The 72,089-nt window shown below is 45.2% G+C and overlaps 2 protein-coding genes across 2 annotated transcripts; both read right to left on the bottom strand.

The window, feature by feature from the left end:
- Positions 1–15,348: 15,348 nt before the first annotated feature.
- Positions 15,349–24,810, bottom strand: LOC141088380 (mediator of RNA polymerase II transcription subunit 28-like). Its single transcript, XM_073574395.1, has 4 exons — positions 24,793–24,810; positions 24,682–24,748; positions 22,380–22,492; positions 15,349–15,633 (listed from the first exon to the last, which is right to left on the bottom strand). The coding sequence occupies exons 1-4, from the start codon at positions 24,808–24,810 to the stop codon at positions 15,436–15,438; spliced, it is 396 nt and encodes a 131-aa protein (XP_073430496.1). The 3' UTR covers positions 15,349–15,435.
- A 14,086-nt stretch (positions 24,811–38,896) lies between these two features.
- LAP3 (leucine aminopeptidase 3) lies at positions 38,897–60,632 on the bottom strand. Its single transcript, XM_073574632.1, has 13 exons — positions 60,363–60,632; positions 59,665–59,780; positions 59,527–59,581; positions 57,291–57,396; positions 55,695–55,854; positions 46,912–47,076; positions 46,422–46,580; positions 46,030–46,154; positions 43,566–43,654; positions 42,056–42,158; positions 40,833–40,912; positions 39,640–39,752; positions 38,897–39,300 (listed from the first exon to the last, which is right to left on the bottom strand). The coding sequence occupies exons 1-13, from the start codon at positions 60,459–60,461 to the stop codon at positions 39,105–39,107; spliced, it is 1,566 nt and encodes a 521-aa protein (XP_073430733.1). The 5' UTR covers positions 60,462–60,632; the 3' UTR covers positions 38,897–39,104.
- Positions 60,633–72,089: the final 11,457 nt, after the last annotated feature.

Genomic DNA, 72,089 nt, shown 5'->3' with positions numbered 1-72,089 from the left:
TCTGTTTTAGGACCCCTACTCTTCTCAGTCTATACACTTGGTCTGGGGCAACTCATAAAGTCCCACGGATTCCACTACCATCTTTATGCTGATGACACCCAGATCTACCTCTCTGGCCCAGACGTCACCTCTCTGCTGTCCAGAATCCCAGAGTGTCTATCAGCCATATCCTCCTTCTTCTCCTCTCGCTTCCTCAAGCTCAATGTGGACAAATCTGAACTCAACATCTTTCCTCCATCTCTCAGATCTTCCTTACCTGACCTAGCTATAAAAATTAATGACATCACACTTTCCCCAATACCAGAAGTCCGCTGCCTCGGAGTAACCTTTGACTCTGTCCTGTCCTTCAAACCGCACATCCAAGCTCTTTCTACCTCCTGTCACCTCCAGCTCAAAAATATTTCCAGAATCCGTCCTTTCCTCAACCCTCAGTCTACTAAAATGCTTGTGCATGCCCTCATCATCTCCCTCCTCGACTACTGCAACATCCTTTTCTGTGGTCTCCCTGCTAACACCCTCGCACCTCTCCAGTCTATCCTTAACTCTGCCGCCCGACTAATTCATCTCTCTCCTCACTACTCCTCCGCTTCTCCCCTCTGCAAATCTCTTCACTGGCTCCCATTCCCTCAGCGTATCCAGTTCAAATTACTAATACTGACCTACAAGGCCATCTATAACCTGTCTCCCCCATATGTCTCTGAACTAATCTCCCAATACCTTCCCTCATGTAATCTCCGGTCCTCCCAATACCTCCTTCTCTCCTCCACAGTTATTCGATCCTCACCCAACCGCCTCCAAGACTTCTCCCGAATAGCCCCTATTCTCTGGAATTCTTTGCCCCAACAAGTCCGACTATCAACCACATTTGGATCCTTCAGACGGAACCTGAAAACCCACCTCTTCAAGAAAGCCTACAGCCTGCAATGACCCCTCTACCTCCTTCTCTCTCACCACTACCGGTGATCTCACCTTAACCAACACCGAAACTGCTGCAACCCACCAACCTACTGTCTCCTTCCCCACCATCCTGTAGCATGTAAGCCCAAAAGGGCAGGGTCCTCTGTATCAGTCTGTCTTTGTTAGTTTGTTTACTGTAAATGATATCTGTAATATGTATGTAACCCCTTCTCGTGTACAGCACCATGGAATCAATGGTGCTATATAAATAAATAATAATAATAAAAAAATAATAATAATCGATGAAAACCTGTTTGACATATAACTTGTGAAGGGCCGCTCCTTCTCATTTGAGGGGTTTTCGCAGAACGAGGGTAGAACAATTTCTTGGTTGGTACAAAAGGCGTTCTTAATTTAGGATTATACAGTCATCCCAAATCTGAAGTTATGGGTCCCGAATGGACAAGGCCTGAATCTCCCCTACATGTTTTCCTGTGGTACCAGCTACTAGAGTTGAGCGAAACGGGTCGAAAAATTTCAAAAGTCGCCGACTTTTGGCAAAGTCGGGTTTCATGAAACGAAACCCGACCCTAGGATGAGGTCGGCCACGAGGTCGGCGACTTACGCGCCAAAGTCGCGTTTCAAAAGTTTGTTTTGCGCTCTTTTTCAGCCAATCAGGATCCACGGACACTGTGGGCAACGTGATGACATAGGCAGGGGTCACCACCATCTTTCAGAAGGGCATGCAAGTGATTGGCTTGCTTTGGTGGGCGTCACAGGGGTTATAAAAGGGCGTGCACGCCGACCGCCATCTTACTTCTGCCGATCTTAGCATAGGGAGAGGTTGCTGATTCTGTAGGGAGAGCGTTAGGCAGGGAAGAAGAAAAAAAAACTGCTTCTGCTGCTAGCGATTTTGCCTGTACAACACACCAGTCACTGTGTATGCAGTGCAAGGGGAGGCTATATTGTGGTGGATCAGCGGTGATGGTTGTTAGGCTGCCTTCTAAGGCTTCCTGACAGCTGCATTGCTGTTTACCCACTGCTCTGCAAACTGCTTTTTTAAAAGCAATCCCAATTTTTTTTTTGTCCTGCTGAGGTACTGAGCATGCATTTTTTCACACCATACAGCGTCAGTGGGCCTCACACAATCCAAAAGTGTCCAGGGTCCACTAGTGTGTGCAGAAATTCAAAATCTCCCTTATCCTGTAGTCACTTTTTTCACACCTGTGCCATTGAGCCTGTGACATAGCGCTCTGATATTCAGTGGGCCTCACACAATCCAAAAGTGTCCAGTGTCCACTAGTGTGTGCAGAAATTCAAAATCTCCCTTATCCTGTAGTCACTTTTTTTACACCTGTGCCATCGAGCCTGTGACATAGCGCTCTGATATTCAGTGGGCCTCACGCAATCCAAAAGTGTCCAGTGTCCACTAGTGTGTGCAGAAATTCAAAATCTCCCTTATCCTGTAGTCACTTTTTTCACACCTGTGCCATTGAGCCTGTGACATAGCGCTCTGATATTCAGTGGGCCTCACACAATCCAAAAGTGTCCAGTGTCCACTAGTGTCTGCAGAAATTCAAAATCTCCCTTATCCTGTAGTCACTTTTTTCACACCTGTGCCATCGAGCCTGTGACATAGCGCTCTGATATTCAGTGGGCCTCACACAATCCAAAAGTGTCCAGTGTCCACTAGTGTCTGCAGAAATTCAAAATCTCCCTTATCCTCTAGTCACTTTTTTCACACCTGTGCCATCGAGCCTGTGACATAGCGCTCTGATATTCAGTGGGCCTCACACAATCCAAAAGTGTCCAGTGTCCACAAGTGTCTGCAGAAATTCAAAATCTCCCCTGTCCTATGGACACCTTGTACCTTGTTTTACATTACTATATAGTTTGTTGGATTTTGTCTACATTTCTACCAAAAATTAGGAAGGCTGGTGGAAGAGGCCGTGGAATTGGGCGGGGGTTGGCAGCTGGTAATGATGGTGTTGGTGGTGGATCTGATGGTAGTGGCAAAAGCAAAATAGGACTGAATGCAGGAGGTGTTGAGCCTACGTCATCGTCTGGCTCCACAAGGCCTCGAAGGCTTAGTTTTCTAGGAGTTGGCAAACCGCTTTTAAAGCCAGAGCTTCAGGAAAAAGTTTTGTTTTACATTGCTGACTCAGCCTCCAGCTCTATCGCCTCCTCTTCTGAAGTTGTAAAAAATAAAAGCACTGAGTCATCATTGGAGGCTCATGTTCATGAACCACACCTTTCCTTGTGTCCTTCACCCCAACCAAGATTGAAGGATGACGCAGGCCATACTACTGATTACTCCATGGAGCTGTTTTCACATACCATGCCTGGATTATCAAGTGAAATGGTGAATTACCCAGGCCAAGATGAATCTGACATGGAGTGCACTGATGCACAGCCGCTGATAGATGATTCTGCTGGTACATTCACTCAGAGCACTACATTGTCCTCGCAGTGTACAGAGCCAGATTCTGACCCTGATGAGACTCAGGTGCCCCTTCCCGCACACTATACCACCATACACGGTGACACAGAGGAAGGTGCACATGACATTGAAGAGGAGGTGATGGATGACCCAGTTGTTGACCCAGATTGGCATCCATTGGGGGAAGAGGGTGCTGCTTCCAATAGCTCAGATGAGGAGGAGCATCCACAGCAGACATCAACATCGCAACAGCTGTTATCTGGCAGGCCCGGAGCACTCCAAAGACAGGTTCCAAAAATCAAAAGAGTTGCTGGACAGCTTGTCCAGAGGGTCAAAAGATCACAGCGTGCTAGGCCGCAAAATGTCTGCCAAAGTAGGAAGAGTGCAGTGTGGCACTTTTTTGAACAAAATCCTCATGATCAGGCCAAGGTTATCTGTAAGAAGTGCGCAAAGACCTTTAGCCGAGGGAAAAATCTGAAAAATTTGAATACCAGTTGCATGCTTAGACATTTAACCAGCATGCACTTGCAAGCGTGGACACAACACCAAACCTCAAGTGCCACATGTGCAACTGATCACAAAGAAGGTAGTCAGCAACGCTACATTGTTTCCCCCACTGTAAGTCCACCGGTTAGCACAGCAGCAAATGTTGAGGTGTCGTTGCAAGGCCACAGCAGTCAGGGAATCCCACTGTTATATCAACGAAATACTGAATCTAGGCCATCAGAAAGAACACCAACTCCATCACCATCATCAACCCTCTCTCAGTCCGCCCTGTCCACCGCTACTTCCACCATATGCAGCTCTCAAGTCCAGCTCACCCTCCCAGACACTATGAGTAGGTCAAGAAAGTACTCAGTCTCTCATCCGCGTACACTGGGTTTGAACGCCCACATTGCCAAACTAATCTCGTTTGAGATGATGCCCTATCGGTTGGTGGAAAGCGCAGCTTTCCGTGAACTCATGGCCTATGCAGTACCACGCTATGACCTACCCAGTCGCCACTTCTTCTCTCGCAAAGCCATCCCAGCCCTCCACCATCATGTAAAAGACCACATTGTCCATGCACTCAAGCAGTCAGTGAGTGGAAAGGTGCACCTCACAACTGATGCATGGTCCAGTCGGCATGGCCAGGGACGTTACGTGTCCATCACTGCGCACTGGGTTAATGTGGTGGATGCAGGGTCCACAGGGGACAGCGGTGGTGGGACAGTGCTGCCTAGCCCACGGTATAGGAAACAGTTGGCTGTAGGCGTTCAACCCTCCTCCTCCTCCAGAAGCGAAAGCTCGTCCACAGAGCGCAGTCATACGAGCACTCCATCTGCAGCTGCCACTGTTGCACATGAGGTGTCCCCCTATCGAGCAGCTAGTGGAAAGCGTCAGCAGGCTGTGTTGCAGATGATGTGTTTGGGCGACAGACACACCGCCGAGGTGCTGGCCGAGTACTTGAAGCGACAAACTGAGTCATGGCTGGGCAGTGTACATCTTGAGGCAGGCAAGGTAGTTAGTGATAACGGCCGTAATTTTGTGGCAGCCATAGCCCTTTCAAAACTCAGCCACATACCTTGCTTGGCTCACACCTTGAACCTGGTGGTGCAGTGCTTCCTCAAAAATTATCCGGAGTTAACAGCCCTGCTCCAGAAGGTGCGAAGACTGTGCGCGCACATCCGCCGGTCGCCTGTACACTCCGTTCGTATGCAGAAGCTGCAGCGATTGCTCCACCTTCCCAACCACCGCCTCATTATCGACATTGCAACAAGGTGGAACTCCACCCTGCACATGGTGGAGCGGCTGTGCGATCAGAGGCAGGCCATAATGCATTTGTGGGAGGATACACGGCCAGGCACTTTGAGAGCAGACATGGAGTTGACAGGTGTGCAGTGGTCGAAGCTGAAAGACCTCTGTAAAGTCCTTCAGTATTTTGAGGAATGCACACGGCTGGTAAGCGCAGACCACGCCATCCTAAGCATGAGCATCCCACTTATGCGTCTGCTCATGCAAACTTTGACGCACCTTAAGGAGCAGGCGTCTGCAGCCAATGTTGATGAGGAGGAAGAGGAGGAGGGAATCCTTGATGACATTCAGCCATTGTCTGCTCAGGGACCTCTCCTGGACGAGGTGGAGGAAGAAGAGGAGGAGGAGGATGATGATGGGGATGATTACTTAGGGGAGGAGGATGCATCTCGTGGGGCAAGTGAAAATGTTGGCGTGGCAAGGTCTGGTACAGGGTTTGTGCGTGACTGGAGGGATGTGGATTTGCCAGAAAGTGCTCCTCCACCCAGCACTCGCAGTGCATCATTGACACCGGGAACATTGGCCCACATGTCAGATTATGCCTTGCAGATCCTAAAAAGGGACCCCCGCATTGTCAAAATGTTGAACGATGACGACTACTGGCTGGCCAGCATCCTGGATCCACGCTATAAAGGCAAATTACAAAATATCATGCCACAGGAGAACCTTGACCTAATATTGGCTAATAAACAAGCAACTCTGGTAAATTGGTTGCTTGAGGCATTCCCAGCACACAGCAGCGGTGATGGTTCTCACACGAGCCGTACGGGCCGGGGGCAGCTTGGCAGAGGTGTTCATGGTGCACACAGCAGAAGTGGCGTTGGAGACAGGGGTTTCATGACAATGTTGTGGACTGATTTTTCACGGACCGCTCACACAACTGGTAATACTGCATCGATGGAAAGTGACAGGAGACAGCAGTTGTCAACTATGGTTACAAACTACTTTTCCTCCCATATCGATGTTCTCCCACACAGGTCATTCCCCTTTGACTATTGGGCCGCTAAACTGGACACCTGGCCTGAATTGGCCCAATATGCCTTACAGGAGCTCGCTCGCCCAGCTGCAAGTGTGCTATCGGAAAGAGTCTTCAGTGCAGCTGGATCAATCCTGACAGAAAAAAGGACCCGTCTGTCAACCCAAAATATGGATGATCTAACCTTCATTAAAATGAACCATGCATGGGTTTCCAAGGATTTTGTCCCACCTTCCCCTGATGACACATAGGGTGACAGAAAAATGGCTTGCTTTGGTCCACCTCTTCCTGGGACTTGACCTATTTCGCCTTTTGCATCAGCTGAATGTCCAACATAAACATATGCCACTTTCTAAAACTCCCTAACTGTGCTGCCTCCCCCCCCCCCCCATGGCCGGGGTCACCACCTAGCGCACGACACCGTGCGAGTGCCGTTGCCCTGGACAGGTGGGTAGGCCGACTCTTGGGCGCGGGCACAGGGTCCCTCATAGTGCAATCAAGTGTCTCTGACGGTGGTGGTGCACACCCGCCGTCAGACACACCGCCGTACTATGAGGGGCCCAGAGCCAGTACCGACGCCCACGAGTGGGCCCCCCTTGCTTGGGCAGGGCCCCAGCATTTGCAATCTTTACCTCTCCCTGCTCCTCCACTGTGTAGTCTGGGCCGTCAAATCCATACTGTGCCTGACATGTTATCCGGGGATACGGTACCCTTTCTCACCTTTGTGCAATCACGTGCAAGCCATACTGGGCCTAACACCGTCTGAGCCTGCCTCCTGATGTATAGACATATATTTTGAATGTGTACGCTATCCATACGTTATCCGGGGATACGATACCCTTTCTCACCTTTGTGCAATCACGTGCAAGCCATACTGGGCCTAACACCGTCTGAGCCTGCCTCCTGATGTATAGACATACACTCACTGGCCACTTTATTAGGTACACCATGCTAGTAACGGGTTGGACCCCCTTTTGCCTTCAGAACTGCCTCAATTCTTCGTGGCAGAGATTCAACAAGGTGCTGGAAGCATTCCTCAGAGATTTTGGACCATATTGACATGATGGCATCACACAGTTGGCGCAGATTTGTCGGCTGCACATCCCTGATGCGAATCTCCCGTTCCACCACATCCCAAAGATGCTCTATTGGATTGAGATCTGGTGACTGAGGAGGCCATTTGAGTACAGTGAACTCATTGTCATGTTCAAGAAACCAATCTGAGATGATTCGAGCTTTATGACATGGCGCATTATCCTGCTGAAAGTAGCCATCAGATGCCTGTTCTTAGCTGAGAGGAGTGGTACCCAGTGTGGTCTTCTGCTGCTGTAGCCCATCTGCCTCAAAGTTCGACGCACTGTGCGTTCAGAGATGCTCTTCTGCCTACCTTGGTTGTAACGGGTGGCAATTTGAGTCACTGTTGCCTTTCTATCAGCTCGAACCAGTATGCCCATTCTCCTCTGACCTCTGGCATCAACAAGGCATTTCCGGCCACAGAACTGCCGCTCACTGGATTTTTTTTCTTTTTCGGACCATTCTCTGTAAACCCTAGAGATGGTTGTGCGTGAAAATCCCAGTAGATCAGCAGTTTCTGAAATACTCAGACCAGCCCTTCTGGCACCAACAATCATGCCACGTTCAAAGGCACTCAAATCACCTTTCTTCCCCATACTGATGCTCGGTTTGAACTGCAGGAGATTGTCTTGACCATGTCTACATGCCTAAATGCACTGAGTTGCCGCCATGTGATTGGCTGATTAGAAATTAAATCTTAACACACAGTTGGACAGGTGTACCTAATAAAGTGGCCAGTGAGTGTATATTTTGAATGTGTACGCTATCCATACATGTTATCCGGGGATACGGTACCCTTTCTCACCTTTGTGCAATCACGTGCAATCCATACTGGGCCTAACACCGTCTGAGCCTGCCTCCTGATGTATAGACATATATTTTGAGTGTGTACGCTATCCATACATGTTATCCGGGGATACGGTACCCTTTCTCACCTTTGTGCAATCACGTGCAATCCATACTGGGCCTAACACCGTCTGAGCCTGCCTCCTGATGTATAGACATATATTTTGAGTGTGTACGCTATCCATACATGTTATCCGGGGATACGGTACCCTTTCTCACCTTTGTGCAATCACGTGCAAGCCATACTGGGCCTAACACCGTCTGAGCCTGCCTCCTGATGTATAGACATATATTTTGAATGTGTACGCTATCCATACAAGTTATCCAGGGATACGGTACCCTTTCTCACCTTTGTGCAATCATGTGCAATCCATACTGGGCCTAACACCGTCTGAGCCTGCCTCCTGATGTATAGACATATATTTTGAATGTGTACGCTATCCATACATGTTATCTGGGGATACGGTACCCTTTCTCACCTTTGTGCAATCACGTGTAATCCATACTGGGCGTGAGAACGGCTGGCGAGCTGTTAAGCAAGCTACAGCACCTGTGGTTTGCACACGTAAGTTTTTCATTTTTTCAGGAATGACGGTTAGGCCTAATTCCGGAACTGCGGTTGACCTGCACTTACTGGGAAATCATTGTTCGCGGGTAATAATTGTAATCAGTGATCCCCATCACTAACGTTGTTCAGCGGGTTATCTGCACCTGTAAGCGACAAACGCTGGCCTTTTCAGTGTAGCGCACATGCAGCCACGGACATGTAAGGGCATGACACACCAGTTATTGGCCAATCTCATGTGCCAGAGCCTCACGTGTCCCTCTAGTAAGCCGGACTCGGACCGCGGGGCAAGACGGAGTCTTGTTCGTTAACAGAATTAAGCTTGCAATTTGTGCATCTGTTCTGTAGCTGGCATGGTTGAGGTTTCCCAGGTGGAGTCGAATTTAACCATAGGCTCCACTCCTTGTGGTGCCCTTCTGGACATTCCTTTAAGGTTCAGCTTTGCAACCATACTGCCCACGTAAAACAAACACTTTGCCTTCATGAACGCTGTTTGGAGGGTCATGACTCGTGGGAATAATGCCGCCCAATCAGTTAACCTGCTAGAGAGATCCTTCGTTGCTCCCAAGCATGACATCACACTCCCTAGGAGGAAGGTAATGCCACTGTGGCGACCGTACTCCTGGGGGCGACACAAGTGCACTGATGCCCAGCCACTGCTCGATGAATCTGCTGGTACATTGACCCAGACCACTACATTCCCCTCGCACGCTACACGGCCTGAATCTGACCCTGATAAAACTCAGGTTACCCTTCCCATATACAGTTCCATCTTACACGGTGACAAAGAGGAAGCTGCAGATGAAAGTGCAGGTTCGGCCCACCCGCCATCAGACACACCACCGTACTATCAGGGGCCCTGTGCCAGTGCCGTCGCCAACGAGTGGGCCCCCCCTGCTTGCTCAGGATCACAGCACTTGCAAGGTTGAAATACTGTGCAGTGAGATGGAAGATGGGGACGACGAGGAGTCCAGACTAGTACAGGGATTCCCTAGCGAGGAGACTTATTTTTTTATTGTTTTCAATGTTGGGACAGCAATTTTTGGGGAGCACTATACTCTGTAGAATGATAGATGGGGCCCACCATACACTGGAACATTCCAAAGGTGGACATCAGACACTGGAGCAGCATTTACAGGGCCCATTATACACTAGAGCATTAGAAATGGGGCCCATTATGTTTGGAGCATTATTTGGGCCCATAAGACAGTGCAGCTTCATCCATGGGGACCAACATATACTGTAGCATTATGTGGAGCTCATCATATACTGTTTCAAACATTATATGGGACCAATGATTCTGTATGGAGAAATAGATGGGCCTCGTCATGAGATGTAAAAAGTGAAGTATTTTTCATTGTACTATACCGCTATTTCTCTGCCGTATCGGAGCATGATGAGTTGTGGTCTGTGTTAAAGGGGCGCTCTTTCGCCTAGGGCACATGAAAACCTGGAGCCAGCCCTACCCCCCCACAACTTTAGCCAAATAACCCCCATTTTTCAGTGCGTAACTTGTATTATGAAGTTAATTAAGGTTGACAAGCTTAAGTAAGAAGAATTGATGCTTTTGGCATTCAAATTGGCACTGTAGGTGTGTTTCCTGTCCTCCTCTCACTGCCGACTTTTATTCCCCATTGACTTACATTGGGTTTTGTGTTTCGGGATGACCCCGACTTTTCCCTATAATCGGCCGATCTTGCTCGACCCGACTTTTGGAAAAGTCGGGTTTCACGAAACGAAACTCGACCCTAAAAAAACAAAAGTCGCTCAACTCTACCAGCTACCAAAAATGCTGTTTTTACGGTATGCTGTGAAATGGACATCTTTTCCCCAGGGACATAAGGCTTCAAACATGGGGACCTAAGGACCAAATCAAGATCCCAGGAGGGAACTGACCACCTGATTGTGGGGCACAGACACTGGTTTGCCCTGACAATCCTTATTACCCATGGGTGAGTGGCCAGAGAGTAGGCAAAGAAAGTGCTTAAGGTCGGGGTCAGACTTGCGAGAAACTTGCATGAGTCTCACATCTCAATATCCGGCACTGCCACCAGTACTTGGGACCGGAGCGCTCAGCTGCATGTATTTCCATGCAGCTGAGCACTCTGGTCCCACGTGCCGGTAGCAGTGCCGGGTATTGAGATGCGAGACTCGTGCGAGTTTCTCGCAAGTCTGACCCCGGCCTAACATCGCTATCTGGACTTTTAAGGTACTGGGTCTAAGCCCCTTATTAAAACCAGCCTGAAGGAAGTCTAAGACGCTTGGGATATCGGGCTTCCCCGCAATAAAGTCAGAACTGCCACTCTAAAAACAGATCTTCTTCCAGATCTTATAATACATTGCAGAAGTAACTGGCTTCCTACTGGCCTGGACTGTGGTTATAACCTGGTCTGACAGCCTCCAAGCTCTCAGGATGTCCTGCTCAGGATCCAAGCTGAAAAATGAAGCCTTTCCGGATCCTGATGGAAGACTGGGCTCTGATGGATGAGGTCTTTACTCCATGGAAGCAGAACCAAGTCTTCTAATGCCATAGTTACCAGCAGCAAAAACCAACTTCTTTTTGGCCAGTACGTGGTGATCAGAAGTACCTTCGCCTGATCCTCCTGTATCTTCTTGAGGATGGCTGGAATGAGTGCTATGGGGGGGGGGGAAGCGTATGACAGGGACCGTCTCCATCTCTGACTTAATGCGTCGACGGCTTCTGGATTGTATGATGAGTTCAGCGAGTATAATCCGTCTGTCTTTGCATTTTTCCTGGTCACGAACAGATCTCTCTGAAGCCTTCCCCAGAGATGACAGAAGTACTGGAACACCTCATTTAGCTCCCATTTCGTTGCCAAACCTTTCGTCTGCTCAGGTAGTCCGCCACAACATTTTGAGACCCTCGAGATGAACTGCTGTCGGACTGTCTTCTATGCCTATGAAAAAAATCTCTTTTGCCAGATCCTGGAGCATTCAATGTCTGGGACCCCCTTGGAGACACAGGAAGGACACCGCCGTCACATTGTCCGACAGAATCTTGACGTGCTGGCCCCTTAACAGTGCTCGATTAAATCTTAGGGCTTCCGACACAGCGTAGAGTTCTCTGTAGTTGGAAGACCTGGAACGCATGTCCGATGGCCATTCTACCTGGAGAATACTTCCTACCAGGTGCGCTCCGCATCGCTACTTGCTGGAGTCCGTGGTAATTACCACCCATGAAGAGGCAATCCAATGAATGCCCACTTTTAGGTTTCCTGGCTGAATCCACCAAAGTAGTGACCTCCTTTCTGCCGGGGATAAGGATATTCTTCTGTCAAGGGTAGACTGTCGTCGATCCCAGGCTGACAGGACCTCTCTCTGCAGGGCTAGATTGAAACTGTGCCCAAAGAACACAGGGGATACAAGCCATCATGAGGCCCAAAACTCTCATTGCGGATCTGATGGAAATGTGACCTTTCAGGAGCTCTCTCATTCTGCTCCTCAACGATTTCTGTTTCTCTACTGGCAAGAAAGATGTTCTGTGACTGGAGTCCAGCAACACCCCTTAGAAAATCTTCCTTCTCTCTGGTTCGAAATCTGATTTCTGTCTTTTTCTGCGCAAAAGGGGAACCAGTCAGGGGCTGTGATCAGAGGCAGCGGATTGCGCACAGCGCCCTTACCCCTTCCTGCTCAGTCCTGCCCGGATTCTCCATTGCACTGCTGTTATTCTGTGCCCCGCGAGATTCAGGGAAGGCACCACCTGTCTTGCCGAATTCCGTGTTCCTTTTTGGAACGCACACCGACCTTTTGCCCCGACGTCTTGCTCTGACGTCACTGGAATTGCGACGGCCTTCTCCACCGCGCAACTTCCGGTAGTAGCGATGACTTGCCGACCGGTATCGGAGCCGAGAGCCTCCCTGTGGGAGGAAGCGGCTCTTCTGAGGAGCCTCGTCCGCTCACTGATCTCTGAGGCTGAGGGACTCCCACCCAGGGAAGTGTCAGTCCCGGATTCCTTGAAAGGGGGAAGGATTGGACAAGCTGCATGATCCCCCTGGGCCCATCCGGTAAGCAAACTTCCCCTTGTGCATTCCTCCATGCAGAGACAGGAAAAACACTGAGGGAATTGGGGTGGGGAGGGGCCTTTTATCCTCTTGTGTGCTTTCCTGTCCCTGTCAGGAGGAGGAAAACCTCCATGGTGCTGTCAGGAGGAACGTCCTGGAAAAGAACAATTTTACTTTCATCAGTCCATAAAATGTTTCTCCATTTCTCGTTAGGCCAATTGATGTGTTCTTTGGCAAACTGTATCCGCTTCAGTACATGTCTTTTTTTTTTTTTTTTTAACAGTGGGACTTCGCAGAAACTTCTTGCTAAGATATTAGCTTCACTCAGGCGTCTTCTGTCACAGTGCTCACAGGTAACATGAGACTGTCTGTGATCATCCGGGAGTTGATCATTGGCTGAGTCTTTGCCTCCTGGCTTTTCTTCCGTTTCCTTTCACGTCTCTCTGGTTTGGCTTTCCATTTTAAAGCACTGGAGATCATTTTAGCTGAATGGCCTATTATTGCACTTTTTCATAAATTTAACCCTCTGCAATCAACTTTTTAATCAAAGTATGCTGTTCTTCTGAGCAGTCCCATATTTCTTTGGCTTTCAAACAGAAATACATGTACAGTGCTGTGCAAATTAATTGGGACAAAGCATTTTTTTAAAGTAAAATCGTAAGTTGGCTACCAGTCAGTGATTCAAACCAGTTTTAACTGCTTTGAGCTGGTGTGAATGCCAGTTCAAAGCAGTTAAAACTGGTTTGAATCACTGACTGGTAACCAACTTACGATTTTACTTTAAAAAATGCTTTGTCCCAATTAATTTTCACAGCACTGTACAACATGTCCTGGCTTGACCCTTAAATAAGGAAGAAAAGGGGGAAATAGGGGAAGGGGAGTTTTTAATAAAATTGTCCTTTATTATAAATCATAAATTAAAATATTAAATTTAAATGAAATTATCATACATCATAAGATGTACATTGGATCATAGTATTTATTTTATAAGCACCACTATGATCACTAGTTCCCAAGTGACTGTCTCAGAATTATGATATGATATCCCAGCCACTGATCCTAGAATAATAGGCTGGGTTTCAATTTAATATGGACATTAAGAAGATCCAATGGCTTGATGTTGGATTGCCATCATTGATGTCACACCCTAAACGTTCCCGTTATTGTATTAAATTCAGAGGCTTGTATTATGCAGCACTTGGATAATTATTATTATGTATTACCTGCAGATACATAATTGTGGCACTGTAAAGCTGTGGGCAGAGAAGTACATCTGTGTCGGCTGGGGGTATCATCGGCACTGCAACTCAAACCACTCTGCTAGTTGCACAACTGCAAACTAAAGAAGATAGGCAATTGTGCCGCCGTCTGGCAATAGTGTAGTAAGTATGAATGCCGGTGATCTCCGATCCACCTGTCGGTGTTAACTACGGGGATCGTCTGCGCTGCAATTAAGACCACTCTTCTTCACGTCTCGTGTCAGGAGACCATGTGAGGATTGATATCAGCCCGCCAGTCCCCAAATCTCATTACCCGTGTCTCAATCAGAGATCTGACGGGGAGTAGCGTGGCGGTGGATATACGAATAGTGCCTTCATTAGTCTGAGATAATATTCTACTTGGGATGAAGTCACTGACGTGCATTTCGCCCGGGTGGCCAGCTTTCTCTAAGGGCGGCGCTCATAGCAATACGGCAGTGACAATCATAGATATCTACCGGAGACCTATGGTAGTCATGCCAACCCATCGGTGACCCGCAATCACGTGACGGGGGTCACCGATAGGCGGATTTCCGGCTCGCTTGCCGAAAGTGCGTGTTAAATGCCGCTGTCAAGAGTTTGACAGCGGCATTTAACGGGTTAATAGCCGAGGGTGGATCGCAATTCCAACCGCGGCTGTTCTGGGCACATGTCAGCTGTTCAAAACAGCTGACATGTGCTGGAAAAGAAGTGGGCTCACATCAAAAGGTTGTCTGACATTGGCGTATTATTATGCCCAATGTCGGAAAGGGGTTAAGGACCAGGCAGATGTGCGGCAGCTTTGCACAACTCAGAGCCTGTGAGCACAAGCCTGGATTATAATGCAAAAATTATTGTGTTCTCTCATTTCCAGATGGACAATTATAAGGATCTGTTGCAACTAAGACCGTTCTTTCTATTTCAACGGTAGCACCCTCTGGTCTGGGTGTCAGCTAATTTGCCAACAGATCACAAGTTGGATTCATTTGATATATGTTCTATAGGAGCGTATAAAATCATGGGTATTCATCGTGTATATAGTCCAGCCTGATGAAGGGGCTAGACCGTCTCCGAAACACGAAGCAACGATGAAAGCTTTTATACAATGACCCCAGTGGTACATCACCTCATCATCCATGGCAGCACTGAACCAAACCCCGATTTTTCTCCCTTCCTTGGATTTCTGCCTGGATGTCAGAGTCCAGCAGGTGGAGCAACAGAAAATCAGAATCACCTCATTATTCCTCAGCGCTGTGCCTGCTCTGACACAACAGGCTCAGGTAAAAAGACAACACAAACTCTGTTTTTTCTTACTACGATCTGCGCAAGGTACGCTTTCCTTTCTCTATCATGTACTCAGATGGACACTTCTATTATTTTTGCACCACCTCAGTTCTCTGCCCGTCATACATGTGACACTTACTGCGCAGGACAGAGTATTTTAGCTTTTTTGAATCTGACACTTGGAAACATTAAGAAACACTGAAATACACCAGTTTATAGAAGCATTTTTTAATTGACTCACCTTTCCAAAATATAGTATAAAAAACAAACAAAAAATTCTTTACAATTTGTCCTTCAGGTCACGTCTGCTTCATTGGCGCAGGGATATTGGCAGAGGCTTGCTCCAGGAATGCCAGAGGCCCTTGTGGCATTTCGCTTGGCTTCTTAGGCGGACCATTAATCTCCTCTAGGACTTGCTGCCAGCTCCGTAGCTTAGCCAGGTGCTTCTGAATGAGCGCTTCCTTCCTCTGCAGCTCGCTCCTCAGTTCTGTCACATCCTATCAGGAGCAAATGTAGAAAAAAAAAAGGCAATTTATATTGTAGCAAGGGTTTGATGATGGCAAACAGCAAACAATGCTTCCTGGCAGGAGGAGGTTTGCTGTTATGTCTACCAGGGCTGTGGAGTCGGAGTCGTAGTCGGTGCTCATTTTGTTGGAGTCGGTATAAAATGGACCGACTCCTAAAATATATAATAAATTGGGTACAGTAGTTCAATGCAGAATGTGCTGAATATTTTTTCATAGGAATTTGGGAAAGTTATGAAATGACCTATAAATGGCTGTTCTATTCCTGATCTAAGGCTACATTCACACACAGCGTTTTTCCAGCGTTTTTTGAGGATACGTTTTTCAGATGCAAAAGCAGATCAGCTTTTTAAAAAAACCGCATCACGAGCTCATAGATAATGTTTTCAATAGCAAAAGTAGATTAGAAATCTGCTCTATATATCCATTTATCCATATCACATCTGTACCAAAAAGAATGAACGCTGGATAGCACACAGACTACACTCCTTTTTTTAGCACCAGTCAGGTACATCTCATAGCTGCCCAAAAGGACGCCCAGGACAGGCATTGCTCGTCTTCAGTAACATCAACTGATAGTTGGAATAAATAGACTGCATTCATCACATCTTCTTAAGATGCAGGCTTTATTTTCAAGTGTAGGGGTGTGAAGTATGAGGTTCTGCAGCAGCTGAGGTGTGCAGTATGAAATTCTGCGAAACAGTATGAGATTCTGCCTCCCCCGCTAGGTTTGATCCTGGCTACGCCCATAGTGTGAATGAAGCCTGAGGGTCTAGGGTTTATCTTAGCCGAGATAAGTCATAGTGTGTGTGTTTATATTATATATACACACACACACACACACACACACACACACAGTACAGGCCAAACGTTTGGACACACCTTCTCAATCAAAGCGTTTTCTTTATTTTCATGACTATGAAAATTGTAGATTCACTCTGAAGGCATCAAAACTATGAATTAACACATGTGGAATTATATAATTAACAAAAGAGTGTGAAACTACTGAAAATACTGTATGTCTTATTTTCTAGGTTCTTCAAAGTAGCCACCTTTTGCTTTGATTTCTGCTTTGCACACTCTTGGCATTCTCTTGATGAGCTACAAGAGGTAGTTACTGGAAAAGGTTTTCACTTCCCAGGTGTGCCCTGTCAGGTTTAATAAGTTGGATTTCTTGCCTTATAAATGAGGTTGGGACCATCAGTTGTGTTGTGCAGAAGTCTGGTGGCTACACAGCTGATAGTCCTACTGAATAGACTGCTAGAATTTGTATTATGGCAAGAAAAAAGCAGCTAAGTAAAGAAAAAGGAGTGGCCATCATTACTTTAAGAAATGAAGGTTAGCCAGTCCGAAAAATTGGGAAAACTTTGAAAGTGTCCCCAAGTGCATTGGCAAAAACCATTAAGCGCTACAAAGAAACTGGCTCACATGAGGACCGCCCCAGGAAAGGAAGACCAAGAGTCACCTCTGCTGCGGAGGATAAGTTCATCCGAGTCACCAGCCTCAGAAATCGCAGGTTAACAGCAGCTCAGATTAGAGACCAGGTCAATGCCACACAGAGTTCTAGCAGCAGACATCTCTACAACAATTGTTAAGAGACTTTGTGCAGCAGGCCTTCATGGTAAAATAGCTGCTAGGAAACCACTGCTAAGGACAGGGAACAAGCAGAAGAGACTTGTTTGGGCTAGAGAACACAAGGAATGGACATTAGACCAGTGGAAATCTGTGCTTTGGTCTGATGAGTCCAAATTTTAGATCTTTGGTTCCAACCACCGTGTCTTTGTGCGACGCAGAAAAGGTGAACGGATGGACTCTACATGCCTGGTTCCCACCGTGAAGCATGGAGGAGGAGGTGTGATGGTGCTTTGCTGGTGACACTCTTGGGGATTTATTCAAAATTGAAGGCATACTGAACCAGCATGGCTACCACAGCATCTTGCAGCGGCATGCTATTCCATCCAGTTTGTGTTTAGTTGGACCATCATTTATTTTTCAACAGGACAACGGCCTCAAACACACCTCCAGGCTGTGTAAGGGCTATTTGACCAAGAAGGAGAGTGATGGGGTGCTACGCCAGATGACCTGGCCTCCACAGTCACCAGACCTGAACCCAATTGAGATGGTTTGGGGTGAGTGAAGGCAAAAGGGCCTACAAGTGCTAAGCATCTCTGGGAACTCCTTCAAGACTGTTGGAAGACCATTTCTGGTGACTACCACTTGAAGCTCATCAAGAGAATGCCAAGAGTGTGCAAAGCAGTAATCAAAGCAAAAGGTGGCTACTTTGAAGAATCTAGAATATAAGACATATTTTCAGTTCTTTCACACTTTATATAATTCCACATGTGTTAATTCATTGTTTTGATGCCTTCAGAATGAATCTACAATTTTCATAGTCATGAAAAGAAAACTCTGAATGAGGTGGTGTGTCCAAACGTTGGTCTGTACCGTATACATGTACATGTATACAGTGTATTACATATTTACAATTTATTACAGTTTTTTGTGTTCTAAAGTTGTATTCCAATAAATATTATGTTCTAAATATCTTGATTATTGGATCATAGAAATGATTAAATGTCTGATGTTCACATTGTACTACAATAAATTTTTCACTTAAATATAAGCAATATATGTGGGAGTCGGAGTCGTGGAGTCGGTGTAAGGGAAATTGAGGAGTCGGAGTCGGTGTAAGGGAAATTGAGGAGTCAGAGTCGCAGGTTTGGCTTACCGACTCCATAGCCCTGATGTCTACTATGGTTATATTTAAAGGGGTTTTCTAGGATCTAAAATACATGGCTACTTTCTTCTAGAAAGTGTCATATCTGTCAGCCAGGAATGTCTGGTACTGCAGCTCAGCTTCGTGGAAATTAACGTGGACAGCTGTTTCTGGAATAAAGCAGCCATGGTTTTCTAATCCTTCTGGACAATCCCTGTAGGATATCTCCATGAATAGCAGATTTGCATTTGATTCTTCTGCATCTTATCAGTATGTAACATGAGCTGTTTTGCTGGGAAATTGAAACAGATTTCAGACTATGCGTTGCAGAAAGTGAAATCTACAATTCCACAACACGGATTAACGCGTCAATTTCTGCACAAAAATGATCAGCAACGTACAGTTTGGTCCATATATATTTGGACAGAGACAACATTTTTCCAATTTTGGTTCTAGACATTACCACAATGAATTTTAAACAAAACAATTCAGCTGCAGTTGAAGTTCAGACTTTCAGCTTTCATTTGAGGGTATCCACATTAAATTTGGATGAAGGGTTTAGGAGTTTCAGCTCCTTAACATGTGCCACCCTGTTTTTAAAGGGACCAAAAGTAATTGGACAATTGACTCCAAGGCTATTTCATGGACATTTGTGGGCAATCCCTTCATTATGTCATTCTCAATTAAGCAGATAAAAGGCCTGGAGTTGATTTGAGGTGTGGTGCTTGCATTTAGGATGTTTTGCTGTGAAGGAAACATGCGTCAAAGGAGCTCTCCATGCAGGTGAAACAAGCCATCCTTAAGCTGCAAAAACAGAAGAAACCCATCGAGAAATTGCTACAACATTAGGAGTGGCAAAATCTACAGTTTGGTACATCCTGAGAAAGAAAGCACTGGTGAACTCATCAATGCAAAAAGACCTGGGTGCCCACGGAAGACAACAGTGGTGGATGATCGCAGAATAGTCTCTATAGTGAAGAGAAACCCCTTCACAACGGCCAACCAAGTGACCGACACTCTCCAGGAGGTAGGCGTATCAATATCCAAATCTACCATAAAGAGAAGACTGCATGAAAGTAAATACAGAGGGTTCACTGCATGGTGCAAGCCACTCATAAGCATCAAGGATAAAAAGGCTAGACTGGACTTTGCTAAAAAACATCTAAAAAAGCCAGCACAGTTCTGGAAGAACATTCTTTGGATAGATGAAACCAAGATCAACCTCTACCAGAATGATGGAAAGAGAAAAGTATGGCGAAGGCGTGGTACAGCTCATGATCCAAAGCATACCACATCATCTGTAAAACACGGCGGAGGCAGTGTGATGGCTTGGGCATGCATGGCTGCCAGTGGCACTGGGTCACTAGTGTTTATTGATGATGTGACACAGGACAGAAGCAGCCGAATGAATTCTGAGGTATTCAGAGCCATACTGTGTGCTCAGATCCAGCCAAATGCAGCCAAACTGATTGGTCGTCGTTTCATACTACAGATGGACAATGACCCAAAACATAAAGCCAAAGCAACCCAGGAGTTTATTAAAGCAAAGAAGTGGAATATTCTTGAATGGCCAAGTCAGTCACCTGATCTCAACCCAATTGAGCATGCATTTCACTTGTTAAAGACTAAACTTCAGACAGAAAGGCCCACAAACAAACAGCAACTGAAAACCACCGCAGTGAAGGCCTGGCAGAGCCTCAAAAAGGAGGAAACACAGCGTCTGGTGATGTCCATGAGTTCAAGACTTCAGGCAGTCATTGCCAACAAAGCGTTTTCAACCAAGTACTAGAAATGAACATTTTATTTACAATTATTTAATCTGTCCAATTACTTTTGGTCCCTTTAAAAACAGGGTGGCACATGTTAAGGAGCTGAAACTCCTAAACCCTTCATCCAATTTTAATGTGGATACCCTCAAATGAAAGCTGAAAGTCTGAACTTCAACTGCATCTGAATTGTTTTGTTTAAAATTCATTGTGGTAATGTCTAGAACCAAAATTAGAAAAATGTTGTCTCTGTCCAAATATATATGGACCTAACTGTATAAATGAGATTTATCATGTCAGTTAGCTGGTACTGTATTACTTTCTGGATTTCCACATGCAAATCCACACGGGACATCAGCCCCAAACATGCAAAGTGTGGACATAACCTTTAGTTCCCCCACAGCGCTCCATCAGCCTTACAATGGATACTATTGCCACCTGAGCGACCATGTTGTCTTACAGTAAGGTCTGTTAGGGTACACAGGTAGATAGATAACCCTCCAGGTAAAGTGATATACGGTTTTATTTCTTGGGCAGGGCTGGATGGGGCCGCACATGTCTTATATAGCGTGTTATGCCTGTAAGGCTAAGTGCACACGTACCGGAACTCTCGCGGAAATTACCGCGAGAATTCTGGAATTCCAGTCCGCGGGAAAATCGCATTTTAAATTCCCGCGATTTTCCCGCGGAAAAACTAGCATTTTGCAAGCGTAATTAGCTTGCAAAATGCTAGCGTTCTCCAAGCGATCTGTAGCATCGCTTGGAGAACTGATTGACAGGTTGTCACACTCATCAAACATAGTGTTTGACAAGTGTGACCAACTTTTTACTACTGAGGCCGCCTATGCAGCATCAGTAGTAAAAGATAAAATGTAAAAAAAAAATAAAAAATGGTGTTATTCTTACCCTCCGACGTCCCGCGCATCCGTTCCCAGTAATCCTTTGCGAAAATGCCCGCGATGACGTCAGTTCTCGCGGGATCGCGACGTCTCGCGGTAATTCGCGATGACGTCGCGCGAATGACCGCGAGACTTCGCGATCCCGCGAGAACGGACGCCATCATGGGCATTTTCGCAAAGGATTACTGGGAACGAGAGCGTGAAGAGAAGCGGGAAGACTGCGCGGGACGCCGGAAGGTAAGAATAACAATATTTTTTATTTTTAAATTCTATTTTTTACAGGACAGTCTCCTCTCCTCCGGACCGTGGGTACCATCCGCAAATGCTCTGCTTACTTTCCGAAAGGTGTGCACAGCCACATGCGGAATGTAAACGGAACAATGCATTCCTATGGGTGCGGGATCGCCGCGATTCCGCAAATTAATGAGCATGCTGCGGTTTTTACCACAAAGCGATTCCGCCGCGGTAAAAACCGCAGCATTAGTACAGCATTGCGGAATCCCATAGGAATGCATGGGATGCTTATTTTTCGCGTTTTCGCGGCAAAATCGCGCGGTTAAAACCGCCACGGAAACGCGAAAAAAACGCCACGTGTGAACTCAGACTTAGTGGCACAACTCCCTTATTGCAGCCCTGTACATACAAGTGTGGCGGTGAATGGGGCTGCAGCTTTGGCCCTTTCATAGCACTAATCAGTACGGGCCCTAAGGACAGGTCATGAATGTTTAAAGGGAATCTGTCAGCAGAGAATGACTATTCTGATGTGGCAAACAGTCCCGTGCAGTTTCCCACCATCTTCACCCCCTCTATTTTGATTGACAGCTCTGGCTTTATAAAGTCAGTAAAAGGGCGCTGATAAAAGTGAAAACAAGTATGTGAAAAGGTGCACTGAACTGTTTGGCCACACCAATGGTGCACCAAGCGCCTGTTCATGGTTGGAACAGTCTTCAGCGCCAACAGTCTCTTTTTGAGCAATCATTCAGATGGCAGACATTCCAGCCGCCTCTCTCATACACAAGAGGCGCGCGTCCCGCGTTTTCTATGAGGGAGCCATCGCCTGGCACGTCTGGCTGCAGATTATCTCAGGGAGACAATGCGATCGGCAGGCCAAAAATCAGACCTTCCATTTCATTATGCCCCCCCCAACAAACTGTCAGAGGAATTCCAGACACAGACTGTGGGACAATCCTGGAGATATCAGTGGGCTCAGCTGACATTAATCAAATGTGTATGGGGTTTAAGTCCTGGAGACCTCTTTGAGATAAGCCAGTTTGCTATGGAGACATCATCCTTAGGAGTAGTGAGGAGATGACATGGTCCTCACAGTAGGATATTCACCTCCTTAATAACCTGCTCCGGCTTCTGGACAGACAGCTGCAATCTCTTCTGTAGGAAGAAACATTCTGTTTGTCTGGCCACATCCAGGAACTTCTGAATACACTGTTCAACACCTGAGGAGGAGAGAAGAAGACCGGGAACGTTTCAGACTGGTGCTACCACATAACAGACGCAGCATGGACCCCTGGGCTGGGGCTGTAGACAGACATTTGCAGTAAAGCGCTTTCAAAACATTTCAGCAGTAAGGGGACCGTCTGCTACGTCTCTGTGCCTATCTGGAATAACGGACACTTTCAGAAAAAAAAAAAAAAAAGTATAAATGGAGCTCACATGAGTTTATGGTGATTTATCTAAACTCTCTCACAAATGCAGTCACATTTCCACGCTCCTGGCATTTATTCCCTCCTTGTATTACGTCCAGTACGCTGTAATCTCCCCACCATCGAGTACAGGCCGTCACACATCATAAACCTCTCATTTCCACTGATCCCACATCTCTCCTCAGCCTCCATGTCTCTTAATGGATTGTGTTTCTCAAGCTGGGCAGCAGACTGAACAGTTTCAGTACCGGAGCTGTGTTATGTGAGTAATTACTTTTTAACTATAAGAAATGTCTGTGTGGTGGAAGAGGAATCATTGGATCTGTAGTTCTTCACATACAGTGAGGGAAAAAAAGTATTTAGTCAGCCACCAATTGTGCAAGTTCTCCCACTTAAAAAGATGAGAGAGGCCTGTAATTGACATCATAGGTAGACCACAACTATGAGAGTCAAAATGAGAAAACAAATCCAATTACGATTTCAGTAAGTCTTCACAAGGTTGGCGACACTGTTGGTGGTATGTTGGCCCATTCCTCCATGCAGATCTCCTCTAGAGCAGTGATGTTTTGGGCCTGTTGCTTGGCAACACAGACTTTCAAATCCCTCCAAAAGTTTTCTATGAGGTTGAGACCTGGATACTGACTAGGTCACTCCAGGACCTTCATGTGCTTCTTACGAAGCCACACCTTCGTTGCCCTGGTGGTGTGTGTTGGGATCATTATGCTGAAAGACCCATCCACGTTTCATCTGCAATGCCCTTGCTGATGGTAGGAGATTTGCACTCAAAGTCTCACGATACATGGGCCCCATTCATTCTTTCGTGTACACGGATCAGTCGTCCTGGTCCCTTGGCAGAGAAACAGCCCCAAAGCATGATGTTGCCATCCCCATGCTTCACAGTAGGTATGGTGTTCTTAGAATGCGGAGTTGCATACAGTCTCCTCCAAACACGACGAGTTTTGTTTCTACCAAACAGTTCTACTTTGGTTTCATCAGACCATATGACATTCTCCCAATACTCTTCTGGATAAACCAAATGCTCTTTAACAAACTTCAGACGGCCCCGGACATGTACTGGCTTAAGCAGGGGGACACGTCTGGCACTGGAGGATCTCAGTCCCTGGCGGTATAGTGCGTTACTGAAAGTAGCCTTTGTTACGGCAGTCCCATTTCTATGCAGGTCATTCACTAGGTCCCCCCTTGTGGTTCTGGGTTTTTGCTCACCGTTCTTGTGATCATTTTGACCCCATGGTGTGACATCTTGCGTGGAGCCCCAGATCGAGGGAGATCATCAGTGGTCTTTTATGACTTCCATTTTCTTATTATTGCTCCCACAGTTAATTTCATCACACCAAGCTGCTTGCCTATTGCAGATTCAGTCTTCCCAGCCTGGTGCAGGGCTACAATTGTGTTTCTGGTGTCCTTCGACAGCTCTTTGGTCTTCACCATAGTGGAGTTTGGAGTGTGACTGTTTGAGGTTGTGGACAGGTGACTTTTATACTGATAAGTTCAAACAGGTGCCATTACTACAGGTAATGAGTTGAGGACAGAGGAGCCTCTTAAAGAAGAAGTTACAGGTCTATGAGAGCCAGAAATCTTGCATGTTTTTAGATGACCAAATACTTATTTTCCTCCTTAATTTGAAAAATAATTCTTGCCAAATCAGACAAAGTGATTTTCTGGATTTGTTTTCTCATTTTGACTCTCATAGTTGTGGTCTACCTATTATGTCAATTACAGGCCTCTCATCATTTTAAGTGGGAGAACTTGAACAATTGGTGGCTGACTAAATACTTTTTTCCCCACTATGTAATTTAGACAACAAAAGCCAAAGCAGCATCAAAAAAGGTAATAATGAGTAATAACGACCTCTGAGCCATGGTGCCATCACCTGGTTTGTATGGAGAGCTATTTGGATAAATTTGGTAAAAGAAGTAAAATCCCTATAAACGACAGAGACTCAGCATCTCGGCGTATGTTACCTGTGCCGATCTCCTCCTGGTCTGTGCCGTTCACATAGTCCTGGCTCACGAGAGAAGCAAAGCAAGCCTGTAATAGAGAGGAAAACGAATTACATCTACAATGGATTATACCATTTCTGAGGCGGCCATGTTACAGCGTTGCCCCGACTAGAAGTCCTTCTCTGTGGAGCAAGTGTGAGTGACAGCTGCCATCTCCAACAAGCTGCGGAAAACCATGAAACTGACAGTGGGCAGGAACATGGCTGCCCTGCAAGCACCCAGAAGAGGACGGGACATGTCTGATCTCCATGCACGGCCGGGCAGTCAGGGAAGGATTGGGGTGAAACACCCCTAAAGTAGAAACATTGTAGTAAGGGATGCTGTGTATAGCTCAGGGCGCACAGACCAGACGTTGTCCCAATGCGCCGAGTACTGGAAACACTAACAATTTCTTCCGTATTTCAGTGATTTCCAGCTGTTACAAAACTACAACTCCCAGCACGCCCTAACACATTATTAATATACATTTATATAGCACCATTTATTCCAAGGCACTTTACATGTGAAATGAGAAATATAGACAAGTATAATAAACATTTGTAAGACAAGGGACACACAAGTACATAAGGAGAGGGGACCCTGCCCGCGATGGCTCACAGTCTACAGGGATGGGTGAGGATACAGTAGGAGAGGGTAGAGCAGGTCGTGCTGGTTGTGTGTCGGAACAGGTGGTTCTTCAGGTTCTTCTTGAAGGTTTCCGTTGTTGGTGAGAGTCTGATGTGTTGCGGCAGAGCGTTACAGAGTATGGGGGAAGCACAGGAGAAGTCTTGTATGTGGTTGTGTTGGGAAAAAGATACCGGGGGAGTAGAGGAGGAGATCTTGAGATGATCGAAGGTTGCGTGCGATTAGGTACCGGGAGACCATGTGACAGATGTATGGGGGAGACAGGTTGTGGGTGGCTTTGTATGTTATGGTTAGGGTTTTGAACTGGAGCCTCTGGGCAATAGGAAGCTATTGAAGGGCCTGGCATAGGGGGGAGGCTGGGGAATAACGGGGAGACAGGTGGATTAGTCGGGCAGCAGAGTGCAGGATGGATTGGAGTGGTGCCAGAGTGCTGGAGGGGAGGCCAGAGAGTAGGGGGTTGCAGTAGTCGAGGCAGGAGATAAGGGCATGCACTAGTGTTTTTGTGGTTTCATGGTTGAGGAATGCGCGGATCCGGGAAATAATTGAGTTTGAGGCGGCATGAGGAGGTAAGGGCTTAGATATGTGGTTTGAAAGAGAGGGCAGAGTTGAGGAAGACCCCAAGGCACAGAGCATGCGGGACTGGGGAAAGCGAGCAGCCATTGACAATGATGGATAGGTCTGGTGTAGGAGTAGAGTGAGATGGGGGAAAGATGATGAATTCTGTTTTGTCCATGTTCACTTTGAGAAAGCGAGCAGAAAAGAAGGCTGAAACAGCAGACAGACATTGTGGGATTTTGGTCAGTAAGGAGGTGAGGTCAGGTCAGGTCCAGATAGGTAGATCTGCGTGTCATTGGCGTACAGGTGATACTGCAAACCGTGGGATTCTATGAGCTGTCCCAGGCTGAAGGTGTAGATGGAGAAGAGTAGGGGTCCTAGAACTGAGCCTTGAACACCAACAGACAGGGGGCGCGTTGAGGAGGTGGTGTGTGAGAGGGAGACACTAAATGTTCGGTCTGTTAGGTATGATGAGATCCAGGATAGGGCCAAGCCTGTGATGCCAAGAGATTAGAGAATTTGTAGCAGGAGAGAGTGGTCCACGGTGTCAAAGGAGAAAGACAGGTCCGGGAGAAGGAGGACAGAGTAGTGTCGCTTGCTCTTGGCGGTTAGTAGGTCCTTGGTGACTTTAGTTAGGGCAGTTTCAGTTGAGTGATGTGGTCGGAAGCCAGATTGTAACCGATCACATAGGGAACAGGAGGAGAGGTGGGAGGACAGTTCAAGATATACATGCTGTTCCAGTAGTTTTGAGGCATAAGGGAGAAGAGATATCGGGCGATAGTTAGACACAGAGGATGGGTCGAGGGAGGGCTTTTTGAGGATGGGTGTGATTGAGGCATGTTTAAAGGATAATAATCTTTATTTTTATATAGCGCTAACATATTACGCAGCGCTTTACAGTTTGTACACATTAAGAGGGAAAGACACCATTTGTAAGTGAAAGGTTGAAGAGGTGTGTTAGAGTTGGGATGAAGACTGTGGCAAGGTTAGGGATGAGGTGGGACGGGAGTGGGTCAAGCGTACAAGTGGTGAGGTGTGATCTTGACCAGGGGCGGACACTGACAGCTTGGGGCCCCTGTGCAAGAAATGTGTCTGGGCCCCCCTCCTTTTATGGCGTCAAAGCTACGTGTGTATATAGCCACACACACATACATGTATATATATTACATAATCTCCTTTATTATGTATATTGCTGTCCCTTACAGTGTGCCCTCTCGTTATGTACAGTACGGTCCCTTCCATATTGGATTATATAGAGCCCTGTTTTTTATTACTTACCGTCCTGTCTTGTTAGCTGTATAATGCAATGATGGCTGATGGAGCATGGGAAAGCTTCTTTTCTAATGGAGGAGCTGATGGACTGGTAGCCTGGTCACCGGCTCCTCGATCAGCAGTCATTTTATATCTAAAAAGAGAGGGGACTATGTAATAAAAGAGGGCAAGAATACACTATGTAAGAGACAGCACTGTACATAACAGCAGAGGAAGGTATATAATAAGGGACGGCACCATATATAACTAGAGAGGATGGTACGTAATAAGGGACGGTGTTATACATAATAAAAGAGGAAACTATGTAACTAAGGATGATGTTATACAGAATTAGTGAGTACACTATATAATTAGGGACTGTGTTAGACATAGTAAGTAATAATAATAATGTCTTCCTCCACCTCCCCCTGTTCCTAAGGCAATTATAAGTCCCCTTTCCTCCCATCCCAATCCCCCACACGCCTCATTGTTCTCCTCCCCTCACATCTCATTATTGTCCTCTCCCCCAAGCCATCATTGCCCTCTTCACCACCTCCATCATTTTCTTCTCCCCCACCACTATTTTGGCTTTCTCCCCCACCACTCCCATCATTGCCCATTCCACCACCTCCACCTCCCCCATTCATTGCCTTTTCCACCACCATCATTGCATTCTCCCCCACCACCCCATCATCATTTCATTTTTCCCCACCATCCCATAATTGCCCTCTCCCCATCACGGCCTTCTCCCCATCACCCCATCATATCATTGCCCCTCGGGCCCGGAGAAACCGGCCAAATTGCCCTCCTCATTAGCCGCCTTGCAGGGCCCCCTGGAGGCTCTGGGCCCCTGTGCAGTTGCACAGGTTGAACCGGCGGTATGTCCGCCCATGATTTTGACAGGAGGGTGGAGAGCTGATCTTCACATGCAGAGAGTTGTGATTTCCTAACAGGTTAGACACCATAGATGTAAATTGGCTGCACTTACATGTAAGTGCCCTGTTTCTCCTCCTGGAGAGCGACATGCCAGGGTAAGGAGGCTTATAGGCCATACAATGCTCCTCTGGGAAATTAAATATGCAAATTGTCTCTTCAGAGAGTAAGAGGACTTGAACTCTAGCGCCATCTACTGGAAGTAGCGATCCTAAAATTAAGTATCGACCCTTTAACGAGCCTTGCCATATGACTTTGGATAAAAGTCAAACCAAAATCTCAACTTGCAGACGTGTTTTGAGATATTACCCCTCCTCAGTGCAAAGCATGAGATCTAATTTTGCTGTATGGAGAGGCCTCTGACTGAGGTCTAAAGTGTGGCATCTCTCTTTGTGGAGAGTGACATACCTCCCAGGAGCATTGTATGGCCTTTAAGTCTCCTTACACTGGCATTCTAGACATGTCACTCTAAACATGGAGATTGTTACCCCGTAGACCCAAGTCAGATGCCTCTTATACACCAAATCAGATCTCATGCTTTGCACTGAGGAGGAGTTACACCTTCCAAACATGTGTCAGCAAACAGATTCTGGTTTGGCTTTGATACATATCACGTCGCCATTTTCCTGTAGAGTTCTCATTTTTCGGGGGCTGAGGGTTATTCTTTGCCCCCAGGGGTTTTTATTGATGCCACTTTCCAATGTTGCAGCGACCAAAAAACCCCATAATCCTGGCGGTTTGGTTCTTATCTCGTTCCGCTGCTTTCTGAGCGGATTAGTTTCTATTTTCATACATCGTATTTTTACGAATTATTATTATTTATATAGCACCATTGGTTCCATGGTGCTGTGCATGAGAAGGGCTGACACACAGATCACAGATGTCACTGACAGTAACAATGACGGACTGATCCAGAGGGAATGCAGCAATAGGGAGAAGTGGGGAGATCCGAACTTCTGTGGTTCCCCCATATTTTTACCCCCAAGGGTGGTTTGCACGTTCATGACCGGCCAATATTTACAATTCTGACCACTGTCCCTTTATGAGGTCATAACTCTGGAACGCTTCCATGGATCCCGGTGATTCTGACATTGTTTTCTCGTGACATATTGTACTTCATGTCAGTGGTAAAATTTCATTCATATAACTTGTATTTATTTGTGAAAAAAACGGAAATTTGGCGAAAATTTTGAAAATTTCACAATTTTCCAACTTTGAATTTTTATGCCCTTAAATCACAGAGACACAGCACACAAAAAACTTACTAAGTAACATTTCCCACGTGTTTACTTTACATCAGCACAATTTGGGAGCAGCAAATTTTTTTTTGTTAGGAAGTTATAAGGGTTAAAAGTTGACCAGCGATTTCTCCTTTTTACAACACCATTTTATTTTTACGGACCACATCACATATGAAGCCACTTTGAGGGGTCTATATGATAGAAAATACCCAAAAGTGACACCGTTCTAAAAACTGCACCCCTCACGGTGCTCAAAACCACATTCAAGAAGTTTATTAACCCTTCAAGTGCTTCACATGAAGTTTTGGAATGTTCAAAAAAATGAACATTTACATTTTTTCACAAAAAAATTACTTCAAATCCAATTTTTTTTTTTTTTTTTTACCAACGGTAAGACGAGAAACTGGACCCCAAAATGTGTTGTGCAATTTGTCCTGAGTACGGTGATACCTCATATGTGGGGGGGAACCACTGTTTTGGCGCATGGCAGAGCTCGGAAGGGAAGGAGCGCCGTTTTAGGCCATGTGCACACGGTGCGGATTCTGCTGCGGATCCGCAGCGTTTCTGGTCCTGTTGGTCCGCAGCAGATTTAGCTGCGTTGTACAGTACCATTGCTTTCAGTGGTAAACTGGAAACCGCTGTGCACATGCTGCGGATTTTTCCGCGCGGTTTTGCTGCAGTTTACAATCCGCAGCATGTCAATTCTTTTCATCCATTATGAGGTGTAAAACCGCAGATAAACCACAGGACTTTAATCCTGCAGATTTATCTGCAGTTTTCACTACAAAATCCACAGAGGCAAAAAACTCCGTGTGCACATAGTCTTACTTTTCAATGCAAAGTTGGCTGGAATAGAGATCGGACGCCATGTCACGTTTGGAGAGCCCCTAATGTGCCTAAACAGTGGAAACCCCCCACAAGTGACCGCATTTTGGAAACTAGACTCCTTACGGAACTTATCTAGATGTGGGGTGAGCACTCTGAACCCCCAAGTGCTTCACACACATTTATAACGTAGAGCCATAAAAATGTAAAAATCATTTTTTCCACAAAAATGATCTTTTCGACCCCAATTTTTTATTTTCCCAAGGGTAACAGAAGAATTTGGACCACAAGAATTATTGTGCAATGTGTCCTGAGTACGCTGATACCCCATATGTGGGGGTAAACCACTGTTTGGGCGCATGGCAGAGCTAAGAAGGGAAGCAGCGCCAGATTTTACTGTTATGGTTTGCAGGTGCCATGACTCACTGGGAGAGCCCATGAGGTGCCAAAACAGCAGAACCCCCCATAAGTGACCCCATTTTATGACTTACACCTCTCAGTGAATTCATCTAGGGGTGCAGTGATCATATTGACACCATGGGTATGTCACAGAATTTTATACCATTTGGGCAGCCATGCGAAGAGACTCAGGAGGAACGGAGCGCTATTTGCCTATTCAAGTGAATGGCTCTGTGCACATGTCAGTGTGTTCCACAGACCATGTGTCCATGGGCAAAACATGCTGACATGTCCGTTTTTCAATGTCGTCGCTGGCCACAAAACATCCATCACACGTGCATACGCATAACACACATGGATGTCATCCATGCGACACGCATCGGCGCCGGGGAAGAAGCATTACAGCAAGTGCTGTTCCCCGGCGCCCGGTGCTGATTATAGCTCTCATCAGTCTCCCCTTCTTGTGCTGATCGCCCGCAGAGCAGGGGAGAATGACAAGATCAGCATCCGGCGCCGGGGAACAGTGCTTACTGTAACGCTTCTTCCCTGGTGCCCGTCCTTGTGGTACTGATGCTGCACACGCATGTCACGCGTGTGCCGTAAGTATTACACACATGGACACTGACATCTCCGGTACCGGAAATATCAGGAAGTGTGAAAGAGGCGTTATAGCGGGTTTTTATGTTTGGCAGCTGTCACACACTAAAAGACGCTTTTTATTGCAAAAAAATAATTTTTGCATCACCACATTTCGAGAGCTATGATTGTTCCATGTTTTGGCCCACAGAGTCATGTGGGGTCTTGTTTTTTGCGGGACCATTTTTTGGCACATGACGTTTTTTGAGAGACAGAATGAGCAAAAGCCAGCAATTCATGAATTTCTTTTTTTTTTTGGGGGGGGGGGGCGTTTACACCGTTCCGCGTGTGGTAAAATTGATAAAGCAGTTTTATTCTTTGGGTCAGTGCGATTACAGCAATACCTCATTTATATCTTTTTTGTGTTTTGGTGCTTTTATACAATAAAAACTTTTATATAAAAAATTATTATTTTTGCATTGCTTTATTCTGAGAGCTATCACTTTTATTTTTCAGGTGATGGAGCTATATGGCGGCTTATTTTTTTTGTGGGACAAGATGACGTTTTCAGCGGTACCATGTTTATTTATATCCGTCTTTTTGATCGCGTGTTATTACACTTTGTTTGGCAGTATGATGATAAAGCATTGTTTTTTGCTTATTTTTTTACTGGGTTCACTAAAGGGGTTAACTAGTGAGACAGAGGTTATTACAGACACAGCAATACCAAATATGTGTACTTTTATTGTTTAGATTTTTTTAATTCAAATATTTATTTAGTGATAGAATATTGATTTTTTTTATTTTTTAAATATTTTTACAATTATAGAATATAGATTTTTTTAAAAATATTTTTACAGTTATTTAAACTTTTTTTTTACTTCATTCTATCTCTTACATGTTGTCCCACCATGGGACAATCATTTTTTGCAGGCTGATCGCTTAGACTATAGCATGCAGATGAAGCAGATCTGCATGCTATAGAAGCTGTCAGAGCTGCACTTTCTGCACACTGACCTGAGAGACTTCCTGATCATGCACTGCGCATGACAGGAAGTTTCTCAGCTCTGGTACCTGGGTGTTGTTGGATTGCCATAGCAGTGATCGTCACGCCGCGGGGGTCTCCGATCCAAAGGCAGAGGGGCTGTCAGCCCTCTGCTTGCTCCCAGGATGCTGTGATCGCATTCGATCGCAGTATTCCGGGGGATAAAGTGCCGGGAGCGGTCTGTGACCAGTGATGTGGGGGGGCCCACCAGCCCAGGGAAAATTGCCCCATTATAATCCGCCACCATAGCACCACGCCCCCATGTATCAACCCTTTCCTCCCCCTCCCAGACCCACCGGCCACCGCAGCGCCAGCCCCTCACTGATAAATCCCTGCTCTGTGCGCCCACGACCTGTGATGAGGTCACAGGAGGGGAGGAGTCAGGGGTTTCAGTAGAGGCCCCTGATCATGTGACCCCTGACTCCTCCCCTCCTGTGACTTCATCACAGGTCCTGTGCACACAGCCATCAATGTATTGTATGCGGGACTCTGCTGTGCTGGTTGTCATGGTGCTGGATGAGGAAAGTATGTGTGGGGTCAGGAGGCGTTTACAGGGTGGATGTAGCTGCGTGTGTGTGCGAGGTGTACGAAGCAGACCGCGAATGTGCGAGGTGTACGGAGCGGAGCCTTGTGTGTACGAGGTGTACGGAGTGGAGCCGTGTGTGTACGAAGTGTACGGAGCGGAGCCGTGTGTGTACGAAGTGTACGGAGCGGAGCCGTGTGTGTACGAAGTGTACGGAGCGGAGCCGTGTGTGTACGAGGTGTACGGAGCGGAGCCGTGTGTGTACGAGGTGTACGGAGCGGAGCCGTGTGTGCACGAGGTGTACGGAGCGGAGCCGTGTGTGTTCGAGGTGTATGGAGCGGAGCCGTGTGTGTACGAGGTGTGCGGAGCCGTGTGTGTGTGTGTGTACGAGGTGTGCGGAGCCGTGTGTGTGTGTGTGTACGAGGTGTATGGAGCGGAGCCGTGTGTGTACGAAGTGTACGGAGCAGAGCCGTGTGTGTACGAGGTGTACGGAGCGGAGCCGTGTGTGTACGAGGTGTACGGAGCGGAGCCGTGTGTGTACGAGGTGTACGGAGCGGAGCCGTGTGTGTACGAGGTGTACGGAGCGGAGCCGCGCGCGATGTATGGAGCAGAGCTGCGCACGCGAGAGGTGTACGGAGGGGAGCCGCGCGTGTACGAGGCGTACGGAGCTGAGCTGCACGTGTGCAAGGTGTACGGAGCGGAGCCGCGTGTGTGTACGAGGTGTACGGAGCGGAGCCGCATGTGTGTACGAGGTGTACGGAGCGGAGCCCTGTGTGTACAGAGCTGAGCTGCACGTGTGCGAGGTGTACGGAGCGGGGCTGCACGTGTGCGAGGTGTGCGGAGCCACGCGTGTACGGAGCGGAGCCGTGTGTGTGTACGAGGTGTACGGAGCGAAGCCGCATGTGTACCAGGTGTACGGAGAGGAGCCGCGTGTGTACGAGGTGTACGGAACGGATCCCTGTGTGTACAAAGTGTACAAACCTGAGCCATGTGTTTACGGAGCGGAGCCATGTGTGTATGAGGTGTATGGAGCAAAGCCGCATGTGTACAAGGTTTACAGAGCAGAGCCATGTGTGTTCAAGGTGTACAGAGTGTGGCCGTGTGTGCATAAGGTGTACGGAGCAGAGCCGCATGTGCACGAGGTTTACGATGTGTGTACTGAATGGAGCTGTGTGTGCGAGGTGTACAGAGCGAAGCAGTGTGTACGAGGCATACAAAGCGGAACAGTGTGTGAATGAGGTGTGCGGAGCCATGTGTGTACAAGGTGTATGATGGGGAGCATTCATACCTCCCAACCGTACCAGATTTTGAGAGTCTGCCCCACTGCCCCGACCTGGAGCTTACTTTTCCCGTGGACACAGGAGTATATGGCGGAGCCCCGAGGAGCACTTGAAAACTCACACATGACATTCCATCTGAAGTGACGTGATGGAAAATGACCAGAGGAGATTGTGACGGAACCATGGAGGCTCTTCAGGGAATGCTTCAGAACATCACCATGTCCTCCTTTGAGAGCGCGGACAGCGGGATCGCCTTGGACTCGGGGATGTCGGCCATGTGAGTGGATCATGATATGTCCTGCACCAGGAGGCTCAGGTGGACACTACAATGTGAGCTGGTATAGTATCTTTATAGAATCTTTCTTTCCCCTCTTTCCTTGTCTTTTTCTTTCTTTCTCTGTTCTTTCTTTTTCACTTTCTGTTCTTTCTTTCCCCTTTCTCCCTCTCTGTTCTTTCTTTCCCCTTTCTTTTTTTCTCTCGTTATTCTTTCACCTTTCTCTTTCTTTCTTTCTCTCTTTGTTCCTTCTTTCCCCTCTTTCTTTCTCTCTCCCTCGCTGTTCTTTCTTTCCCCTCTTTCTTTCTCTTTCTTTTTTTCTCTCTCTGTTCTTTTTTTCTATCCCCTCTTTCTTTCTCTGTTCTTTTTTCCTTTCTCTCTGTTCTTTTTTTGTTTCTTTCTCTCTTTTCCTCAGTACCAGTCAATGTGCCCACAGTACCAGCCACTGTGCCCTCAGTACCAGTCAGTGTGATCAGCAGTGCTAAATGGGTGTGGTTGGGCGTGGACATGGGTGTGACTAGTTGTGAAATGGGTGTGGTCGGTAGCCAATCATCATAGTGGAAGGCATCGGTTTCCATCAACTTTGTTATATGTGGGCACCTCTAGTAAGGTGGGCACGAGATGGCGGGTTCTTGTCACCTGTGCCTCACACATAAGTTACTATGAGATGTATTTTATTCCTGCTATATTTCTTGGCATACTGAAATGTTTTGACCAGCTGGAAGTTGTACAACCTGAGGATTGTGCATGTGTGCGCTGCCCGCATGTAGTAATATGTGTCTGTGTGTGTATATATATATATATATTTACTTACTCTGACCCCTATATAAACCCTGCCCCTCCAACCACCGTCCACTTTCCCATGCTCCTGTTCCAATCCTGGGGTCTTTTTTGGTCCCCCTTGGTCCTCCACATGCTGAACATCTGGGACATGACTAACATTGCGCAATGTGCGCTTGTTCGTCGCCAGATGCAGCGTCGTGTTCAGTGTGTGAGGAGACGGCGACTTGTCTGTGGCGTTAACCCCTCTGCTGCCATGCTGGACACAGCCTGCGACGAGGAGCGTCTCTTCCTGTGTATCCGGCCACAGGCTGCACATCGGAGGCTGCTTCTTCTATCTGGGGAAGTTCATGAAGCAGAAGCCTCTGTGTGACTCATGTGAAGTAACTTGTCTGACAGGTCATGGGTCCAGGTCAGCAGGTGATTGCAGGCTATTAGCTGGTTTCGATGTTAGGTACAGGTGAGTCAGGACTAGATGTTGGGTGGAAGCCTTCCACTATTTGTAAGACCTCGTACACACGCTGAGTATTTGGTGAGTTTTTACCTCAGTATTTATAAGGCCTCGTGCACACGCTGAGTATTTGGTGAGTTTTTCACTCAGTATTTGTAAGGCCTCATGGACACACTGAGCATTTGGGTTTTTTACCTCAGTATTTGTGAGGCCTCGTGCACACGTTGCGTATTTGCAGAGTTTTTTTACCTCAGTATTTAACCCCTTCCCGCCCCTTGACGCACCGTATGCGTCATGAAAACTAGTGACTTCCCGACCCCGTCACATGACCGGAGGGCCTATGGAGTCTGAACAGCCCGGGGCCCTGGCTACCCTTAATCCACCCCTGTGCATCAGCATTGCTGTGTGTAGCAGAGATCACAGTCTTCTATGAAAGCCAGCCATAAGCCGGTGCTCACAGTAGGATCGTAATGGCAGGTGCAGAGGTCTTCTGCCGACCCCCGGCTGTCACGACAATCCAATTGCGCCCCACGATCACGTGTCGGGTGCATTGATGGTCAAGATGCAATGACGCACTTCTGGCCGGCACGTGTTAAATCCCACCGTTAGTAATGGACAGCGAGATGTAACCGGATAACAGCCACGGGCAGAGCACCACTACACTCAAGGCTGTTAAAGGCACATGGTGACTGATTAAATCTGCCATCATGTGCGGGGAAAAGTTGTGGGTCGGTGTGCAAGCCCGCATCAAAGGCAGGCACAAACTTTGACGTAAATGTACGTCAAAGATCATGAAGGGGTAAATGATCCAGCAGCTCTCAGGAGGTTAATTTTCTCCCTATATCTGAATGTTCAATAAGGCGGACAGGGAACATTATATTGCTATTAACGGGCAGATTATTCTTCTAGCACCATTACGTCCATGACACGTTACATGTTAAAAGAGTGTAAAAAAAAAAAAAAAAGTACAATAATCATGAATACAAGTCATCGACTGGTACAGGAGGAGAGATAGGACCCTGCCCGTGAGGGATCACTGTTTACAAGGGATGTGTGAGGCTACAATAGGGAGGGTAGAGCTGTTTGTGCAGCAGTATGATGGAACAAGGGTTACTGCAGGTTGTCTGAAGAGGTGAGTCTTTAGGTTTCTTATGAAGGTTCCCATGGTGGGTGAGAATAGATGTTGGGAGACTAACTCACAGCTGTATGGAGGAGACAGGTTGTGGATGGCTTTGTATGCCATGATTGTGGTTTTGAACTGGAGTCTCTGGTCAATCAATGAGGAGCCAGTGAAGGGATTGACAGGGAGAAGAGGTGGGGGAATAGGTGTATTAGTCGGGCAGCAGAGTTTAGGATAGTATTGAGGGATGCAAGTGTGTTAGAAGGGAGGTCACAGAGCAGGAGATTGTAGTCTTTGAGATGGGAGATGATGGGGGCATGCACTATTGTTTTTGCAGATTCCTGAACCAAGAATGTATGAATCCAGGAAATATTTTTGAGTTGGAATTGGCAAGAAGTGGAAAGGGCTTGGATATGTTGTTTGAAAGAGAGATGAGAGTCAAGGATAACCCCAAGGCAGCGAGCAAGTGAGATTAGGGAGCGTGAACAGGCGTTGACTTTGATGGCCAGGTCGGTTGGGAGGCGGGTTGAGAGAGATGGGGGAAAGGTGACAAATTCTATTTTGTTCATGTTAAGTTTTAGAAATTTAGCTAAGAAGAAAGATGAAATAGACAGATGTTGGGATTCTGGTAAGCAAGAAGGTGACATCAGGTCCAAAGAGGTAGATCTGTGTGTCATCAGCATAGAGGTGATACTGAAAACCAAAGGTGTAGATTGAGAAGAGCAGGGGTCCTAGAACTGAACCTTTGGGGACATCTATAGATAGGGGGTGATGAGGTGGTGTGCAAGAGGGAGACAATGTCCGGTCTGTTAGGTATGACAAGATCCAAGATAGGGCCAAGTCTGTGATGCCAAGAGATGAGCGAATCTGTAGTAAGGGGGAGTGGTCCACTGTGTCGAAGGCAGAGGACAGGTCTAGGAGGAGGACAGTCGTGTCCCTTGGCTTAGGCAGTTAGTAGGTCATTGGTGACCTTAGTCAGGGCAGTTTCAGTGGAGTGATGCAGCTGGAAGCCAGATTATAAGTGGTCAAAGATGGAGCAGGAAGAGAGGTGGGAGGACAGTTCAAGATGGACGTGTTGTTCCAGTAGTTTTGAGGCATAGGGGAGAAGTGATATGAGTCGATAGCTAGATACAGAGGATGGGTCAAGGGTGGGCGTGATCAAGGCACATATAAAGCATAAGGGGGAAGACCCCAGTTGTTAGTGAGAGGTTGAAGAGGTGGGATGAAGACTGGTGAGGTTTAGTATGAGGTGGGACAGGATCAGTCAAGTGCACAGGTGGCGAGATGTGATCTGGAGAGTAGAGAGGAAAGTTGGTCTTCTATAATGGCAGAGACACTGGTTTTGGAGGAGGAGGGCTGAGTTATGAGGAAGGGCTGTAGGCCTGAGCTTTCTCAGATGTTAATTTTCTGCTTGAAGAATTAAGCAAAGTCTGCAGCTGATATGAGAGGAGAGAGAGGGGGTGCTGGGGGATGGAAGAGACAACTGAAACTACTGAATAGCTGATTAGGGTTGCGAGACAGGGAGGATATAAGACATGAGAAGCAGATTTGTTTTGCTGCAGTGAGTGTGGACTTGAAGGTGGCGTTTTCCAAGGAGACAGGTCCCCATTAACTATACAAAAGGAATCTACTGAGAACAAATGCCAGGAAGATCCCTTCCACTAATATATTCAGTAAATCTACATCAGGAGAAAACAGCATCCTGAGTGAGAAACTCCACAACTGCTTTGTAGCGTGACCAGGAGCTGAGCAGATTGATATATAGAAGATTCAGGGAAACCCGTGACTTAATCATTTACACTTTGCGGCCCAGCTCCATACACACATGACTTGCACAGTACATGTACGGCAGATAGTAAAATATACCCAGCTCATGATCAATTGAAGCCTTTAAGTCTTTCAACTTGTGGTTTTTGCTGACTTTGTTGCACTAGATTCATCAAAATGGCACATGAGACTCGAGTTTTGAGCATAACCTCAAGCTGTCTTTTTCCTAACTGGTTCTGCGAGTGCTTAAATGGGAAAAGTTGCAGCCAAATAACTGATATATTCACTCCAGGGAGGACTAGAAGAGTAGAATTGTGCCAAATTTTGCAACTTTTTTTTTTTAAATAGTCGCATTTAATGAATCTGTTTAATTCATCTGGAAAGTCACACTGACATAAAAATCAGAAACCACTTGGAGGAAAAAAAAAAGTACAAATAGTTTGATTAATTTGTCACGTCCAAAATGCAATGATGAATCGTGCCTAAAACGTTCAACACCTATAAAACAAATGTGTGAGATATGACTGGCAGATAAAATTTTTGATTTTTTCTTTATTTTCAGACATTTCTCCACTCAGCACGCAGATGTATTAAAATTGCAGAATCATCTGAAGATGGAGGCGCAGATTCTAGATTTGCTTTGGTCGTGTTAGTAAAAAAATAAGTGCATAGCAAGGTCGTTGCGCTTTAGTTCATTACGTCCACATAGGACGAAGCAGATCCGGTAACTGATGTCCGGATTATTTGGGCTTCTTGTCCTTACTCAGCCGATCGGCGAATTCTACCAGAGTCCTTGTGGGGCGGCCGGACATGCCCTTGCGCAGATAAGGGACCTCATCCTTGTTGGACATGACTCCGGCTATATCCAGGTGAGCCCAGTGCGGGGACGTGACAAACTCCTTCAAGAAAGCCGCGGCCGTACACGCACCCCCAGATCTGCGAGAAGAAAACCTTTCATTAGTTTCTGTGGAGCAAGATACATTACCTCATGTATACTACTGATGTGGAAATTGTAGGTTTATTTTTTAATAAAATCCACATAAAAAGGAAAAAAAAAACCCCAATAATAATAATATTCCCATGATAGAAATTGATGACATACCCTGTAGGGGTGCACCCATGTGGTTAGGATCTCACCAATCATTTCTATAGGAATTCCAACAGATGAGCAAATCTGGATCTCCGTTTTGGTGATGGATGGAGGTCTCAGAGGCGGGGGTCGCTCTATGAGATACTTTAGAAACCTACTACAACCACCATATTTACATCCATTACCTGCTGTACTTCCCGACATTATTAAGGTCTGCGAGGGCCGACTCAGTCACTTGTTTAGTGTAATGATCAAAGAGAGGCATTCTCCATACACGATCCCCAGTCACGACGCTGGCCTGGAAGGAACATGAAACATCAGCAGTAAATTCAGCAATGTGGAGGACATCCCACAGGTCTAGAATACATACTTGGTGCCTTCCCACAAAAGGTGCAGGTGTACGGAGTTCTCTCAGGAGCTGAGCCGCCCCCATACAGAACAGATGCTGGCAGTGTTACACAGCTGGCAACTGCCTCTAGTAGCAACAACTGGAGCTAGCTCAGATCGCTGTATGACAGCTGAAATAGTGCTGAATGGGAAGGTGCTGATGGTTTCGTTGGCAGCCAGACACCTTCTGAAGGCCCTCATTGCCTCCATCTTTGTGCTCCTACGCAGCCTTGCCCTATCTTAATAGGCGACTGGTAATTTTTACTATATATTGCTGCAGTATACAGAACAAGTTCAAGTAAAGAAAAACACACCCTGACAGTATGAATTGAATTCCTTTTCCTGATCTGAATCTATTTGGCATTGCTGCAAAATGAAGGAAAAACAATGAAAAATGTTAAGAATTACAATACTGGACAAGACAAAAAATAAAGCCAAACTGACCATTTTTTTGGTCAACATAACCTCCAAAAAATGCAGTGAAAAATCAAAACGTTGCATGGACCCCATAATTGGGTCAAGGAAAAGAAAGAGAAAAAAAAATCTCGCCATGTGAAAAACAAGCTCTTGCACAGCTATATGAATGGAAGAAATTTTTTTATTCTTTTTATTTATTACAAAAGTTCCAAATGTTTTCTTTAAGACCAAACAAAGGGGGGAGCCCAAACCTATGCAGCTTTGGCACTGTTGTAATTGCACTGACCTGAATAATTGTGTTACAGGTCATTTACTGCACAATGAGCGCTATAAAAAAAAAAAATTAAAAAAAAAAGACAAATATAGTACAAAAAGTGAATGGTGTCTTTCAAAACTAGAACACACCCTCCTCCCAACCCAAAAAAAAAAAAAAAAATCTCTCGTACAGTTATGTTAGTGGACAAATAAAGAGCTACTGGAATAAGGAAAGGGGGGGGGAATAAAGTGAAATGAACAATGATTCAGACAGAAGAGCATGTTATGACAAGAAGATAGAAAGTAAAATGTTTCCGACCTCTTGAAGGTGATTCCAAAGCCAAGAAGAATTGGTGAAGACTCCAGTGGCTGCAGATCCCAGGGCTACGTCCATTGCACCTACACAACAATTCCCGGTGAGCCGCGCTCCTCGTGAGAAGACACAGGCAGACATCTACATACAATAACTGCATACAGCTGCAGTACAATCCCACAAAGTGAAACGGATAAAGCCGGGCTCCATCTGCACCAATCACATCCTGGTAGCTGGTTGTGTCTGACACTTCTTCCACCATTCATATTCCACCCAATTGCAGCCGCCATAAAGCACAGACCACCAGACAGACAATGCAAAACTAATAAAATATACAGCTAAAGAAAAAACAAACATTATTTCTCTACGACATACATTAATTATATTTTTTTGAAATCCAAATTAAAAGGGTTCTCCAGTTATTACCCATCCATAGGACTGGTGATTAGAGTTGAGCGAATTTGTTCGGGTTCCCTCTTATTCGGCAAGCTATAAGCGCTTACCAAATAAGCTGCAGAGGGAACCCGGCTTCCTGGATCACACCGGCTGAACGGCTCTGCAGCTGCATGTGTCGCGCCTGTGTCAGTCACAGCATGTGACATATGCAGCTGCGGCGGCGATCAGCTGATGGGCAGGCGTGATCCAGGAACCCGGGTTCCCTCTGCAAAGTCGCCCAAGTCTACTGGTGAAATCTTACTGATCGGTAACCGTATTGATCGGCAAAATTGGAACTTTTATCTCTGGTTAAATAGAGCGGCAATGCAGATACCTGACCGCTTCTCTGCTCATCCTATGGGGGGCTGCCCAGTGCTGCACTCGGCTTTTTCTGGCAGCCCCGTAAGAGGAGGTATGGAGCAGTAATCAAGTATCCAATCTGCCACTCAATTTTGTAACTTGAATTAAAAAAAAAAGCTCAATCAGGGACAGTTATTCCCTGGTCAGACCCTCACCGATCAGTAACGGATCATCTATTCTGAGCTGGTGAAGGGGGATGGGGCCTGGCTACACCCGCCCATTAAATTCATCAAAAGTGGGGGGTGATTCTTACTCTACAAGTGTTACTCCAGTCCTGTTTCTTGCGAGGTGCATGGATCCGCACGGCAGTGATAACAAGTTTGGGGCATCCTAAGTGGCGCGCGCCTCTGACGTTGAGACCCCACACTTAATGAATCGGAGCCCATGTGTACATTCTTCCAGCCCCTTCCATCATGTGTACGCAGCTCCCATACCTGTTAATGTCGCTGCATTTACGATCGCTCTTGCATTAAAGTTGTGTGCGTAACACAGAGCGTCCGCCAACAGCAGCCGTCCCTCCGCGTCAGTGTTATCTACCTGTGAGGAAACAGCAGCAGTCATGGATTTACTACTTTGCCATCTATAAAATAAAACAAACTAAATTGCTGTTCAGATCTGATCAGTACAGGGCAAGGGATCAATACTTATTAGAGGAGAACCCTTCATCTTGCGGTTAGATATCTGTATTCTATTGAATTATAGGACTCGCACTTTATCTATAATAGTCACAAAACTGGTGGCATTAGAGAACAATCCGGCTCTATCGTGGTCTATTCTAGAAAGATCCTGCACTGTAATAAATCTAAACCCTGAAGGACTGAATACAGCAATTTATCCACTATTGTGGGATGGGTTTATATTTTGCTCGTGTCCCCCTTCTGTGGAGGCTTCTTGCCTTGTCTTTTCAATTGTAATTTGTAATTATATATCCATCGAAAAAGTCAATATTTTAATTATGAAGCTGGAATCTCTTCCTATCTGACAGCTACTGACTATTGCAGGAACAGATATAGGTGGTGTATTGAATAGTGAAGTGTCTACCATTATCCTCCTTGGATATATAGGATTAAGCAATACCAGTGTTGCTTTATATAGGAAAAAAATCCCGCTCTCATTGGAGCACCACCATGACAGCCATAAGGAGTCTTCAGCAGACCCCCAGCTGTCATGGCAACCCATTGTGAGACCGCGAGCACCTCGCATTGGAGCCAACAGGCAATTAGAACAGCGCGCTCCTCAGGACGTGAGCTGTGAATGCCGCTGTCAAAAGACTGGCAGCTAAGTTTAACAGGTTAACACCTGTGGACAGAGCTCCGCTCTACACGAGGATGTTAGAGGCAGATGATGGCTGAATAACACAGCCATCATCTGCCGGGAAAGATGCAATCTCAGTTCCTGAACCCGCATCAAAGACAGGGTGCCTACGGATATTAGTAAGGGTTTAAAAAAAAAAAAAAAAAAAAAAGGGTTTGTTCGGGGGTTCAGTACTGGATTAGTGTAAGGGACTCTATACTAATACTACACAGCACAATCAAAACATTTGCCTTACCCGGGGCCCCCAACACACGCTACGCCATTGACTATACATAACAAATGTATGGCCACTCCTCAGTGCCACTTTGAACTGGATAGCACTTCTAACAATGGCTCAGGGTGGCGAGTTTTGGGCTGGTTCTCCATTGTTTGGTGGTGTTGGTACAGAACACTTTCCAGCTTCACACTGACCATGTACATCTAATGGTCCAACCCATCACAGGCCCCGCTACACATTGCCTTGGGTTACAATGAGATAAGAGCATAAACCCAGGGGCCAGATCTCCATTTATATCATGTTTACTAGGGAGCCAAAAGCTGAGGAAACCTAGGGCAAAGCTGATCTTTGTACTAAACTCCTACTAGTCAGGATAATGGCCGTCACCACAGCCGGCAATGGGTGAAGATTACCTGGATGGTCTTCCCGTTCTTGGCCTTCACCACATCCCCAGGCTTATTAGCTCTGCCGCTGGGCATATTTTCACACAGTGGAGCCAAACCTTACAGGACGAGATTAACACCATCATTAGTTTTACAGAAACATATTACATACAAGATAAAAAGTATCAGACAGGAGTAGAGATGCCATAGAAAACCTAGGACCAATGCTGAGTAACTACAATGGCCGCTGTTTGGGAGCCTCTTGGCAACAGGACCAAAGACTTGGCCGACTTCCTACTGTTCTGATAAGCCGCTGCGTGACGGGTGTTTTACTTTGTACCAAATTGATTTTTTAAAGTAATTTACTGCAGGATAATCAAATTTTTTAAAAAAAAGTCGTAAAAAGTGGTCCATGGGATGGGACAAGAAAGTAATCCATTATCGCATTTTTTTTGCCTGTTTTAAAGTTTATTTTTGTGTGTTTACGTGTCTATTTTTCTGTTTTTGCTGTCCCCGTCATTGTTGCCAGAGTTTGGGTGGTTTCGTGGAGTTTTTGTCCGATTCATCAATGGATTTAAAAAGAAAAAAATGCAGGTCAGCTATCTACTCCAATCTCCCTCTTCAGTTTTTTTCTGTTTTTTTTGAGAAACTTCACAAAAAAAGTGCCACAATTCTGGGAAATTCTCCCCCCTCCATGGAAGACAAAAAGCAATTTTAGAGAACTTTTTATATGTCACACTTAAACGTTTTAAGTTTTGATCAGTGAGGGTATGCGAGTTTAACACCCCCCCCACTGATCCAGAAAACAAAAAGGTCAGGGGCACTATAATCAGAATTGTGCCCTTTTAGCTCATTTTTGGAGGGGCAGGGTTAGCATTGTATATGCTCACAAAAGTATATAAGTGGTCTGCGAAGGTTTCAGCACTCCGACACCATTAATCAAAACAGTTGATGTGTCGGAAGTTACTTAAATTGGGAGGGGAAAACATTTACAGCCAGATTTTTAAAAATTGTTCCACTGCATTTAAAACAAAATTAATTTTCAAATATTCCACAAATTTGTGTACACAGCTCATACCACGGTATGTGGTTCAATTGGTGGCAGATAAAATGGCATAAAAGTAAAAATGAATAAAACTTGGCTGTCATTTTCATATAGCCTTTATATAACTAAAAATCGAAAGATAAATACTGTATTATTTTGCACTACACTCTAGGTTTAGAGAGCACAAAATAGGAAAAACATTTTTCCTACTAACTAAAACTTCCCGGGTAAAATAGAGAGGTCATGATCACTAATTTTAATGCACTAGGGTAGAATAGGAATGTAATAGATCAATTGTTAGTGTGTATTATACACACACAGATCTGCTACATTTGCACATTTATAGATGCACACAGCTCACTACATTTGCACATTTATATTGTATACAAAAACACTTGGGAGTAAAGACATCCACCAAGAAGAATAATTAAAATAGTTTTATTCTCAAAGATTCATGATATAAACAAAAAACACATAAAGACGGGTCACATGATTAAAGAGCTCCATATGATGAAGAATTCAGGTGCAGAAAAAACACACATGCAGCAATACTAAGAGCAATGGAGTAAAAAGTGTATAATGGATATATAGATATGAATAAAGTGCCAGTGCTTCAAGTCTTACTCTCATTTATTGATGCACACAGCTCTGCTACATTTGCTCATTTATTGATGCACACAGCTCACTACATTTGCACATTTATAGTTGCACACAGCTCTGCTACATTTGCACATTTATAGTTGCACACAGCTCGCTACATTTGCACATTTATAAATGCACACAGCTCGCTACATTTGCACATTTATAAATGCACACAGCTCTGCTACATTTCCACATTTATAGATGCACACAGCTCTGCTACATTTGCACATTTATAGATGCACACAGCTCTGCTACATTTGCACATTTATAGATGCACACAGCGCGCTACATTTGCACATTTATAGACACACAGTGATTGGAAAGGATGCGGTGTCTAGTAATGGGCAGTTTGACTCTTTCGGGTGACCTGGATAATTTGGCTTCACTCAAAGAGAGCAGGCTCCTTTGGATCCCAATTAAATGTGAGATCACCCTAGAGAACACACACACACACACACACACACACACACACACACATTTAAAATGGACTTTATACTGCCGAAACCCCGCAAACGTGTAGCCAACCAATACAACTGCTGGCTGGGCAGGGTTTCAGCCACCAAACACTGTAATTTTACCCCCAGTGAGAGCCATTCAGAGACTTCAGGTGGCCCTCACTGGGATGCTGGCTCTCTTCGTTCACAGAGCCAGTTCTTTGTACGGGGTCGCTCGTGAACCACTAGAGTTTGCGTTCTCCTCCATCACAGGAAGCTTCCTCCAGAATTTAAGACACACACTTTTTAGTAGTAAGTTTTTCTTACTAAAAAGTGCATCTGATAATTTTTGGGGATAACCACACTTACTTACCAATGAGGTTAATGGGTAATTTGAGAGTCGCAGCAGTCAAGATGGCAGAACAGACCGTCGCTGCACCACCCATATCCGCTCTCATTGCATCCATTCCAGATGATGGCTTCAAGGAAATCCCACCACTTAGAAAAAGAGACATTTTGGGGTCAGTGGTACTTTCAACAAGGCACAAAATGCTCTGTAGTTTTAGTCTGCACATATTCATCAGGAGGATGTGCGCCCAGCTGATAGTTGCTGCCCGGGGCAGGGACTGTGCTAGTAGTAATACATTGCTTCCATCATCTAGGTACACACAAGTAAAAAAACCTCCATACTGTCCAATAGTAGTCAGCAAGTGTTTTCAAAATTTGTGCAACCCAATGTCATACTGTACGTGATGTGTCTCTGACCTGTCAAAAGTAACTCCTTTCCCCACAAACACAAGAGGAGGCTCGTTAGGATCACGGCTGCCAGTATAATGGATTTCCAGGAACACCGGCGGCTCATCAGATCCTTTGGCCACACTTAAAAACGCTCCCATTTGTTGCTCTTCTATCCAGGACTTTGATCTAGGAAACCAAAATGGAAGCATATCACTGCATGGCATACAGTCGCTGTAACTATAGTCTACTGGTTAAAAAAAAATGCAACATTGTATGTATTCAATAACCAAAATTCAGTCCTAGTTACAAGAGTTCTAAAGTGCACAAAAAAAAGCCCAAAAAAGAAAAAACTCAAAACATGAAATACATACAAGAAAGGTATACTGCAGAGAATGATGGGGTGGTTGTATTAATACATTTAGAATATCCCCTGGAAGAAGCATTTCTTGCGAAACGCTTTTCATTTCACATCTCATTCTTTCTGCAATATTTACAGCAGATATGTCCGCAGTCTTACCTAGTGAGCACCTTAACCCCGTCCCCCAATGCTCCAGTCTTCTGTTGAATTATCTCGGCAAACTTTGACGGAGTCACATAATTCGCTGGAGATTCCATCAAGTAACGAGCCAAGTTCTGCCCCTTCGCGTAGGAAACTCCTTTTTGCCAGGCATCTAGTTCTTCACTAAATAGAACAAATCATTCTGGGTAAACACACTACAGGCTAGATACAAAGATGATTTTTTTTCCAACTTTATGGAAGCCGTCCACAGATTTTCTAATATGCAGCAAATACGCAAAAAAAGGGAAAAAAAAAAAAAAAGATACAATAACAAAAGATGTACCTGTGTAAGAGTAAGATTGCAACCGCATTCTCCACATCGCCACTAATACTATACAACTGAAGTACTAATCTGCCACCAATATTTCCTTATTTTTACATTAGGACGATTTCCAATGTATACTTATTATATTGTTATCCCAATATTTGTGCCATATGTACAATAATGTGACAATTTTGCTGAATGTTATCACATTTGCACACACACACAAAAAAAAAAAAAAAAACCACGGGAAAATAACCAAGGAGTATATACTTTTAAAATGTTTTATTATTATTAAACATGTTAAAATTGACACAACAAAAGAACAAAGCAACTACTGGACAGTCAATAGTGGGGACGCTATAAAGTACCGGTGACATGAGGTAATACGCTTATCATACAGTTAAGTCTATATATATTGGACGGAGACATTTTTCTAATTTTGGTTCTAGACATTACCACAATGAATTTTAAACAAAACAATTCAGATGCAGTTGAAGTTCAGACTTTCAGCTTTCATTTGAGGGTATCCACATTAAAATTGGATGAAGGGTTTAGGAGTTTCAGCTCCTTAACCCCTTCACGACCTATGACGCCTACGTAGGCGTCATGAAAAGCAGTGCCCAAACGACCTATGACGCCTACGTAGGCGTCATGCTATAAATAGCCCCCCTGCGGGTCGGGTGACCGGGGTCACTGAAAGGTCACCCGACCCGCACACAAAGGACCCTTCAGAGTTAACACCTGGGGGTGTGGCTTAGCCCCCACGTGCCTACGATCGCTCTGATTGGCAGTTTCACTTTTAACAGCCAATCAGAGCGATTGTAATATTTCACCAATGAAAATTGGTGAAATATTACAATCCAGCCATGGCCGATGCTGAAATAGCATCGGACATGGCTGGACACCGAGACCCGACCCCCCCCCACACCGACTGACTGCACCGATCGGCTGCCGCCACCTTCTGACGGCACCGATCGGCAGCCGCCGTCATGATCTGCCCCCCCCGCCTTCCCTCCGCTCTCCCAGCCCTCCGATCATCCCCTCTCACCCTCCGATCACCCCCTCACCCTCCTTTGTGCCTCCGATCTCCCGCTATCCGTCCCGGTGTCCTGCCGTCCAGCGTCATGGGCGCCGCCATCTTGCAAGATGGCGGGCGCATGCGCAGTGCGCCGAATCGAATCTGCAACGCTGCAGATTCATTCATTTATTTTGATCACTATGATAAACTTTCATAGTGATCAAAATAAATAAAAAGTAAATCACCGCCCCCCTTATCACTCCCATAGGTAGGGACAAATAATAAAATATATATATTTTTTTTTCCCATTGGGGTTAGGGTTGGACTAGGGGTTAGGGTTGGAGTTGGGATTTCATTAGGGCTGTATTGGGATTAGGGTTGTGGTTAGGGTTATGATTAGGGTTGGGATTAGGGTTAGGGGTGTGTTGGTGTTAGGGTTGGAGATAGAATTGAGGGGTTTCCACTGTTTAGGCACATCAGGGGCTCTCCAAACGCGACATGGAGCCACCATTTATTCCAGCCAATTTTGCGTTCAAAAAGTCAAACGGTGCTCCCTCCATTTCGAGCCCCGACGTGTGCCCAAACAGTGGTGTACCCCCACTTATGGGGTATCAGGGTACTCAGGAAAAATTGCATAACAACTTTGGGGGTCTAATTTCTCCTGTTACCCTTGGGAAAATAAAAAAATGGGGGCTAAAATAATTATTTTTGTGGAAAAAAAAGATTTTTTATTTTCACGGTTCTGCGTTATAAACTTCTGTGAAGCACTTGGGGGTTCAACGTGCTCACCACACATCTAGATAAGTTCCTTGGGGGGGTCTAGTTTCCAAAATGGGGTCACTTGTGGGGGGTTTCCACTGTTTAGGTACATCAGGGGCTCTGTAAACGTAACATGACGCCCACAGACCATTCCATCAAGTCGGCATTTCAAAACGTCACTACTTCCATTCCGAGCCCCAACGTGTCCCCGAACAGTGGTCCCCCCCATATATGGGGTACCAGCGTACTCAGGACAAACTGGACAACAACTTTTGGGGTCCAATTTATCCTGTTACCCTTGTGAAAATAAAAAATAGTGGGCTAAAAATCACTTTTTGAGGAAAAAAAATATTTTTTTATTTTCACGGCTCTGCGTTATAAACTTCTGTGAAGCACTTGGGGGTTCAAAGTGCTCACTATGCATCTATATTAGTTTCTTGGGTGATCTAGTTTCCAAAATGGGGTCATTTGTGGGGGGTTTCCACTGTTTAGGTACATCAGGGGCTCTGCAAACATAACATGACGCCCACAGACCATTCCATCAAGTCGGCATTTCAAAACGTCACTACTTCCCTTCTGAGCCCCAACGTGTGCCCAAACAGTGGTCCCCCCCACATATGTGGTACCAGCGTACTCAGGACAAGCTGGACAACAAGTTTTGGGGTCCAATTTATCCTGTTACCTTTGTGAAAATAAAAAATAGCAGGCTAAAAATTTATTTTTTGAGGGAAAAAAAATATTTTTATTTTAACAGCTCTGCGTTATAAACTTCTGTGTAGCACCTGGGGGTTCAAAGTGCTCAATATGCATCTAGATAAGTTCCTTAGGGGGTCTAGTTTACAAAATGGGGTCATTTGTGGGGGAGCTCCAAAGTTTACGCACACAGGGGCTCTGCAAACACAACATGGTGTCCGCTAACTATTGGAGCTAATTTTCCATTCAAAAAGTCAAATGACGCTCCTTCCCTTCTGAGTCATGCCGTGCGCTCAAACAGTGGTATTCCCCCACATATGGGGTACCAGTGTACTCAGGACAAACTGGACAACAACTTTTGGGGTCCAATTTATCCTGTTACATTTGGGAAAATAAAAAATAGCGGGCTAAAAAATCATTTTTGAGGAAAAAAAATTATTTTTTTATTTTCACTGCTCTGCGTTATAAACTTCTGTGAAGCACTTGGGGGTTCAAAGTGCTCACCACACATCTAGATAAGTTCCTTCGGGGGTCTAGTTTCCAAAATGGGGTCACTTGTGGGGGAGCTCCAATGTTTAGGCACACAGGGGCTCTCCAAATGCGACATGGTGTCCGCTAACGATTGGAGCTAATTTTCCAATCAAAAAGTCACATGGCGCTCCTTCCCTTCCGGGCCTTGCGGTGCGCCCAAACAGTGGTTTATGACCACATATGAGATATTGATGTACTCAGGAGAAATTGCCCAACAAATTTTATGATCCATTTTATCCTGTTGACCATGTGAAAATGAAAAAACTGAGGCCAAATAAAATTTTTGTGAAAAAAAAAAAAAAAGTACTTTTTTTTTTTTTTACAGATCAATTTGTGAAGCACCTGGGGGTTCAAAGTGCATACTATGCATCTAGATAAGTTCCTTGGAGGGTCTAGTTTCCAAAATGGGGTCACTTGTGGGGGAGCTCCAATGTTTAGGCACACAGGTACTCTTAAAACAAGACATGGCAACCGCTAAACATTCAAGCATATTTTACATTCAAAAAGTAAAATGGCGCTCCTTGCCTTCTGAGCCCTGCCGTGCGCCCAAACAGTGGTTTATGACCACATATGAGGGATCAGTGTACTCAGGAGAAATTGCCCAACGAATTTTAGGATACATTTTATCCTGTTACCCATGTGAAAATGAAAAAACTGATGCCAAAATAAAATTTTGGTTGGAAAAATTAAAATGTCCATTTTTTCATTCCATGTTGCTTTAGTTCCTGTGAAGCACCTGAAGGGTTAATAATCTTCTTGAATGTAGTTTTGAGTAGCTTGAGGGGTGCAGTTTTTAGAATGGTGACACTTTTGGGTATTTTCTGCCATATAGACCCCTCAAAGTGACTTAAAATGTGAGGTGGTCCCTAAAAAAAATGGTTTTGTAAATTTTGTTGTAAAAATGAGAAATTGCTGGTCAACTTTTAACCCTTATAACTTCCTAACGAAAAAAAATGTTGTTTCCAAAATTGTGCTGATGTAAAGTAGACATGTGGGAAATGTTATTTATTAACTATTTTGTGTCACATAACTCGCTAGTTTAACAGAATAAAAATTCAAAATTTGAAAATTTTCAAAATTTTCGCCAAATTTCCATTTTTTTCACAAATAAAGGCAAAAATTATCGACCTAAATATACCACTATCATGAAGCCCAATATGTCACGAAAAAACAATCTCGGAATCGCTAGGATGCGTTGAAGCGTTCGTGAGTTATTACCTCATAAAGGGACATTGGTCAGAATTGCAAAAAATGCCCAGGTCATTAAGGTCAAAATAGGCTGGGTCATGAAGGGGTTAACATGTGCCACCCTGTTTTCAAAGGGACCAAAAGAAATTGGACAATTGACTCCAAGGCTATTTCATGGACAGGTGTGGGTAATCCCTTCGTTATGTCATTCTCAATTAAGCAGATAAAAGGCCTGGAGTTGATTTGAGGTGTGGTGCTTGCATTTGGAAGGTTTTGCTGTGAAGGAAACATGCTGTCAAAGGAGCTCTCCATGCAGGTGAAACAAGCCATCCTTAGGCTGCAAAAACAGAAAAAAAACTATCCGAAAAATTACTACAACATTAGTAGTGGCAAAATCTACAGTTTGGTACATCCTGAGAAAGAAAGAAAGCACTGGTCAACTCCTCAATGCAAAAAGACCTGGGCGCCCACGGAAGACAACAGTGGTGGATGATCGCAGAATAGTCTCCATGGTGAAGAGAAACCCCTTCACAACGGCCAACCAAGTGACCAACACTCTCCAGGAGGTAGGCGTATCAATATCCAAATCTACCATAAAGAGAAGACTGCATGAAAGTAAATACAGAGGGTTCACTGCACGGTGCAAGCCACTCATAAGCATCAAGAATAAAAGGCTAGACTGGACTTTGCTAAAAAACATCTAAAAAAGCCAGCACAGTTCTGGAAGAACATTCTTTGGACAGATGGAACCAAGATCAACCTCTACCAGAATGATGGAAAGAGAAAAGTATGGCGAAGGCATGGTACAGCTCATGATCCAAAGCATACCACATCATCTGTGAAACATGGTGGAGGCATTGTGACGGCTTGGGCATGCATGGCTGCCAGTGCCACTGGGTCACTAGTGCTTATTGATGATGTGACACAGGACAGAAGCAGCCGAATGAATTCTGAGGTATTCAGAGCCATACTGCGTGCTCAGATCCAGCCAAATGCAGCCAACTGATTTGGGTCATTGTCCATCTGTAGTATGAAACGACGACCAAACATAAAGCCAAAGCAACCCAGGAGTTTATTAAAGCAAAGAAGTGGAATATTCTTGAATGGCCAAGTCAGTCACCTGATCTCAACCCAATTGAGCATGCATTTCACTTGTTAAAGACTAAACTTCAGACAGAAAGGCCCACAAACAAACAGCAACTGAAAACCACCGCAGTGAAGGCCTGGCAGAGCATCAAAAAGGAGGAAACACAGCGTCTGGTGATGTCCATGAGTTCAAGACTTCAGGCAGTCATTGCCAACAAAGGGCTTTCAACCAAGTACTAGAAATGAACATTTTATTTACAATTACTTAATCTGTCCAATTACTTTCGGTCCCTTTAAAAACAGGGTGGCACATGTTAAGGAGCTGAAACTCCTAAACCCTTCATCCAATTTTAATGTGGATACCCTCAAATGAAAGCTGAAAGTCTGAACTTCAACTGCATCTGAAATGTTTTGTTTAAAATTCATTGTGGTAATGTCTAGAACCAAAATTAGAAATGTTGTCTCCGTCCAATATATATGGACCTAACTGTATCTTATAAAGCAGCATAGACAACGGTACAAGGGGCAAAACATCCAACAGTTCAAGCCAAATAGCTTACAGCATGGAAGCATTACTTACATAAAAGGTCCTACTTGTTAAAGCGTTCCCACCGCCCCAACGTACGTTTCATCCAGTACTTCATCAGGAGGCGTGTGAAGTACTAGATATCTTATTTATAAGATATGATAAGCATACTACCTCATAAAATCCCTGGTCTCTGCTGCAGATGTAACAGCGCTGTGAATCCTGACCTGTGTATAATCCCACCCACATCCCTGACTGGCAACTTACTGTGTATAGGCAAAAAGCTGCCAATCAGTGGTGGAGGTTACATAGATTAGCTGGACTGCCTGGCACGCTACATCCAGTCCTCCAATGATCATCTCTTTGCTGATAAAACAATGATTGTATTGAAACTACAGCAAGCAGCTGATCAAGTGACAAATCGCCGGAATCAGGCTCTCTGTCCCTATAGTATGCTGCTCTCAGATTACATACCAAAACCTGCTGATGGATTCCCTTTTAATACTGTGATAAATATATATAGATTTTCCACAATGCAGCTAATTCTGGAACACGTCTACTGCAAACGTCTTGGGAAACATTATGCAAAATGCTATTAAATTACTGTCTTGGACTTCAGTTGCCCCTACTGGGAGAAGAGGCGCAAGTGACCTTATAAGTGCCATTCCATGTGTGGTACAGTTAATCCGGTGCTTTTCCTATCGCGGCACAGACGTTGCAGCACAATTATGATGTTTCTGCACTTGACTCGCAGTGTTGAGCGCCCAGAGAACATACAGTGCCTTGCGAAAGTATTCGGCCCCATGGAACTTTTCAGCCTTTTCCCACATATCGTGCTTTAAACATAAAGATACCAAATGTAAATTTTTGGTGAAGAATCAACAACAAGTGGGACACAATTGTGAAGTTGAATGAAATGTATTGGTTATTTTAAATTTTTGTGGAAATTCAAAAACTGAAAAGTGGGGCGTGCAATTTTATTCGGCCCCTGTAACTTAATACTTTGTTGCGCCACCTTTTGCTGCGATTACAGCTGCAGGTAGCTTGGGGTATGTCTCTATCAGTTTTGTACATCAAGAGACTGAAATTCTTGCCCATTCTTCCTTGGCAAACAGCTCGAGCTCAGTGAGGTTTGATGGAGATGGTTTGTGAACAGCAGTTTTCAGCTCTTTCCACAGATTCTCTATTGGATTCAGGTCTGGACTGTGACTTGGCCATTCTAACACCTGGATACGATTATTTGTGAACCATTCCATTGTAGATTTTGCTTTATGTTTGGGATCATTGTCTTGTTGGAAGACAAATCTCCCATCCCAGTCTCAGGTCTTTTGCAGACTCAAACAGGTTTTCTTCAAGAATGGTCCTGTGTTTGGCTCCATCCATCTTCCCATCAATTTTAACCATCTTCCCTGTCCCTCCTGAAGAAAACCAGGCCCAAACCATGATGCTGCCCCACCATGTTTGACAGTGGGGATGGTGTGTTCAGGGTGATGAGCTGTGTTGCCTTTACGCCAAACACATCGTTTGGCATTGTTGTCAAAAAGTTCGATTTTGGTTTCATCTGACCAGAGCACCTTCTTCCACATGTTTGGTGTGTCTCCCAGGTGTCTTGTTGCAAACTTTAAATGACACTCTTTATGGATATCTTTGATAAATGGCTTTCTTGCCACTCTTCCATAAAGGCCAGATTTATGCAGTGTACGACTGATTGTTGTCCTATGGACAGACTGTCCCACCTCAGCTGTAGATCTCTGCAGTTCATCCAGAGTGATCATGGGCCTCTTGGTTGCATCTCTGATCAGTCTTCTCCTTGTTTGAGATGAAAGTTTTAGAGGGACAGCCGGGTCTTGGTAGATTTGCAGTGGTATGATACTCCTTCCATTTCAATATGATCGCTTGCACAGTGCTCCTTGGGATGTTTAAAGTTTTGAAAATAATTTTGTAACCAAATCCAGCTTTAAACTTCTCCACAACAGTATCACGGACCTGCCTGTTGTGTTCCTTGGTCTTCATGATGCTCTCTGTGCATCAAACAGAACCCTGAGACTATCACAGAGCAGGTGCATTTATACGGAGACTTGAGTACACACAGGTGGATTATATTTATCATCATTAGTCATTTAGGACAACATTGGATCATTCAGAGATCCACAATGAACTTCTGGAGTGAGTTTGCTGCACTGAAAGTAAAGGGGCTGAATAATATTGCACGCCCCACTATCCAGTTTTTGCATTTCCACAAAAATTCAAAATAACAAATAAATTTCGTTCGACTTCACAATTGTGTCCCACTTGTTGTTTCTTCACCAAAAATTTACATTTGGTATCTTTATGTTTGAAGCAGGATATGTGGGAAAAGGTTGAAAAGTTCCAGGGGGCCGAATACTTTTGCAAGGCACTGTAGATGTGAAGAGCTTACTGAGCCTTTGCAGGAAAGGTTTCTGTGGCTCATTGTGTAACACTTGCTTTGCAGCACTGGGGTCCTGGGTTGAATCCCGCCAATAACATCTGTAAGGAGCTTGCATGTTCTCCCAGTGTTTTTGTGGGTTTCCTCCCACACTCCAAAGACAGACTGATATGGAATCTAGATTGTGAGCCCCATTGGGGACAGGGATGATGTCTGTACAGTGCTGCGGAATTAATGGCGCTATATAGTGGAATAAAATAAACTCTACCTTCCATACGGCATTGTTGAGACTTTTTTCTTCTTTTTGGCCTTAAGCTCATCATATTCATATAACCCCAGAACGGCCCCTTCTGCCGCGGCCTGGGCGTCTCCGCAGGGGTCAACGTCAACATGTGCAATCTCCAAATCCTGCATGTGCCTACAGCCCGCTGGGTGGGAAAGCAACAAACAGTCAGAAGTCAGGGCAGGTAAAGCCCCCACACGCAATAGATGTCCGGCTGACGGCTAAGGCACCAGACCCCTCACTACATGGCCGAGTGTTCCTGTGTTCTCTATGGGGGGGCCGCTGTCGGACTCCTCCAGCGTCAGCTCATCTCCATGGAGAACAAAAGGGTTGATGCTTTTAAACAGGTGTCTGACCTGTCATAGACCCCCGTACACGGACTCACTGCTGACCTCTCCTACATTGGCAGGGTCAGACCACTTTAGGCTAGTTTTACATAAGCATTTTTTTTGGCGCAGCACAACGTGCGTGTCCATGCGCATGTGTACCTATGTTTAACATGGCGTGCGCATGCGTTTTCGTGCACACGCGTTTTTTCGCCGTGTGCGCCTAGGCGTGCCCGACGCAACCTGTTGCATTTTTGGGTCCACTGAAAGGCGTAAAAAAACGCATGCGCACGGAATGTGACAAAATAACGCATTACAGTCTATGGGAATGCAGGTGTGCGCATGGACATGCGTTCGTCTGTGTTTTCGTGCGCATGCGTTTTTGGGGTAAATGTGTAGACACTGATTTTAACCCCTAGAGAACGAATGCGCATAAAAAAACGCAAACGCATGCAAAAACACATCATGCGTTTTTTGTATGCGTTTGTATTGCGCACGATGCGCTGCGCAAAAAAACGCTAATGTGAAATTAGCCTTAGAGTAATGTGTAATGGGGTTTTATTCACATTTGTAGTTATTTGCCATAATTAACAATCACAATAGCAAAGAAAAATAAAGCAGCAGGATGAGAAATGGGTCCATTTACAGCATCAACAATAGTCAATTCTGGCTGCATACACCGGCAACAGATATAGGGTTTCTTTTGCTTAGAAACATGTATTTGGAGCAGAAAATATACTTTTTTACATTGCGTTTTTTTAATTAAACATTGTGCACAGTTTAGGTTTTCCAGGCTCTTAGGTTTTCTCACATTTCGATGTGGTCTGTGGTTATAGATCAGATGAGTGAACTCAGAAAAGTTACGAATTCATTCAGACCAAGCTCACTGATAGATTCTCAGTTAACTCATCCGGCGGCAAGCAATAGGCCGTGCAACACTGAGGCTTCAAAAGTCAAAGGGTGAAAAACTTTTAATGAAACCCATTTCAAAATGATTTTTTAGCCACAGATATTTTCACGTGAGCAGGGAAAAAAAAGTTCCCAAAAGGTGAATAGCCCCTTTAATTAGAAAAGGAGGACCAAGCAGAATATTTGCTGGGTGTCAGATGTGACAAGACTAAGTCTAGCCATTCCCTTTAACTAATAAGCTGATGTACATTTTCCTTTTAGTTCACTACTGAAGTATTAAGAGAATCACTGCCAAAAATACAAAGGTCAGCGGTAACCACAGCCACGACCGGTCACACTAAGTTACCTGATACCGCAGCCCTAATGTTCTCCTTGCTTTCATTCCAGAGCTCCTGCTGGTGGACACCTGGCGACTGCTTCCCCAACCCCACCGTCACCACACTGGGGAAATCCTGCCATTGAAAGAGACCTGTTAATGACGGGGTGAAATTCTGTTCACAGCTCATGGGTACAATTGTACGTAGAAATAGGTCAGACCCATCAAATGCCGAGATAAAATGTGGTCAGGACACCGCCATAGTGTACATTCACTTAGGACAAACTGTGGCCGGCCTGTGGGTCACATGCAGCCCTTTGGCGGTTTCGTGTGGACTGGAACAGCCAAAGGCATGGAATCAGCGGAGTACCGCCCAGGAGTTGGGGGTGGCAGGGTGAGGGGCCTGGTATGGCATAGCATCACAAGTACAGTATAACACTATCTGCATCCTCAGAGTGTAGATACTGCTGAACACAACGGTCGAACAGGCAAGAGTCAGCTCCCTCCTCCACCAGTCAGAATGAGACAGCGCAGCGGGCAAGATGACATTACTAGATGTCTGTTACTGAGCCTCAGTACTTACAGCAAAGCACATGGGAGAAACAAGGCGAGGCGAGTAGTCATTCACTTGTGAGTGAGGGAAGTCTGGGAGGCATCATACTTTGTGTGGGGGAGGGTTGGGGGATCCATCATGCTGTACTATGAGGAAGCCATCACACGGTGTTTGGAGGACAGTGCTTTAGGGTCCCTCTCGCTGTGTGTTGAAAAGGTTTGTGGGATCCCCCATGCTGTGGGAGGGAGGGCTCCATCATGCTGTGTGAGGCCATCAAACTGCTTGTGGGGGGAAGGGCTGTGGGGTCCCATATGCTCTGCGTCGGGGAGAGCTGTGAGGGGCACATCATACTGTGCGTGTTGGAGAGGGGCATGTTGGCGAGGGGCACATCATACTGAGCGTGTCGGGCATGGTGGCGAGGGGCACATCATACTGAGCGTGTTGGTGAGGGGCACATCATACTGAGCGTGTCGGGCATGGTGGCGAGGGGCACATCATACGGAGCGTGTCGGCGAGGGGCACATCATACTGAGCGTGTTGGCGAGGGGCACATCATACTGAGCGTGTTGGCGAGGGGCACATCATACTGAGCGTGTTGGCGAGGGGCACATCATACTGAGCGTGTTGGCGAGGGGCACATCATACTGAGCGTGTTGGCGAGGGGCACATCATACTGAGCGTGGTGGCAAGGGGCACATCATACTGAGCATGGTGGCAAGGGGCACATCATACTGAGCATGGTGGCAAGGGGCACATCATACTGAGCATGGTGGCAAGGGGCACATCATACTGAGCATGGTGGCAAGGGGCACATCATACTGAGCATGGTGGCAAGGGGCACATCATACTGAGCATGGTGGCAAGGGGCACATCATACTGAGCATGGTGGCAAGGGGCACATCATACTGAGCGTTGGGCATGGTGGCAAGGGGCACATCATACTGAGCGTTGGGCATGGTGGCAAGGGGCACATCATACTGAGCGTTGGGCATGGTGGCAAGGGGCACATCATACTGAGCGTTGGGCATGGTGGCAAGGGGCACATCATACTGAGCGTTGGGCATGGTGGCAAGGGGCACATCATACTGAGCGTTGGGCATGGTGGCAAGGGGCACATCATACTGAGCGTTGGGCATGGTGGCGAGGGGCACATCATACTGAGCGTCGGGGGGTTGCTATTGATCATGGCAAAAAAGCTGAATTGGATATGTATGATTATAGAAAACAGTGATGTATATGGTTGTGATTAGCGGTTACTGATAAGCGTAAACCTTACAGTAATCCCAATCCTAACATGTAATAGCAGTAACAGCCAGACATACTTAATTCTGCTCAATATTAAATGATAAAATTAACAAAAATATATTAACATTGAACAGAATTAGTTTTAGTCTATTGGTTCGGCCCTACTCAGCCAGTCTCATGTCACCGCTTGGGATAAGTTACTCAACCCTGACATAGTAATGATACGGCAGAATGTAAACCCACATATAAGTGCTGTCTACACCCCGTCCTTCCCCTGACCTACATACAAAAAATGGCAGCAGATGGACAGGGGTAATACACAACTATAGGACAGGGTGTAGCCATGGCGACACATAGGGCTGCATAAAGGCTTTATACACAAAACAGCGGGACCCTCATAATACTCATTCATCTTTCCCGCTATATTACCAGATAATTACACATCACATAGTAATAATGAGAACGTGCCTCATGCAAACCATAAAACACTCGCGTCTTCCCCTTCTTCAGTGCAGGCCCGGACCTGTAAAGGAAGACCATGGATTACTATGGGGGCGATGGGGTGGGAACAGTCTGCGTTATACACGGATAACATTGGATTTCTACCTTGTCAGCTGAAGTCGCAGTTTTCCTGAAACAGCATTGTCGAACCTGTCTGCGGCCCGGCTCAGGGGGAGACTTTCATCCTCCTTATTCTTATCATATACACCGAGAACAAGGCCCTAAAGCAGAAAGATGGAAATAGCTGAGGCCGCAGTACGGCTCCGCGATGTGTAATATGGCGCCATAATGGCCCCCATACCACTCCGAGGCTTCTTCATGCTCCCCCACCACCACGGCTTCTGGGAGGGAAAGGAAACATCTATATCACAGAGGTAACAAATGGTGGAAGGTGCGGTGGGCCATGCACACGGCTTCAGAACATGGCGCTAGCAGCAAATCCGGGGAGCCAAAAATGTAACCAGTGTATTGGATCCAATTCTCAGCCATTTATGAGCCATGGGAAATAAATTCTGTTGCCATTATTACCTATGGTCGGGGGGCAGCCGAGAGGTTTTTCGTGTTTTTATAACAGACCCACGGTTGAGTTTGATCAGTCAGATCAAGAGGGCAAAAAAAAAAGCTGCCGGCGGTCGGAGCGCCCTAATACGCCAGCCGCAGCGCCATCCTCCACCGTATACTGCACAGAGGAACAGCACAGATACAGCCAGGGCATGACACAGATGTGTGCAGACGTGAACAGGTTAAAGGAACCTATAGCAAGGGGCGAGATGAGGGCGGCTCGCGTTATAGCGGGGTTTTACCTTGCGCCCAGAGTTGTAGGAACGTGCAGACACGGAGAACGCTCTGCAGCAGCTCCTGTGCACACTGCTGTGGAGCGCCGCTCTGAGGGGCTGCAGCATGATCTCCGCTCTGGAGTGGCAGTAGCTGTCACTGAGGCTCAGCTGGTGCCCCGCACATGTGCACAGAGACCCAGGATGAGGACGTCATCACACGGAGCCACGACGCCCGGCCTCCCTGCATTGACGTCAGCCACAGGCAGCAGAAACCTATCACAGCTCATGGGTGCCACCTTGTGGCGGTACATCATACTGCAAGGCTCTAAGAAGATCTACAAACTGTTCTGAGGTCTCAGTCTCACGTCTGTTTCCTTTCTCATATGTGAAGAATAAAAAACAATAAAAGCAGACCGCTCTCCATCACTGTACTGGGTCAGAGCTTACCCATCAATGTTAAGCCACCCTGCTGTTCAAATCTTGTTTTTGAGCATTTTCTTCCTCTTCGGCTACATGTCACCTCTCTGAGGCGAATATCTTCTGGAATCCACTCCGAATTTTACACATCAAGTAAAACAGCTGAAAAAAAACATTTCATATTATAATATATATATATATACACACACTATACTGGATAATAAAAACCTCCCCAAAAAAGGAGTTTTTCCTGAAGCGGTTCCACTTGAAAAATTTGTTGTTTTTGACGTCCTTAAAAAGCTCCATCAGAATTTAGATTTCATGATATGTAAAAAACAACACTTGTAGAGGTTTCTCAAACTTCTCGTAGACAGAGAAAAGCAGACGTCACTGGGGTGCAACTAGGAGGCGGCCATTGTGCCGTGCGGTTTTCTCTTTTCACATACTGATAGTAAAGGTCGATCCACAAATTAGGATAAATTCTGACGTCTCAGTGGTTTTTTTTGTGTTTTTTTTTAACAGACAATCATTCGGCAAAAAATGGACATGTGAGCAGAGTATAAGGGGGACACGTTCTATCAGAAAAACACATGGCGCACATGTACGAGAGAAACAGAAGTCTGAATGAGGCCTAAGGCCGGAGTCACACTACAGCGAGATACGGCCGAGTCTCGCAGGTTAAGACCAAGCTCTGGTGCCGGCACTCCGGAGCGGAGCGTGCAGCTCCATGTATTACTGTGCGGCTGCACGCTCCGCTCCGGAGTGCCGGCGCCAGAGCTTGTTCTTAACCTGCGAGACTTGGCCGTATCTCGCTGTGTGTGTGATCCCGGCCTAAAGCAAAACCTCAAAGGATCTAAAATTAAAGGGAGTGTCCACCTTCAGGGAAAAATTATTCCCTTGCTTAAATTTATATAATTATGGCTAAAATTCATATTTGGAATTGTGTTTTATTGAATACGCTGCCCCGTTTGCCTTTATAGCCTCTGTGTCTATTGCTGATTGAGTAAGGCCTCCTTCACACATCAGGGAGTTTTCTTTAATGCAGAAAGCAGTCCGGGTTTCATTAGTATGCCAAAAACACAGAGTGTACATCCTAAGTATATAAAAATACAATATTTTATTTATGAAATACAATATCATATGATGTCATAAATACATAATCATAAAGTTCATGAACAGAGGGGAGAGACGGACAAATAGGTGTGTTACACCGGGCCTGGCATTATAAATATATAGAGGTGGGAGAGTAGCAACTTATAATTATAAAATCAATCATAGTAACCGCCAAACAGTGCAAGAAAATGTATAAGTACACTCAATGGATATTACAGACAGGAAGGTAATAAAGTGCAAATAGAGTAACGTTTAACCCCTTTCTGCCATGAGACTTAATTCCCTGGGACGGGATAGTACGTCATAGCAATCAGCGGCGCCCACGGCCAGGTGTCAGCTGATTATCACAGCTAACACCCGGCACAATGTGACTGCCCCCAACACGTTAACCCCTTGTACACCGCAATCAAACACGATCGCAGTGTACCGGGGATTAAAGGAAAGCATCAGCAGGGAGGGGGCTCCCTCCGTGCTTCCCTGAGCCCCCCACGGCAGCGCAATGTGCAGCACTGATGCGGGGGGCTCTTTCCCTACAGGTCCCCGGATCCAATATGGCGACGGGGACCTTCGGGGGCCTGTAGGGAGCTGACTTCCTCACTGCCTGCAAAGCGCAGGCATGAGGAAGTCTGCAGCAGTGCCTGTGACAGATCGCTGATCTGTCACAGTGATCTGCGATGTGACAGATCAGCGATCTGTCACAGGACAGTGATGTCCCAACTGGGACAATGTAATAAAGTTAAAAAAAAAGTGTAAAAATAATTTAAAAATAATCGCTAAATAAATTAGTAAAAAAAAAATATTCCCCAATAAATTCTTTTTTTGAAAATAAAAATAACCAAACAATAAAAGTACACATATTTGGCATCGCCGCGTCCGAAACGACCCGCCCTATAAAACTGTCCCATTAGTTAACCCCTTTAGTGAACCCCTTAAAAAATCAAAATAAAAAACGAAGCAAAAAATAAAGATTTATTATCATACCGCCAAACAAAAAGTGTAATAACACGCGATCAAAAAGACGCATATAAATATCCATGGTACCGCTGAAAACGTCATCTTGTCCCGCAAGAAACGAGCCACCATACAGCATCATCAGCAAAAAAATAAAAAAGTTATAGCTCGCAGAATAAAGCGATGCAAAAATAATTATTTTTTATATAAAATAGTTTTCATTGCATAAAACTGACAAAACATAAAAAAAGACCTAAATGAGGTATCGCTGTAACCGTACTGACCCGAAGAATAAAACCGCTTTATCAATTTTACTGCACACAGAACGGTGTAAACGCACCCCCCCAAAAGAAATTCATGAAACGCTGGTTTTTGTTCATTCTGCATCCCAAAAATCGGACTAAAAGTGATAAAATAAGTCATGTGCCCGAAAATGGTACCAATAAAAACGTCAACTCGTCCCGCAAAAAATAAGATCTCACATGACTCGGTGGGTCAAAATACGGAAAAATTATAGCTCTCAATATGTGGTGATGCAAAAACTATTTTTACAATAAAAAGCGTCTTTTAGCGTGCGACAGCTGCCAAAAATAAAAACCGCCATAAATAGTAAATCAAACCCCCCGTTATCACCCCCTTAGTTAGGGAAAAATAAAATTAAAAAAATGTATTTATTTCCATTTTTCCATTAGGGTTAGGGCAAGGGTTAGGGTTAGGGTTAGGGCTATGGTTAGGGATAGGGTTAGGGCTAGGGCTAGGGTTAGGGTTAGGGCTGAGATTAGGGTTAGGGGTGTGTTGGGGTTAGGGTTAGAATTGGGGGTTTCCACTATTTGCGCACATCAGGGGCTCTCCAAATGCAACATGGCGTCTGATCTCAATTCCAGCCAATTCTGTGTTGAAAAAGTCAAATTGTGCTCCTTCCCTTCCAAGCTCTGCCATGCGCCCAAACAGTCTTTTACCCCCACATATAGGGTATCAGCCTACTCAGGACAAATTGCAAAACAACTTTTGGGGTCCAATTTCTCCTGTTACCCTAAAAATAAATAATTGGGGGCAAAAATATCATTTTTGTGGAAAAAAATGATTTTTTTATTTTCACGCCCAGGCGTTATAAACTTCTGTGAAGCACTTGGGGGTTCAAAGTGCTCACCACACATCTAGATAAGTTCCTTAGGGGGTCTAGTTTCCAAAATGGTGTCATTTGTGGGGGGTTTCCACTGTTTTGGTACATCAGGGGTTTTCCAATCGCGACATGGTGTCTGATCTGAATTCCAGCCAAAAACGTCAAATGGCGCTGCTTCCCTTCCGAGCTCTGCCATGCACCCAAATTGTCATTTACACCCACATATGGGGTATCAGCGTACTCAGGACAAATTGCACAATAACTTTTAGGGTCCTGTTACCCTTGGAAAAATAAAAATTGGGGGTGGTGAAAAGATCATTTTTGTGGAAAAAATATGATTTTTTTAATTGTATCGCTGTACGTTATAAACTTCTGTGAAGCCCTTGTGGGTTCAAAGTTCTCACCACATATCTAGATAAGTTCCTTGGGGGGTCTAGTTTCCAAAATGGGGTCACTTGTGGGGGTTTCCACTGTTTAGGTACATCAGGGGCTCTCCAAATGTGACATGGCGTCAGATCTGAATTCCAGCCTATTTTGCATTGAAAAAGTCAAACAGCGCTCCTTCCCTTCTGAGGTCTGCCATGCGCCGAAACAGTGGTTCCCCCCAACATATCAGGTATCAGCGTACTCAGGACAAATTGCACAATAACTTTTGCAGTCCAATTTCTCCTGTTACCCTTGGTAAAATAAAAAAAATTGAACCTGAAGTATTTTTTTTGTGAAAAAAAGTTAAATGTTCATTTTTTTTAAATATTCAAAAAATTCCTGTGATGCACCTAAAGGGTTAATAAACTTCTTGAATGTGGTTTTGAGCACCTTAAGGGGTGCAGTTTTTAGAATGGTGTCACTTATGGGTATTTTCTATCATATAGACCCCTCAAAGTGGCTTCAAATGTGATGTGGTCCGTAAAAATAAAATGGTGCTGCAAAAATGAGAAATCGCTGGTCAATTTTTTAACCCTTATAACTTCCTAAAAAAAAAAAATTTTGGTTCCAAAATTGTGCTGATGTAAAGTAAACATGTGGGAAATGTTATTTATTAAGTTTTTTGTGTGCCGTATCTCTGTGATTTAAGGGCATAACAATTCAAATTTGAAAAATTGCGAAATTTTCAAAATTTTCGCCAAATTTCTGTTTTTTTCACAAATAAACGCAAGTTATATGAATGAAATTTTACCACTATCATGAAGTACAATATGTCACAAGAAAACAATGTCAGAATCACTGGGATCCATGGAAACGTTTCAGAGTTATAACCTCATAAAGGGACAGTGGTCAGAATTATAAAAATTGGCCCGGTCATGAACGTGCAAATGACCCTTGGGGCTTAAGGGGTTAATTAAACACCCAGGTCAAAATAGACCAATGCGAGGTAATTATAAGGGCTCCCTAATGGCTACATAGAGCCACTGAGAGCAAAAATATCCAAAAAAGTGCAAAGTAATATAAAAAATAATGGCAAAGCCACTCTTACCCATAGTCCCCCTTCACAGGGTCCCGGAACATGCAGCCCCAACTTGCGTTTTGCGTTGGCTTCCGTTTCTGTACCGGGGTTCATTAGTGTATGATTCCCATTTTTCATTAGAGTTTGGTCGGTGTCACTTTTTTTTCTCCTGTTTTTCAATACATACTGTCATGGCTGAAAGTGTTGGCACCCTTATGCCAAATTTGCCTTTTTTTCAGATTTTTTTTTTTGTGTTGTTCCAATACAAAGGAAATTAACATGTGCATTACAAAACACACGTAAATGTAATAATTTTATGGGAGAAATACTTCATTTTCTGGAACAATTTCAAGGGTGCCAACACTTTCTGGCCACAACTGCATATAGAAATGTGAATGGTGTCATCCAAAACTACAGCAAGCCTCATAAAGCTACCAAAAAAGCTCTTGTAAGAAAAGGATGATAAAAAAAAAAAACAAAATAAAAAAGATCGCCTGTTTGGAAAGGTGTAATTTTGTGCAGTTGATCACTCATTATAAGGGCAGGTGCAGACGACCATGTATTCTCCCATCTGAGAGAATTGGGTCAATTATGCAAATGGAACTCTGATCAGGGTGTGATCTGAATTTTTCTCCATCTTCTCCTCAGTTTCTTCATTGTGTCAGTGTACAGAATTGGAACTGCACTCAGATGTAATCTGAATATTGGATCAAATTCGGGTATGAAGTGTTTTATTCCTGGGACAGTCTCCAAGGAAAAAAATCGGACATGTGCTTGACCTCAGAGAATAACATTGGCCTGGGTCTGATCCTATGTTTTGTCAGATCACGCTCAGACAGCAAATACGCTCGTCTGCACCTACCCTAACTCTTCACCCAAGGAAAACGCAAGGATGGAAGGGGAAGCAGTGATCTTCGCACTCTCCTGTCCTCTGTGTGTGGTCTACAGAGTTCTGGATTGTGAAGTAGGAGAACAAGGCCGGGGTCACACTAACCGACGCAAAATACGGTCCGTAGTTTACAGGCGTATACGGATGAATGACCCCTAAATAGTGCTCCGTATGTCATCCGTAAGCAAGGTGTGGTTGCGTATTTTGCGCATGTCTGCATCCGTATGTAATCCGTATGGCATCCGTATTGAATCCGTACGCTGAGATTTTCTCGCAGCCTTGCAAAATGGACATTTAACGGTTTTGAGGCCTGCTAACTATTTAAATAATTAGTCTGCACCCTATTTATTGCCTCAGGAACAGGTGGCTGCCTCCATTCTATCCATTTGTGACCTTGCCTTCACTAGGTGTGTTGCTGTTGTATGTGCAACATGGCAGAGGGTCTGAGTTTCAACACAACTGAGCAGGTTCTCTTCAACTGGCTTTTGTCACGCCGCACTGGTCACCCATACCCAGTGATAGTGGATCCGCAGAGGAGGAGATGCATGTGGGTCTATCCACTTTTGAGGGAACAACTCACAAGAGGTCATTTTCACCGCCTCTATTCTTCTCTGCAGGAGCATCCGGAGAAATTTTACCAGTACTGTCGCATGAGCATTTCCACATTTGATCGACTCTTGGAGACAGTGCGCCCTGGGATAACCTTTCAGGACACAAGGATGCGCAAAGCTATATCTGCAGAGGAGCGAATTCTACTCACAATACGGTATGTACTACACAACCACATTCTCTATGTTCAAGATGTGTGGGTCAAAGTATGTATTTTTGGCTTATTGGACTAAGTTTAATGCCCTCATCTTAGTCCACATATACAGACCAGAATGTTAGCTCTAATATGTACTGCATATCACTTAGTCATTGTGCAACCAAATATGTGTGTGTTAGTCTATCTCAATTCCTACCAAGTTTGGTCGGCATGTAACTGATTTTTTTGGACTTTCTGCATTCTAAAATTATCCATTTCTGTTGTTCTTCAGCTTCCTGGCCACTGGCCTGTCTTATGTCGCCCTCCACCATGAGTTTCTCATTGGAAGATCTACCATTTCTGGCATAGTCAGGTCAACATATAAAGAAATCTGGACAAGACTCCATCAAGTCGTCATGCCCGAGCCCAGGATGGAAGACTGGTTGAGCATATCAAGGGACTTTGAGGAGGAATGCCAGTTTCCTAATTGTATTGGGGCCCTTGATGGCAAACATATCCGGGTGCGTAAGCCACCGAACTCTGGCTCCCAATTCTTCAATCATAAACAATACTTTTCTGTTGTATTGTTGGCTCTGGTAGACCCTCAATACAAGTTTATAATTGTTGACAATGGGGCCTATGGAAGGACGGGAGACTCTAGAGTCTTCAATACTTCCATAATGGCTCAGCGGCTACGCACCAACCAGTTGGATCTACCACCACCACGCCAGCTACCAGGCTCCCCCGAACAATCAGTCCCTTATGTCCTTGTGGCAGATGAGGCCTTTCAGTTATCGCGCAATGTCATAAGGCCATATCCCCGGCGCAACCTGGACCACAGGCGCAGAATTTTTAACTTGCGCCTATCACGTGCTAGGCGACTGGTGGAGTGTTCCTTTGGCATTCTTTGTGCCAAATGGCTGGTACTCCAGTCTGCCATTCAGCTGAGTGAAAAAAATGTTAATGAAGTTGTAAAAGCCTGTGTGGTTCTGCATAACTTCACCAGGATACATGATTGTTCCTCCTTGGCTGGTGCTGTGCGTAGGCCGGACAATGTGCGCAGGGTGAGACCACCTATAATCCCTCAACGTAGACCGCTCTCTGGCCTCAAAGTGCGTGATATATTCACGAATTACATTATCTCACCTGAGGGGGCAACTTCTTGGCAAGAGAATGCTGTGTCTATGTTATAATTTTGGGTTTTATGTGTGTCTAAATATATATATTTATACCCCTTCGGATTCTATGACTGTTTCATTGCATTGGTAAGCGTATGTTAGTATGCTGACACTGTTTTTGATCAATCACACAGATACGTAAACTGTAGTAGACAAATGTTTACTTTTGCTTTTTTTTGTTTGTTTTTTAACCCCTTACCTACAATTGACGTAATATTCCGTCCATGTGACCATGGACCTAATTACCATGGACGGAATATTACGTCATCGCGATCAGCGGCGCCCACGTGGTGAGCGCCGCTGATCGCGGCCGAGTGTCAGCTAATTATCACAGCTGACACCCGGCACAATGTGTCAGGGGCGGTCACGGACCGCCCCCGACACGTTAACCCCTTGCACACCGCGATCAAACGCGATCGCGGTGTACCGGGGGTTAAAGGGAAGCATCGGCAGGGAGGGGGCTCCCTCCGTGCTTCCCTGAGCCCCCCACGGCAGCGCAATGTGCAGCGCTGCTGCGGGGGACTCCCTTCCTCCAGGCCCCCGAATCCAAGATGGCGACGGGGGCCTTCGGGGGCCTGAGGAAGCTGGCTTCCTCAGTGCCTGCAAAGCGCAGGCATGAGGAAGTCTGCAGCAGTGCCTGTGACAGATCGCTGATCTGTCACAGTGATCTGTGATGTGACAGATCAGCGATCTGTCACAGGACAGTGATGTCCCACCTGGGACAAGGTAATAAAGTAAAAAAAAAAAAAAAAAAAAAAAGTGTTAAAAATAATTTAAAAAAAAAAAAAATATTCCCCAATAAATCCATTTTTTGAAAATAAAAAAAAAAACAAAACAATAAAAGTACACATATTTGGTATCGCCGCGTCCGTAATGACCTGCCCTATAAAACTGTCCCATTAGTTAACCCCTTTAGCGAACCCCTTAAAAAATAAAAATAAAAAACGAAGCAAAAAATAATGATTTATTATCATACCACCGAACAAAAAGTGCAATAACGCGCGATCAAAAAGACGCATATAAATATCCATGGTACCGCTGAAAACGTCATCTTGTCCAGCAAAAAACGAGCCACCATACAGCATCATCCGCAAAAAAATAAAAAAGTTATAGCTCGCAGAATAAAGCGATGCAAAAATAATTATTTTTTATATAAAATTGTTTTCATTGCAAAAAACCGACAAAACATAAAAAAACGACCTAAATGAGGTATCGCTGTAACCGTACTGACCCGAAGAATAAAAACGCGTTATCAATTTTACCGCACGCGGAACGGTGTAAACGCACCCCCCAAAAGAAATTCATGAAAAGCTGGTTTTTGTTCATTCTGCATCCCAAAAATCGGAATAAAAAGCGATCAAAAAATGTCACGTGCCCGAAAATGGTACCAATAAAAACGTCAACTCGTCCCGCAAAAAATAAGACCTCACTTGACTCGGTGGGTCAAAATATGGAAAAATTATAGCTCACAATATGTGGTGATGCAAAAACTATTTTTACAATAAAAAGCGTCTTTTAGCGTGCGACAGCCGCCAAACATAAAAACCGCCATAAATTGTAAATCAAACCCCCCGTTATCACCCCCTTAGTTAGAGAAAAATAATAAAACTAAAAGAAAATGTATTTATTTCCATTTTCCCGCTAGGGTTAGGGTTAGGGTAGGGTTAGGGTTAGGGCTAGGGTTAGGGCTAGGGTTAGGGCTAGGGTTAGGGCTAGGGTTAGGGTTAGGGTTAGGGCTAGGGTTAGGGCTAGGGTTAGGGTTAGGGCTTGGGCTCAGATTAGGGTTAGGGGTGTGTTGAGGTTAGGGTTGGAGTTATAATTGGGGGTTTCCACTGTTTGGGCACATCAGGTGCTCTCCAAAGGCAACATGGCGTCTGATCTCAATTCCAGCCAATTCTGCGTTGAAAAAGTCAAACGGTGCTCCTTCCCTTCCAAGCTCTGCCATGTGCCCAAACAGTGTTTTACCCCCACATGTAGGGTATCAGCCTACTCAGGACAAATTACAAAACAACTTTTGGGGTCCAATTTCTCCTGTTACCCTTAGGAAAATAAAAAACTGGGGGCAAAAATATAATTTTGCGGAAAAAAATGTTTTTTTTATTTTCACGCCCAGGCGTTATAAACTTCTGTGAAGCACTTGGGGGTTCAAAGTGCTCTCCACACATCTAGATAAGCTCCGTGGGGGGTCTAGTTTCCAAAATGGGGTCACTTGTGGGGAGTTTCAATAGTTTAGGTACATCAGGGGCTCTCCAAACGCACATGACACCCGCATACCAATCCATCAAAGTCTGCATTCCAAAACGTCACTACTTCCCTTCCGAGCCCCGACGTGTGCCCATACAGTAGTTTTCTCCCACATATGAGATATCAGCGTACTCAGGACAAATTGGACAACAACTTTTGGGGTCCAATTTCTCCTGTTACCCTTGGGAAAATAAAAAAAATGGGGACTAAAAGATGATGTTTGTTGAAAAAATACGATATTTTTATTTTCACGCCCGGTCGTTATAAACTTCTGTGAAGCACTGGGGGGTTCAAAGTGCTCACCACACATCTAGATAAGTTCATTAGGGGGTCTAGTTTCCAAAATGGGGTCACTTGTGGGGGGTTTCCACTGTTTAGGTACATCAGGGGCTCTCCAAACGCAACATGACACCCGCAGACCATTCCATCAAAGTCTGCATTCCAAAACGTCACTACTTCCCTTCCGAGCCCCGACGTGTGCCCATACAGTAGTTTTCTCCCACATATGAGATATCAGCGTACTCAGGACAAATTGGACAACAACTTTTGGGGTCCAATTTCTCCTGTTACCCTTGGGAAAATAAAAAAATGGGGACTAAAAGATCATGTTTGTGGAAAAAATACGATTTTTTTATTTTCACGCCCGGTCGTTATAAACTTCTGTGAAGCACTGGGGGGGTTCAAAGTGCTCACCACACATCTAGATAAGTTCATTAGGGGATCTAGTTTCCAAAATGGGGTCACTTGTGGGGGGTTTCCACTGTTTAGGTACATCAGGGGCTCTCCAAACGCAACATGACACCCGCAGACCATTCCATCAAAGTCTGCATTCCAAAACGTCACTACTTCCCTTCCGAGCCCCGACGTGTGCCCATACAGTAGTTTTCTCCCACATATGAGGTATCAGCGTACTCAGGACAAATTGGACAACAACTTTTGGGGTCCAATTTCTCCTGTTACCCTTGGGAAAATAAAAAAATGGGGACTAAAAGATCATGTTTGTGGAAAAAATACGATTTTTTTATTTTCACGCCCGGACGTTATAAACTTCAGTGAAGCACTGGGGGGTTCAAAGTGCTCACCACACATCTAGATAAGTTCCTTGGGGGGTCTAGTTTCCAAAATGGTGTCATTTGTGGGGGGTTTCTATTGTTTTGGTACATCAGGGGCTTTCCTAATGCGACATGGTGTCCGATCTCAATTCCAGCCAAAAACGTCAAATGGCGCTGCTTCCCTTCCGAGCTCTGCCATACGCCCAAATAGTGGTTTACACCCACATGTGGGGTATCAGCGTACTCAGGATAAATTGCACAATATCTTTTAGGGTCCTGTTACTTTTGGAAAAATAAGAATTGAGGGTGAAAAGATCATTTTTGTGGAAAAAATATGATTTTTTAATTGTACTGCTGTACGTTATAAACTTCTGTGAAGCCCTTGGGGGTTCAAAGTTCTCACCACACATCTAGATAAGTTCCTTGGGGGGTCTAGATTCCAAAATGGTGTCATTTGTGGGGGGTTTCCACTGTTTTGGTACATCAGGGGTTTTCCAATCGCGACATGGTGTCCGATCTCAATTCTAGCCAAAAACGTCAAATGGCGCTGCTTCCCTTCCGAGCTCTGCTATGCGCCCAAATAGTCATTTACACCCAC

Source organism: Dendrobates tinctorius, unplaced genomic scaffold (genome assembly GCF_039654945.1).
Source record: "Dendrobates tinctorius isolate UK_male_01 unplaced genomic scaffold, ASM3965494v1 ptg000039l, whole genome shotgun sequence".
In the NCBI taxonomy this organism is placed as follows: domain Eukaryota; kingdom Metazoa; phylum Chordata; class Amphibia; order Anura; family Dendrobatidae; genus Dendrobates; species Dendrobates tinctorius.
The sequence above is the reverse complement of the archived record's forward strand: the minus strand, read 5'-3'. Positions and strand labels throughout refer to the sequence as shown.

What these genes read in the sequence shown, in the direction of transcription:
- LOC141088380 (XM_073574395.1), bottom strand. An exon ending in CCAGGAGGAGATCGGCACAG is followed by an intron (nt 22,493 to 24,681) that starts GTAACATACGCC and finishes TCTCCTCCTCAG; the next exon opens with GTGTTGAACAGTGTATTCAG. An exon ending in CGGAGCAGGTTATTAAGGAG is followed by an intron (nt 15,634 to 22,379) that starts GTGAATATCCTA and finishes TGCTCCTGATAG; the next exon opens with GATGTGACAGAACTGAGGAG.
- LAP3 (XM_073574632.1), bottom strand. Translation starts at nt 60,461, where the DNA reads ATGCTGCAGCCCCTCAGAGCGGCGCTCCACAGCAGTGTGCACAGGAGC. An exon ending in CTGCGACTTCAGCTGACAAG is followed by an intron (nt 59,582 to 59,664) that starts GTAGAAATCCAA and finishes CTTCCTTTACAG; the next exon opens with GTCCGGGCCTGCACTGAAGA. An exon ending in CATTAGGGCTGCGGTATCAG is followed by an intron (nt 55,855 to 57,290) that starts GTAACTTAGTGT and finishes TTTCCCACCCAG; the next exon opens with CGGGCTGTAGGCACATGCAG.